The sequence below is a fragment of the Hemitrygon akajei genome, unplaced genomic scaffold, assembly GCF_048418815.1.
Source record: "Hemitrygon akajei unplaced genomic scaffold, sHemAka1.3 Scf000238, whole genome shotgun sequence".
Taxonomy (NCBI): Eukaryota; Metazoa; Chordata; class Chondrichthyes; order Myliobatiformes; family Dasyatidae; genus Hemitrygon; species Hemitrygon akajei.
Genome location: NW_027332118.1, coordinates 1 through 72,089, shown reverse-complemented (window position 1 = coordinate 72,089; position 72,089 = coordinate 1). Strand labels below are relative to the sequence as shown.

The following is a 72,089-nucleotide window of genomic DNA, read 5'->3' as shown; positions in this document are numbered from 1 at the left end:
GTTCATGTTCTGATTCATATATTTATTTTTGGAAGTGTGTCCCCCGGGTAGTCAACTCTGGATTTCAGACTCTTCACCTGTGCGTCTGTTCTGGTCATCTATGGTGTTCGCTGCTCCCGGTGTGACCTCTTGTGTATCGGTGAGACCCCATGTAGAATAAGAGACGGATTCGCCCAGCACCTGCAGCTACTGTACCTACAACTGGAGTCCGCCAGAAATAAAATCGGGTTCTCCGAGTGGCTAAACTTTTAAATTCCACTTCCCATTCCAACATGCCAATCCAGGGCCTGCGCTCCTGTCGAGATGAGGCCACACTCAGGTTGGAAGAGCAAAACCTTATATTCCGTCTGGGTAGCCTTCAACATCTGGTTCTCGAACTTCCGGTAATGCCCCCTCTTGTTCACCTTCCCCCAACCCCTTTTCCCTCTCTCAACATCTCCTCACATGTCGATTGTCTCGCTCTGTTGTTACTCCCCCTTTCTTTTCATCCATGGACTTCTGTCTTCTCCTGTTAGATTCCCCCTTCTGCAATCCACTTCCCAGAACTTTACTTCACCCTTCCCCCTCTAGCGGTTTCCCATATCACACTAGGGTTTTCCCTGTCCTCCGGCTACCTTCTATCCCTGACTACTCATCAACGTACTCCAGTCCCGCTGAAGAGTCTCGGACCGAAACGTTGACTGTTCACTCTTTTTCGCCCGTCCAGCTGAGTTCCTCCAGCATTCTGTGTGTGCTGATTGGTATTACCAGCATCTGCAGATTTTCTCTTGTGTGAGACTCTGAGTCGTGTAGGTTTAGTCATAATGAAACAGCTGAACACATACTTTTTTCAGGGTGAAGCATATAAGGTTGAAAGAAATCAAATGCAGGCTTCATTTCAGTCTTTGCTGGTTGATGTCATTTAAAGTAAAATTGGATAGGTATATGGACAGGAAAGCAATGGAGGGTTATGGGCTGAGTGCAGGTCGGTGGGACTAGGTGAGAGTAAGCGTTCGGCATGCAGTAGAAGGGCCGAGATGGCCTGTTTCCGAGCTGTAATTGTGATATGGTTATATGGTTATATTCTTCGTTTAAAAATTATTAAGTTATGCGAGTGACTTTAATTTAATTCAGAGCATCGTCTTTCATTATTTCCAGTCTATAGGGCTCTCCGGAGCAATTACACTTTCACTGGGGTTGAAAAAAAAAAGAGATAAAGTTTTATTTCCCAGTTCTCGACACCACACTCCAGTCCATTTCTGGCGGGAAAGCGCCTTCAAGATGAAGAGTGAACCGCCATGTATCCAAACCCCACCCGATTCCTCACGTTAGCCAATCACTCAAGGGGAGAGCTGAGACTAGCGTGATTGAAAGGGGATTAGCGAACCCGCATTAGCGGGATAGCGCACAGACAACCTCTGGGAACCAGAGCAGTGCTTTACCGCACCCATTTCCCTCCAACTCCCCCCTCCCTCCGACACACACATTATCCTAACATCCCGGTGCTGCTGGTGGATGGGACAATTCGCCCGGGAATAATTCCTGGGGAGATCAGCCGGTGAATGCGAGAAGCCGGAGCCCAGATTGGTGACGCTTCGGCCGACTCCGGCTTGTGTGCAGGATGTTTCACCGCGCTGATCACCCGCTCCCTGAATTTCCACTGAATCACCGTCTGAATAATTGTGTTCGTGCAGGAGCTGAAATCACTCAGCAAAATCCCGACGTAGTGAAATACCAAAACAGAATCTTTGAAATCGGATCCTTTACCGGAGACCCGATAACATTTGACACTTACAACTATCGCCATCCACAGGGGGATGAAATTGCCGGAGAGGATGAAGAGCACATCCTCCTGTTCTCCTTCTCCGGGTCACTGCGGTTTCTCCCCGTGTTCTGATCCTCCAGCCCCTTACGACCCGTCTGGCCACAAAAATCTGACTCTGTTAGCAGGATCCCAGCGAAGGGGAGGAACGGAGTTAAAGCTGTATCGAGCCAGTCATATTCGACCCACCGGTATTCAGTATAAATAATGTTCGTGAATTTACAGAACCACGGGACATTGTCGATGATCATCCAGGGTTCCTATGGTAATTGACTTTATCAATCCTTTTTATTGAGTTTCAAGTAAATAAACATAACAGTGATAATGATACAAATAGATCGGGATTACATTAATAACGGTTAACGTATACAGAGACAGACTCCGAGTAACATGTGTAATCTAAGCCTCCCAAACTCCTAGTAACTAAACATCAGAGGAATTCAAAGGATATTTTTTTAAAAGAGTAAAAAAAGTCCCCATAAACTAACAAAAAAAAAAAAAAAACCAAAGCCGGGCCTCCATGCTTCATCAGTTAAAATAATTATTTGTCATTAACTCCACTCCTCTATACACGAAGAAAAAGTAATTGAGAAGGATTCGGTAAAGGTCAGCTTACACCATATGAAATTGTTGAATAAATGGTCTCCAAGTTTCTTCAAATTTAACCGAAGCGTCGATAGTGCCACCCCTAAGTTTCATTAACTTTAAACATGTTATAGTTTAGGAAAACCATTGAAATGTAGCAGGGAGATTGGGATCTTTCCACTTAAATAAAATGGACTTTCTGGCTATTAATGTAATAAATGCAATCAATTGGCACGCTGAAGGGGATCATTGACTAGAGTCCATCACTGGTAATCCAAAAATTACAGTAATAAGATGAGGGTGTAAATCAATTCGCAAAACTACTGAAATTATATCAAAAACATATTTCCAATGTTTTTCCCAAAGAGGACAAGACCAGAAAATATAAGTCATGGAAGCTACCTCAGACTTACATCTGTCACAGATAGGATTTATATGGCAATAAAACGAGCTAACTTATCCTTGGACATATGGGCCCTATGAAGCACCTCAAACTGCATCAAAGCGTGTCTAACACACATTGAAGAAATGTTCACCAGTTGGAGAATTTTCTTCCATTTCTCTATAGGTAAAGATACCTGAAGTTCTATTTCCCATTCATTGTTAATTTTATCAGATGCACCTAAATGTACTTTCGAAATTAAATCGGAAATAATTACTATTAAACTCTTCTGATAAGGGTTTAAACCGAACTTTTTTCTGTTATTTCAGTTTCATGTGATATTGCAAGAGCAGGTAAAATAATATTCAAAAAGTTTATAATCTGTGAATATCTGAAAAAAACTGTGACAGTTATCCATGAATAAATCACGAAAAGATTGTCTTCCCTTCGTTCTCCATAAAAAGAAAAGCCTGATCAGCTCTGGATGGTTGGAAGAAAGAAATAGATATAATAGGACTTGATAGGATAAATATATACAATCCAAAAAAAAATTACGGAATTGAAACCATATTTGCATTGTATGTTTAATATTGGATAAGTCATATTTCTATTCAGTTTAGTAAGTGCGAAGGGAAGCGAGGCCCCTAAGATAGAAGCCAAAGAGAACCCCTGTGCAGACTCGCGCTCGAGGTTCACCCATCGTGGATATTGAATTTCATCCAGATCTTATGTCCAGAACGTTAAATATCGAATATTAATTGCCCAGTAAAAGAATCTGAAATTCGGTATTGCCGAACGGCTATCTTTTTTTTGATTTCTGTAAATATTTCTTACTTAACCTAGGATTTTTTTATGTGCCATATCTATGAAGAAATTTTAGAGTCAATAATATCAATAAAGGATTTAGAAATGAAGGTTGGTACCCCCTGAAATGGATAAACAAATTCAGGTGAAATAATCATCTTCGCAGTATTAATTCTACCAGTCCAAAGGACAATGGGGACCATTTCGTAAGCAGTTGTTGAACGTGATCGATGAAGCGAAAATGTTAACTTTTAATAGATCCTTATGCTTCTTAGTAATTTTAGCACCCAAGTAAGTAATCAGTAACCAGTCTGAATGGTGATTGTCTATAGAATGGAGCTTGCATATTTAAAGCGAAAAGCTCACTCTTATTAAGATTCAATTTATAACCAGCAAAACTACAGAACTGAGTAAATAGTGATATTAATGCAGGGATGGATTTCTCTAGGTTAGCGATATATAGTAACAGGTCATCTGCATGCAGTGATACCTTATGTAACCCATTCACACGAATAATGCCGAATATATTGGGTGAACCACGAAGAGCGATTGGCAAGGGTTCCAAGCCAATATCAAATAGTAAGGGACTTCAAGAACAGCCCTGTCTAGTACCTCGAAAAAGCCTGAAAAAGGGGGATCTCTGATTATTGGTAAGTACAGAAGCCAAAGGTGTATGATATATCAATTTAATCCAAGCTGGCTAACTTTGAGGAGATGCGAAAGGATTTAGAAGGAGTGGATTGGGACAATTCCTTTTCTGGGGAGGATGTAATAGAGAAATGGAGGTTATTTAAAGGTGAAATTTTAATGGTACAGAATATTTATGTTCCTGTTAGATAGAATGGAAAGGTTAAAAGTTTGAGCCAGCCATGGTTTTCAAGGGATATTGGAAACTTGGTCAGGAAAAAGAGAGAGATCTACAATGAATATAGGCAGCATGGAGTAAATGAGGTGCTCGAGGAATATAAAGAATGTAAGAAGAATGTTGAAAAATAAATTAGATTCGTGGCTGCTTTGGCAAAATCAGAAACCGTAACAGAAACTGTCACGAGCCGAAGCAAAGCGATAATTAGTTCTCCATTCCAGAGATCTGTGGAAAATGGCGGGTTTGCTGAAGTGATCTCATTATCTCGCCCCAGTGGCTTGTTGGCCGGGTTTACAAGTTTGGGCGAGGTCCAACAGAGCTAATTAATTCAGCAAAGGCGTGGAATGTTTTAACCTTCCACCACATCCAATCGGAGAGTGTTTCAGGCTGGTCAGGTGACTTCGTGCCAGCAATACTGAATTGCGTCATTTGAACTCATAAGGAGTGTTTTAAAATCAGGAAGTTCAAATGCAAAGCCCGGAGAACTCCGGAGATCACCCACCGCAAGAAGGAACTCCCATGCCAGAGGCTGGAAAAGGAAAGGACACGTCGTCTGGCCAACGGCAGGTTCCCTCCTTCGATGTTATAAATTGGAAGAGTGGACTGAGTGAGTACAGAGTGTTTGCAAACTCGTTCAGTTGATGAATGAAGGGAGACAGATCAGTAAGAAGGCAGTATCTTCCCCCCCCCCCTCCCCGGAGAGGTGACATGTCCCATCCCAGAGTTCACGCAATTAAGGTGAGAGAGTATAATTTCAAAGAGATGTGATCGACAGGTTATTGATACAGAGTGCCTGGACTGCGCTGCCTGGGGTGGTCGTAGAGACTGAGGCATTCGGGAATTACAAGAGCCGTTTGACAGGCACAGAAGTGTGAGCAAGTGGGAGGATGTAGACATGATGAAAGCAGAAGATGTTGATTGAGTTGGGAGTTTGATCACTAATGTCTTTCGGTCTTCTGAACATTCTGGGACGAAGGGCCTGTTCCCGTGGCGTGCTGCTCGGGTATTAGCTGTCACGGAGAGGCCCGTCAAAGCGGAACGGTTCCCCAACTTCATCTGGAGAGAACTCGAGTAAAATTAATAGGAAATGTTTGGGCCTAATTAGACATGGGCGGACAGTGTTCAAAGTCCCGGGGGGAGGGGGTGTAGGTGAATGGATCTGCGAACCGTGAGGCAGAAATCATTCTTCCACAACGGAGGATTGAAACAACAGGAGACAGTCAGAAAAGAACTAGACACTAGACACTAGAATACTACAGCTCATTACAGGCCCTTCGGCCCTCGTGGTTGTGCCGACCCATATATTCCTTAAAAAAAAGTACTGAACCCACACTACCCCGTAACCCTCTATTTTTCATTCATCCATATGCCTGACCAAAAGGCTCTTAAATACCCCTAATGTTTTAGATTCCACCACCATCCCTGGCAAGTCGTTCCAGGTACCCACAACCTTCTGTGTAAAACACTTATCCCTGGTGTCTCCCCTAAACTTCCCTCCCTTAACTTTGTACATATGCCCTCAGGTGTTTGCTGTTCGTGCCCTGGGAAACAGGCGCTGGCGATCCACTCCAGCTATGCCTCTCATAAGCTTGCTCGCTTACTCATTAACACAAAGGGATCAGATTAAACAGAGCTACAGACATTCCGTCTCCCTTCGCTCACAGCCTCAGGAATGAATGGACATCTGTTCTATGGCCAGTGTGTTTGAGTATGAGAGATCGCAGCTGTCGGGTGCGCCATCGTGCCCGGCGGCTCATGGGATCGGACGGGGAGACGTACAGAGTAAGACCTGCACGGCTAGCAGGTGTTCGGGGGCTTCGTGGTGTAACTGCCTGGGTGGGTTGAGAAGGGAATTCCGAAATGGTGGCGGGGGAGGAGGGGGTGAGCTGTGCTGTCAGGGCAAAGCAGAGTGGGAATGAGAGAGGTTTGCAGTAAAGGGGAACATTGATAGAAGACGGGTGCGCCGAGATAAGCAAGTGAAGGAGCAGAGATAAGCAGGGAAGGGAGGCAGAAGGAAAGTGATAAGAGTGAACGGTTAAACGAGAAAGGAAGACTAACAGAAGAAACATAAGGCAAGCTACAGAGAGGCAGATGAGCAAAGAAACTAAAGAACACCAAGTCTGCAGTCTTGTGGATTTCAATTCTCCTCGCGGTATTTCGGGAACTAGTGACCGAAGGTTTACCTTGGTCCTGTGAACATGACCAACAATATCTCGTTTCTTTAGGTAACTGATAGCACCAGATTTTCCCCATTTTCCCGAATAAGCCTGGAAGACAAAGGGGGATCGACCTGCCTTTCAACATTAATTTGTACTTAATATCCCCGTTCTCCGATGACTGTAATGACGTACGCACATGGTTTGAGATCGGAAAGGTGGGTAGGTTTTAAACACAGAAGCGGTGTCAGGAGTTCAGGCCGTGTGGCGGCCAATAATGCAAACGGGATTGCGAGGAAAAGTTGATAAGTTCAAAGTTCAAAGTAAATTTCAGTGAACCAAATCTCAGTGATGACACCACATACTAACCTGAGTTTCGTTTTTTTTTTGTTGCGGGTATTCACAGTAAATAGAGAGAGAAAAAAACAATCTATGAAAAACTGCTAAAAGACGGGCAAACAAAGAATCTGAAAGAGACAGCAAATGATATAAACATAAAAACTGAAAAATAATAAAGTTACAATAATTAAAATGCATACGTAATACATTTTGATAACATGAGTTATGGAGTCCTGGGAAGTGAGTCCTTAGGCGTAGTATCAATTCAGTATTGGAGTGTAAGACCACAAGACAAGACCAGAAGATTAGACCATAAGATATAGGAGTATAAGTAGGCCATTCGGCCTATCGAGTCTGCTCCACCATTCAATCATGAGCCGATCCAATCCTTCCAGTCATTACCACTCTCCTACATTCTCCCCATACCCTTTATTGCCCTGGTTAATCAAGAACCTATATCTATCTCTGCCTTTAAAACATTACCAATGACGTGGCCTCTACAGCCTTCAGTGGCAACAAATTCCATAGATTTAACACCCTCTGACGGGTAATCTCTCAACATCTCTGCTCTAAATTGATGTCCTTCAATCATGAAGTCGTGCCCTCTTGTTCTAGACTCCCCTACCATGGGAAAAAAACTATGCCATATCTAATCTGTTCAGGCCTTTTAACATTCGAAATGTTTCTATGAGATCTCCCCTCATTCTCCTGAATTCCAGGGAACACAGTCCAAGAGCTGCCAGACTTTCCTCAAACGGTAACCCTTCCATCCCTGGAATCATTTTCGTGAATCTTCTCTGAACCCATATACAAGGTCAGTATATCCTTTCTAAAATAAGGAGTCCAAAACTGCACACAATACTTCAAGTTTGGTCTCATGAGTGCCTTAAAGCGCCAAAAGTTCACATCCCTGCTCTTATATTCTATACCTCTAAAACGAATGCCAACATTGCATTCGCTTTCTTCACCATCGACTCAATCTGGAGGTTAACCAACAGGATATCTTGCACAAGGACTCCCAAGACCCTTGTATCTCTACATTTTGAATTCTCTGTGCATCTAAGTAATAGTCTGCCCGTTTATTTCTTTTACCAAAGTGCACGACCATACATTTTTCAACTTTGTATTTCACTTGCCACTTCTTTGCTTAAACCCCTAACCATCTAAGTCTCTCTGCAGACTCTCTGTTTCCTCAACACTACCCGCTCACCCACCTATATTTGTATCATCGGCAAATTTAGCCACAAATCCATTAATCCCAGAGTCCAAATAATTGGCATACATCGTAAAAAGCAGCGGTCCCCACACCGACCCCTGTGGAATTCCACTGGTAACTGGCAGCCAGCCAGAATAGGATTCCTTTATTCCCACAGTCTCATTTCATCAGATCAACCAATGCTCCAGCCATGCTAGTAACTCCCCTGTAATTCGATGGGCTAAGCAACCTCATGTGCGGTACCTTGTCAAAGGCGCTCTGTAAATCCAAGTACATCACATCTACTGCATCCCCTTTGTCTACCCTGCTTGTAATTTCTTCAAAAACCTCAGTAGGTTGGTCAGGCAGGACTTTCCTTTCAGGAAACCATGCTGGCTTTGGCCTACCTTGTCATATGCCCGCAGGCACTCCTTAATCCCACCCCCAACAATCGATTCCAACAACTTCCCGATCCCCATGTCAGGCTAATAAGTCTATAGATTCCTTTCTGCTGCCTCCCACCCTTCTTAAATAGCGGAGTAACATTTGCAAATTTTTCAGCCATTCGGTAAAGTGTTGAAGATGTCGATTCTTGAAAGATCTTTGTCAATGCCTTCGCAATCTCTCCTGCTGCTCTCTTCAGAATCTAAGTGTGCATTCCATCAAGTCCAGGAGATTTATCCAGCATTTAGCTTCCTGAACACCTTTTCAGTTATAATTGCCAGTCAACATACTTCACCTCCCTGACGCTCTTGAACGCCTGGTGTACTGCAGACGTCTTCCGCTGTGAGGAGTGATGCAAAGTATGTATTGAGTTACTCTTCCATCACTGCGTCTCTCGTTTTCTTTTGGTCGCATAGCTACCCTCGACTCTCTTTTACCCTTTACGTACTTAAAAAAAAAACTTCTATTACCTTCTTTGATATCAGTCGCCAGCTTCCTTTCATAATTCATCTTTTCCGGCCGAATGACCTTCTTAGTTTCCTTCTTCAAGTTGTTCAAAGGTTCCCAATCCTCTATCATCCCGCCACGTTTAGCTTTCCTGTATGGCCTCTCTTTTGCTCTTTGGCTCTGACTTCACCGCCAGCCACGGTAGCGTCCTTCATCCATTCGAAAATTTCTTCTGATTTGGAATATATCTTTCTTGCAATTCCATCATTTTTTTTGCAGGAACTCCTGCCTTTGCCATTCTGCTGTCCTACCTGCTAGTGACCCATTCCAGTCAACTTTGGCCAGTTCCCCTCTCATGCCATTGTAATTTCCTTTATTCCACTGAAATACCCACACACTGTTTTGTGTTTTCTCCTTCTCAAAGTTCAATGTGAACCCGATGATATTGTGGTCACTGTTCCCGAAGGGATCCTTAACCTTCGGCGCTACTATCACATCCCGGACATTGCCCAAAGTTTGCAAAGTGAGCCTGGTGCTTGAGCGATAATAATTTCCCGTAAACTTGCTGGTGTCGGATTTAAGGTTCATTATCTCCTTCCTCGTAGCAGGCGCGAAAAGAAATCATGGCCAGGATGTTGGGTGTCATTGTTGCTAATGCCACGTTTGTCAAGGTTTATGTTCAGATACAGTCGCACGAAAACATGGAGACTCGGAATGATAGAGTTAAACTTAGGGATTAATTAGACAGATGAACTAAATCAAACATTGAATAACACAAAGGCACGGAGAACTAAAATCGAAACCAGAAACACTCCAATCTAAGATTACCATCGACGTATTACTCAACGGATAGCATTGCCCTTTTAAAAACATCCGAGGGCTGGGAGGAATTCGCTCTCAACTCTCAAATATCAGACAAAAATAAACCACAAAACAAAAAACCAGGTTAATGAGGGCGTAATGCTAGCCCAGCCTGACCTCTGCTAAACGCCAACAAGACAAAGATACTATAATCTGAATGAAATCAGGATCTCCCAGTTGCCACCTATTTAAATTTTCATTCCCATTCCCATTCCCATTCCCCCACGTCAATCCGTGGCTTTCTTTACTGTCGCGATAAGCTCACACTCAGGCTGAAGGAGCAATACCTCACATTCCGTCTGCTTAATCTTCAACAGTCTGTTGGCATGGACATCGATTTCTGGAACTTTCAGTAAATGCCCCTTCACTCCCTCACCATTCCCCTTTCCTATTTCCCACTTCACCTTATCTCCTTACCCGCTTGTCTGGTATTCCTCTTCCTTCCCATTTGTCCATGCTCTTCTGTCCTTTCCTATCAGATTTCCAAAAGACAATCAGTCGATAAGACGTAGGAACAGAATTAGTCCAGCTGGCCCATCGAGTCTGCTTCGCCATTCAAACATTGCTGATACTTTACTCCTCCTCAACACCAGTTCCCGGCCTTCTCCTCCTAACCTTTCATCCCATGTCTAATCAAGAACTTATCAATCTCTGCCTTAAATACACCCAACGACCTGGCCTTCACAGCAACACCACCCTTTGGCTAAACAAATTTCTTCGCAACTCTGTTTTGAAAGGGTGCCCCTCTATCCTTTTCTCCAGCTCCTTGTCTAATCCACCAGTCGAATTCACATTTCTGTGTTTCACCCCTTTTCACCATTCACCCGCAACCTTGTGTTTCTTCCATCTCCCCCCACCATCTTCTTACCCTGACCCCAGCTTTGTGTTCCCAGTCCTGATGAAGCGTCTCTGTCTGAAACGTCGACTCTGTACTATTTCCCATTGATGCTGCCCGGCCTGTTGAGTTCAGCCAGGTGTGTGTGTGTGTGTGTGTGTGTGTGTGTGTGTGTGTGTGTGTGTGTGTGTGTGTGTGTGTGTGTGTGTGTGTGTGTGTGTGTGTGTGTGTGTGTGTGTGTGTGTGTGTGTGTGTGTGTGTGTGTTTCCAGCATATGTAGATTTCCCTTCTGCAGAAGTATCGTCTCGTGTTCGTGACAAATTGCCCGTCTCGGCAGTCCTTGTCGATGTGCTCAAAGTCGGGGAGTGCTGTACCGACGATGGATTGGGCTGTATGAACTGCAACTGCACTGTTGGTTTATCTTCCAATGTCAATGCCGATGCCGATCCCCCACGTCGTCCTGTTCCCGAAAAAGTCACCCACTTGTGACCACAGCAATGAGGATGCCGTCTTCTGTGGTGGAGTTATCAACCCCAGACCAGGGTTAAACACACCGATCGCTCCCCACCGGTCACCCCTTTGTTCACACTGTGAGCAAAAACCCCACCCTTGTCGTGGGCACATAAAGCTCACCGGTGTCCTCCTTGCCTCTGGAGTCTTGTGTCTCCTGTGTGTCTTGTGTGTCTCTGGTGTGTGACTAATTAAAAAGTCAGCTGACCTTGTATATATCTCAGTGCGGAACACGAACTGTCCATCATATAGCTCCGCCTTTTAGTTTCCAAGGCAACTCCCAGGCTTTCTGTTCCTCTCTCTCTCTGAAAGAGCACCCACGCTGCTCGCTCTCTCCCTCCCTCTCTTTTAAAGGAACAATCCACATTAGAATAAGCCTTCAGATCTCGTGACACCTCTTTCCCTTTAGGAAAAAATTTGATGAACCAGAAATTTTTTTGTCTTAACTATCGATTATACAGCTTAAAGCACTACATGTGTAATTATCAGGTAACATGGCAAAGCATTACAAACTTCAACTTAACATCCAGACAAACAGTCTGCTATAACATTGTCTGTACCCTTCACGTGGTTTATTTCCATCTAAGATCAGACTCCAGTTAAGCAACCTTCTATTCTTATCCTGCATGTTACTCAGAAACACTAATGGATTATGGTCAGTGTAAGCCACAAGTGGTTTCCGCGCAAGACATATGAAGACATCGAAATGTTGCAATGCTAAAATGAATGATAGCAACTCTTTCTCAACAGCGGCGTAATTTTCCTGATGCACAGTAAATTTCTTTCAGAAATAAGCTACTGGATGTTCAATTTCATCCTCATCCGTTTGCAACAAAGCTGACCCAGCAGCTTCATCCCTGGCGTCGACTGCGATTGGAAATAGTTCATTGAAATCAAGTGCTTTGAGCACAGGTTGATAACATAGAATGGTTTTCAGGCGCTCAAATGCCTCTTGGCAAAAGTCGTTCCACAAAAATCTTTCTCTTTTCCCTGGGAGTTTCGTTAGGGGGAGAGCGATGTCTGCGAAGTTCTAACAAAACTCTCGGTAATACCCCGCCATTCCTAAAAAATCCTTCGTAACGCTTTCTTACCCGTCGGAACGGGAACCTCAGCAACACATCTGAAAGTTGGCGTGTACAGGTGCCGGTTGGCCCTGGCCTACTGCACAGCCAAGATACGTGACAGTGGCGTGGCCAAATTCACTTTTAGCAAGGTTTACAGTTAAAACTGTCTTAGAAAGCCGTTCGAACAGTTTCTCTGCTGCTGAGATATGGTCCTCCCAGATGTCATTCCATACAACCAAGTCATCAATAAAAGCCCCTATATTTTCTAAACCTTGAATAACTAAATTCATCATCCTTTGGAACGCCCCTGGAGCATTTTTCATCCCAAAGGGTAAAACGTTGTACTCACACAATCCAGATGGTGTCACAAATGCAGATATTTCTTTAGCCCTTCCTGTTAAAGGAACACACCAGCAACATTTCAACAGGTCAATCTTTGTAAGGTATTTAGCCTTCCCCACTCTGTCAATACAGTCATTCACTCTTGGGATGGGATAAGCATCTGTCTGAGTTACTGCTTTAACTTACCTGTAATCAGTACAGAATCTCATACCCTCATCCGACGTAGGGACTATCATGCACAGTGACGCCCAGTCTGAAATGGTTGGCTAATTATGCCAGCTGTTAGCATGTATTCAATTTCTTGTTCAACCATTTTATTTTTGTCTTGGTTCATTCTGTAAGGGTGCTGCTTAATGGGATCGACTTTATCTACAATTACGTCATGCACCGCAGCCATGTCTGCTCTTAGAATGTCAGGGAATAAACCTTTAGACTTGTTAATTAAGCTCTTGTTGCTTTGTTGCTTTGACTGCAAATGTTGAGTCTTTCCATCAAGACTTTTCAAAACATCAGAATTTCTGAGTCTTTTGGAAACTGCAGGGAGGCCTGGTATCCCAGTAACAGACACCACAACCTCCTCCGTTGTCATAACAATGCTCACAGGTGCACGTTCGGAGTCATGACAACCCGTGATCAGATTTATGTGGACGAGCTGGGTAGCCTTTCTCCATCGACCAGGAGCTCTAATAACATGATTTCAGGAATCTATTTTCCTAATTATTTCATATGGCCCACTAAATCTCGCTTGAAGAGGGTTGGTAAGGAGAAGGAACACCTTCAAGACCCTTTCTCCAACATGTTTCATGTTTATCTGAGAGTGCTGTAAATTCCGCTTCGCAAGGTCACAAGCCTTGTTAAGTCTGTCTCTGAATTCAGAAACACAACTAAGCACGCTCATACCTACATTCTGACCCGACCATTGCTCTCTGAGTAGGGTCAAAGGTGACACAATGTGCTTATCTCTCAACTCTTTAACTATCCACTGGAATGTTTCTGAAGTAAAGTTACTACCCTGGTCAGAGTGGATTTCTTTAGGTCGACCTACCAGGGTGAAAAATTTTATAAATGGTTTTTACCACAGTTTTGCAAGAGTTCACAACATCCTTTCTTTAATTAAGCCAGTAGAATTCCTTCATAATCCTGTTTATTGTCTCCCTGACCCCAAAGTGTCCAACTAAAGGCACACTATGTGTCATGTTTAACATTTCAGCCCTGTAAACTTTCGGGACCACAACTTGAGGTTCAATGGCCTACTCCTCACTTGCAGGCACAGTAGGTGATCTCCACTTCCTCCGTAACACACCACCCTTAAAATAATATCCTACCGACTCTCTCTAATGCTCCTCTTCTGTGATAGCTGTCTCATTCAACACAGCAATTTCAGAATATCGACTTTGTTCTGCTATAAATTCATCCCTGGACAAGGACAAACCTTTCTCATCCTCCTAACTACCCAAATCCTGAGGTGACATTGAAGGTAGAAAAGCCTCTGACAAATTCTCACAAGTTAAACCCCTGTCTTTGCTAAATGCATCCGCAGCCTTTCTAGACATGCTTCGGGCTGCTGCGCACATCAGTATCTGTGCGTGTGTCAACAGCAACAAGCTTGCTTGTTAGCTGTACAGCTGAATAAACTTCACCCTGTATAGGTGCCAACTTAATGTTCACCAAACCCAGTACCATCACTAAGCTTACGAAGACCATGTTTACGTTTTGAAAATTTCCATCAACCCATCTATTCTGTTCTTACGACTTTTAACTTGATTCGTCTCTATAGTGACCCAGACAGGTGCTCTTTCAAAACCAAAACAATCCTTTCTTTCCACATCGCAATCGTGAAAAACAGCTCCAAAACCTTAAAGGTGTTTACTTCCTACTGTGAAAACAGAATTCAACAGAGTTTAACATACTTTTACAGGTCATTGTCCTGCAAGCAGGGTCAAAGGTCGCGAAACCAGTCCAAACTTCCCAAGTTCTTTGTTTAAAAATCCAGAAACAGCACCTCTCTCAATATTTCCAATAACATTCACATCACAAACTTTTAACTCATCACCAACTTTTAGAACACTGTCTAACACAAGTAGCTGAGAATCCTCAATTTTCACTGGCACCAAGGTTAGCCCTTTATTCACTGAACCATATCCATCTGGCTCAAAAAGACTGCATTCCTTTTCAAACGAGTCAGACACCTCAGACCTTAACTGAGTTACAACACAAGGTTCAACACCCTGGAAATTCACAGGTGCTTCAGCAACCTGGACACAGGCAATCGGGACAGCTGCCTCTTCTAGGCTTTCAATACCAGTCCCAGTTTCAAATTCCAGGATCCCCTGATCCTCCCAGCTACTCACTGGGAAACTCACATCCAGAGTAAACTCAACCTTGTGTATTAAAACAACCTCGACTGCTAACCTAGCGGACTCCCTCAAGGTAGCGGCATCCTTTTCATCTCTGTATGCCCTTACATCATCGTTAACACACTTCTTAAATTCTTCAATCACAACCTGCTCTTTTAAGCTGTCCAAACTCTCAGTAACCCCTTCCGCAGTATACCAGGGATTGAAGCACACCTGTTTGCCATGGGCAAACTCCACATGAGTTTGGCGCCCGGAATTCCTTAAATCTCTATACGCCTCCGGAACCAACTCATGGACTTTAAGCACAGCATCTTTCACTGTATCATAATTCCTTGACTGTTCAATGGTCAGGGCAGAAAAAGCCTGCTGAGCCTTCCCCTTCAACACATTTTGTAACATGACAGCCCACTCATCCCCCGGCTATTTCCGACTCTGGGCCACCTTTTCAAAGTGTAGGAAATACCAGTCGACTTCAGCTTTATCAAAGGGCGGTACTAACTTAATATTTTTGGCTGATAATAAACGGTACCACCAGGTCCTTACCCCTACCTACCGATTGATCCTATCGCTGCCACATCCCCCTCTCGAACTGTCACTGCTTTTCTGCCTCTTCGGCCTCGAGCTGTTTTAATTTCAACTCATACTTGTACTTCAGTTTTGCTAACTGAAGGTGAACTTCAGCCTCAGTAGCTACTTTACCATCAAACATTTCCAACACCTCCTCTTCGAATTTCCCCTCAGCTACATAATGCAGTGCTATTAACAGCTGTATCTGAGCCTTCTTCATACGTGTGGTCACGTTAACTTTTAATTTACGAGCAATGCCCAACAGTACATCCCTCTTAGCTTCATCCAACGCCTCTGGGATTGGTTCTGCCACAAACTAACTAAACCCCAAACTCCATTTCTGCTGATAATCCACTCACACAAATCAATAAAATCAACTAGTCAATCAAGCCCCCACCATGTTTTGTTCATCTCCGGGACGAACGCCCGATTTGTTCTAATCCCGGACAGAGGCCCCAATTTGTTCCGTATCCCGTAATGGGTTAAAAAGAACCAGCAGAAATGAGCACACCTGGAGTTTGAGCCTTCCGTTATAAACTCTATTTTATTAGTAACTACGTGAATAAAGCAATATAAAACGAGATAAAGTAAACAGGTAACAGGTTAGCATATATATATATATATATATATATATATATATATATATATATATATATATATATATATATATATATATATATGTGTGTGTGTGTGTGTGTGTGTGTGTGTGTGTGTGTGTGTGTGTGTGTGTGTGTGTGTGTGTGTGTGTGTGTGTGGGTAAATAACTTTCCCAAGCTTCCCCAGCTCAGGTAATTGGGTGATACCGTCTTACGGTGAGACGGTACGTAATCAGTTCAGTTCTTGAATTTGGTTTGAGTAGAGTTGGAGAGAGAGAGTTGAAGTGTTGGTTTATTTTCCAGTGTCGATGCCGATTCTCCACGTCGTCCTCCTGTTCCCGAAACGTATTTAAACGTCACCAACTTGTGACCACAGAAAAGGGGATGCCGTCTTCTGTGGTGTAGTTATCAACCCCAGACCAGGGTTAAACACACCGATCGCTCACCACCGGTCACCCCTTTGTCCACATTGTGAGCAAAAACCCCACCCTTGTCGTGGGTACACAAAGCTCACAAGAGTCCTCCTTGCCTCTGGAGTCGTGCGTCTCCTGTGTCTCTTGTGTGTCTCTGGTGTGTGTCTGATTAAAAAATCAGCCGACCTTGCATATATCTCAGTGCAGAACATGAACTGTCCATCATATAGCTCCGCCTTTTAGTTTCCAAGGCAACGCACAGGCGGAAGACGAACTGTCCGTCATATAGCTCCGCCTTTCAGTTTCCAAGGCAACTCACAGGCTCTCTGTTCCTCTATCTCTCTGAAATAGCACACACGCTCTTCGCTCTCTCTCTCTCTTTTAAAGGAATAATCCACATTAGAATAATCATTCAGATCTCATCACAGGAGAAAGAGGGCGAAAGCAATAGAGACACAGAAAAAGAGATAGAAGAGAGGGGGAGAGAAAGGGAAAGAGAGAGAGAGAAAAAGAGACAAATACAGGTAGAGAGACAGACAGAGAAACAGAGAGAGATAGAAAGAGAGAAAGTAATGGAGACTGAGGAGAGAGAGATAGAAAGAGAGAGAGGGGGGAGGAGGGAGGAAGGGATGGATGGGACCTCGATGGGATTGGGGACTTGAAAGAAATTGGACGACACATTCAAATATCTACTGCGGCACACTGATCTCCTTATTCTTTAGTTTCTGTGTTACCGTTATGCAGGTCTTATCTGAGAGCAGGAATCACTTGCCAGCGGGTGTATCAAGAAGGAATAGGACAATTCCATCGCTGCTTCCATCCGAAGCAGGGAACGAGTTAATCCTTCTTCGTAGAATGGAGACAACACGACTATTTTCATGGATTCTGATTCTCGTTTCTGCCACGTGCCATCTGAGTAAGTCTCTATTTTAAATTCAAGACCACGGGGAATTTTTTTCGGGGGGACTAGTATTTGCAGGTATTGCAAGGAAGACGTTCCCGATCCACTAAATCCCAGTTAAGCAGACCCCTTAATAATTCAATTTTTAAGAAGTGAAATCGCAACTTTTGCAATCCAGTTGGGAACGTACTTCCTAAATTTTGGTAAAATCCAGACCGGATCCATTGGATCACCACACACACATTCGAGTCACTCTCCTGCGATTAGTCCACCCATCCGGCATCATCCCGTCCTAAACCCGGACATGTCAAGTCCGCCCCCAGGAACGCGGAGAGGGTGTGCGTCGAATTCATAAGGGGGCGAACTAAGCCTCTTCCGCGCACATTCCTTAAGAGCTCGACACTCCGTTCTCATCTCCCCTGTGATTGATCAGTTGGAAATTTTCAGGGCGGTAGGAGAGGGGTGCGAAGCCGATTGGGGTAACCAAGCGGGCAACAGAGCCCAGCGCTTCTACCCCCTGCTAATGATCGGAGTGTGATGGAGAATTCTTCTGTAAACAGTTCCTGACACATTTCCAGTTCTCACTGTGATACAGCGTGCTGAGATAAAGTACCGGATGGAAATCCCACCCACTATGGCCTCACTATGCTGTGTTCCGATACTGACTATGTCTGGTACCTTTGAGATTCTGAGAGAAGCCTCGGCGGTATCGATTTCATCCGGCGGGTGTTGAGTACGTGGAATGCACTGTCGGAGAGCATGATGGGAACAGAGTCATGGTGGCCACTTCAGAAGAGTATAAACTTTATATGAATCTATTGTTGAATACCAGGACCGCACCTTCGGAAGGATGTGATAGCACCAAGTGCAGTGGGAGGAGGATTCATTGCCTGGGGAGACAAGGTTCGGTCATTTGATTGTTTACTCCGGAGTTGACAGGGACGTGGCTGAAACATATTCTGAAAGGAATATTATTTTTGAATCGACCGCAGAAAACCCTTCTCCATCTCAGAAGCAGATAAACTGGAGCTGGGAGATCTAAGGATAGAAGATCTAGTGCTGTCCTGCGGAATCCATTCTTCACCCAGACAGGTGTGAGCATCTGGGACACACTACTGGGGATCAGCAGTGGAAGCAGATTTCCGAACATCATTCAGGAAGTGTCCAGACGTAGAACTGAATCACCCAGGCGTTGGTATCTACCGCTGAACTGCTGAAAGATGGGGTTGGTATAGGTGGGGGGCCAAAATCCGACTCTTCGACAATTGGGGGTCAGAGAGTCATAGTGTGACACGGCACGGGAACAACCGGCCATTAAGGTGGAGAGGCCAATCGGAGTTTGGTTCGTGTCCCGCCATTGAAGTCCTGTCTTTGTTTACTCGCTGGTTACCATCGTAATGTTGGCGACGATGGTCACATGACTATGATTGTTCTTTACTTTTCTCCCCCCGAAGGAAGTGGGTTGCCACCGCATTCCTCTGGACAATTCCTTTACAGGCCGGGTGACCCCAGGAATTCCTGCCCACCAGCTGCTGCAGCTGCTTCAGGTGACCCTGATCGGGGAGCTAAGCAGGTTCGACATTTGTCCCCCGGGTGGTCTGCAGGCTGGCGAAGGCAGAGAGACTTTTACAAGTCCTTGAGTGAAGACCTATCTGCAGCCTGTCTATGTCTGTCCATGTACCTGTGCAATGACGCTTCAAATTTCCTCGGTGCGGCGGCTCCGTCCGGGTCATATGAAAGCATGTCCTCTGTGGTGGAAAATTCCCGCGCGGTTTCCCATTAAATCGCCTTCAACCCCAAACCTTGTTCTTCATGATGCATCAAACCTCGGGAAAGGACTGTGGGCTGTCTCGCTCTTTATGCCCCTCTTAAGCTTATACAACTAGATATCACCTGTGTCTCTCCCTCCCCCTCCGCCCCGCGGCCCCAACACACACACGGTCAAACGAATAACGTCCTGTCTTGTTGAACCCTTCCGCATAACGCAGCTCTCTGATTCCAAGTTTCTATCCGTTTCCAGGTCGGAGGAGTGCTTGGAACAGTGGGGATGACGTCATCACACTGAGCATGATGGAGAACTCTGCCGCTTACGTCTACACCCACAGCGACGAGTCCGACATGTTGGCCATCGAATATCTCGCAAAGGAGTGTGAAATTAATGAAACCCTTGACGACGCATGGACGAAGGCAGTTGAGAAACGAAAAACCGACCCCCGGCTGAGCAAGGTCCCAGTGCCCCGGGGGCTCAAAGAAGAACACGTGGTGGCCATAATTGCCTATACGCTTGAGACTGAATTGTATAGCCAGTTCAATGCGGCACTGAGGTTGTACGGCACCAACGACTCGGTGTACGCGGAGAAATTTCCCTTCAAAAGTTTCCAGTACCTTCTATCCATTGCCCTCGAGAGACTGAGAGAGGACTTGGGTAAACCACCCCAGCCGACCTACAGAAGAATGAAAATAAGGTCCAAGGGTAAGGTGGGATCCAGAATGAAATTTGGCTATTTTGCTTCGTCCTCTTGCAAACAAGGGGAGGGGGGATTCGGCAGAAAAACAGTGTTTACTATTTCCTCTCAGTACGGTGCACAGATACAAAAATACTCGGTATCCCCTCATGAGGAAGAGGTTCTGATTCCTCCATATGAAGCGTTCATAATCACGAGTTACCAACCGCGTCCTGACGGAGTTGCTATTTCTCTCCAAACGGACGGGGAGGCTGGGAACCCGGTACGGGTGGAGAGAGGTAGTGAAAGCGAGATGATTGTCCTGCGGTGTGAGGGGACCGCCATTTTCCCAATGGCGTGGCTGTGCATCCTGTCGCTGTTGGTTCACATTTCGCTGTAATGTGCGGGCGGAATGCTCGATCCCCGGTTCGTGCTTCAGCTGAGATCACTATAGCGTATGGGGGAGGAGGGTGGGTTAATTAACAGATTCGCTAAAGAGCAGCCTCCGCGTAGAGCAAAAGGTAGTCAAACATTTCCTGTCCCAGAACCATCGTCAGATTGTGTATGAATTCCCTAAACAGGTGCCTCAGGGAAACTGGGTTGAGAAGTGGCAGATGGAGTTCAACCCGGATAAGTGTGAGGTGGTTCATTTTGGGAGGTCAAATATGATGGCAGAATATAGTATTGATGGTAAAACTCTTGGCAGTGTGGAGGATCAGAGGGATCTTGGGGTCCGAGTCCATATGACGCTCAAAGCTGCTGCTCAAGTTGACTCTGTGGTTACGAAGGCCTACAGTGCATTAGCCTTCATCAGTCGTGGGATTTTTAAGAGCCGAGAGGTAATGTTACAGCTATATCGGAAGCTGCTCTGACCCTATTTGGAGTACTGTGCTCAGTTCTGGTCGCCTCACTACAGGAAGGACGTGGAAACCATAGAAAGGGTGCAGAGGAAATTTACAAGGATGTTGCCTGGATTGGGGAGCATGCCTTATGAGAATAGGTTGAGTGAACTCAGCCTTTTCTCCTTGGAGTGACGGAGGATGAAGAGTGACCTGATAGACGTGTATAAGATGATGAGAGGCATTGACCGTGTGGATAGTCAGAGGCTGAAATGGTTGCCACAAGAGGACACAGGTTTAAGGTGCTGGGGAGTAGGTACAGAGGAGATGTCAGGGGTAATTTTTTTTTACTCAGAGTGTGGTAAGTCCGTGGAATGGGCTGCCGGCAACGATGGTGGAGGCGGATATGATAGGGTCTTTTAAGAGAGTTTTGGATAGGGACATGGAGCTTAGAGAAGTAGAGAGCTACGGGAACGCCTGGTCATTTCTAAGGTAAGGACATGTTTGGCACAGCATTTTGGGTTCAAGGGCCTGTATTATGCTGTAGGTTTTCTATGTTTCTGTGTTTCTATAATCCGGTAAGGACATCCTTATAAGATGATGAGAAGAATTGGTTAAGTGGATAGTCAGAGGCAATTTCCCTGGGCTGAAATGACTAGTACGAGAGGACATAGTTTAAAGGTATAGAGGAGATCTCAGGGTTTTTTTTTTTACGCAGAGAGTGGTGAGTGCGTGAAGTGGGCTGCCGGCGGCAGTGCGGGAGGTGCAAACGACAGGGTTTTTCAAGATTACTCCTGGATGGCTGATGGTGCTCAGAAAAATAGAGGGCTATGGGTAAGACTAGGTAGTTCTAAGGTTCAGCACAGATTTGTGGGCGGAAGGGCCTGTATTGTTCTGTACGTTTCCTATGTTTCTATAAAACTCGGCTGTGTAAGTTATATCTGACACATCTCCTGCCTTCTAAGGTCCGACTGCTAAGGAGAACATCTCACTTGCTGTCTTAACCACGCTAGCCACCAAAGCGTTAGCTTTTAGCGTCCGTGAACATCTGCAATCTGATCTACTCCCAGGAATTTGTCTCTCGCTGCTTATTGTCCTGCTTGTTGTCCTCAGTCCTCACAACCACCTCCACACAGACACACACACACACACACACACACACACACACACACACACACACACACACACACACTCTCTCTCTCTCTCTCTCTCTCTCTCTCTCTCTCTCTCTCTCTCTCTCTCTCTCTCTCTCTCTCTCTCTCCTCCTCCTACTCTTCCCGATTACATTTCACCTGCTTCTTTGCGGCGTGTCTCATTTATCGCGCAATATCGTCCTGCGGCAAAATTGGAACTCACACTGGTTTAAGGAGAGTGAACTGGACAGGCTTCAAGCTTGTTGACTCGGCCACTGCAAATGCATCACAGAGATAGAATATCCAATTGCAGTTTTATTTTTGTTTTTTTTTAAGCGTGTAACTGATGGGAAGACGATGCGCTCAGTTGGCATTGTATTCCGTTCATCTTGTATCGAATAAAGAGGCCATCGAGTGCATGTTTGTGGCCTCCTGCTGTGTGGCATCCCATCCGCTGCAAAGCCCGAGGTCTTTCTGCGTTCAGATTTTATTATCTCACACCACTGTTGTTTTTACGTCGCTGATGAAATGTAATCGAGAGAAGTGCAGGCGAATGTATTTTGGGAGCTCTGAGGAGGCAGGCCAATACACAGCGAAAGGCGAGGCAGAATCCTGAGACTAGATCAAAGTCCCGATGTTATTTCAGTTTCTGTCGCATTTTAGCACAGACAGCCGTCGTAAATTTAAATTTTAGATGTTATATGTTGTGTGTGTGTGTGTGTGTGTGTGTGTGTGTGTGTGTGTGTGTGTGTGTGTGTGTGTGAGTGTGTGTGTGTGTGTGTGTGTGTGAGTGTGTGTGTGAGTGTGTGTGTGTGTGTGAGTGTGTGTGTGAGTGTGTGTGTGTGTGTGAGTGTGTGTGTGTGTGTGTGTGTGTGTGTGTGTGTGTGTGTGTGAGTGTGTGTGTGTGTGTGTGTGTGTGAGTGTGTGTGTGAGTGTGTGTGTGTGTGTGAGTGTGTGTGTGAGTGTGTGTGTGTGTGTGTGAGTGTGTGTGTGTGTGTGTGTGTGTGTGTGTGTGTGTGTGAGTGTGTGTGTGAGTGTGTGTGTGTGTGTGTGTGTGTGTGTGTGTGTGTGTGTGTGAGTGTGTGTGTGTGTGTGTGTGTGTGTGTGAGTGTGTGTGTGAGTGTGTGTGTGTGTGTGAGTGTGTGTGTGAGTGTGTGTGTGTGTGTGTGAGTGTGTGTGTGTGTGTGTGAGTGTGTGTGTGTGTGTGTGTGTGTGTGTGTGTGTGTGTGTGTGTGTGAGTGTGTGTGTGTTTGGGTGGGGCGGGGGGTGGGATGGGCTTTCATATGCGTCTGTGATTTTCACAATTCCCTGCAAACACTGGAGTCCTAAAATCTCAGGAGATCAACAGTTTCTGACTTACACAAACCATACCTTCAGGCACCAGCAATAATTTCGCAATGATGGTCACTTATCTCACGTTTCTTCCCCTTTCTGATGCTTGGTCTGAATAACAACTGAATCTCTCAACCATGTCTGCCAGTAGTTACGTTCTTAATTGCTCCCTCCCGATTGGCTGCTTAGGTATTTCTGCATGAACTAACAGGTGGAGAGGTGTATCCAAAATCTGGCAACTGAGAGTGCACGAATTGAAACTTTTTTCACAACAAAACCGTTTAATATACGGGGCGCAATGTTGCTTTATTTAGGGTGAACCTGGATTATTAGGTACATTTTTAAAGAGGATCCTGCTAGTCGGAAATTATGTGCTTGCTATTTTGCAGAATTTTAATTACATTATGTTATCTATTATCGATTTGTCAATCTAGTTCCTGCTGATAAATTCACATCGTAGATTCCAAGGTCTATAAACGCTTATTCTGGATATATTATTGAAATAAAAATATAAAAAAAGCCTCAACTAATTATCATCCATTTACTGCATGTGTTTTTTTTTTATTGATTAATCCTAAACTGCCCGTCTAAAACGTGTTTGTCCGTTAATATCAATTATCGTCTTGGTTAGGGTCCGAGATCATTCAAGCGAATGGAGGACCACGGGGTGACTGAACAAAAAGTGATGGTAGACGGACAGTCGCGAGCAATAGCATCCAGATTTATCGTGAGCCTATCACGACTGTTCACCCTGTGGACAGTGGACGGACCAAGAAATACAGAATGCCAAATATCTACCATGTACAAAGCCACGATTTATCACAGACCGGTTATTCAGGGGACTATTCAGGTAGCGAGAAACGGGTGACAGTAATCACTTTCAACCAGATTTTTCAAGAAAAGCGTTTCCCTTCACGGACGCCTACTAGGGACAAAGACCGTCCCTCCTTGGCGGAACACTGCCCAATAGTGCCTTAATGGAACAGACCAGTGCAGATAGGGAAGCAAATGTTCCCTGAATATTTGCCGGATTTCTGACTCTCTTTTTCCTGAGAACATCTCCTCCCAATTCATGTTTCCAAGTTTCTGCCGAACAGTATCGTATTTCCCCCTACCCCAATTGAATGTTTTACTGTATTTTCTGCCCCCTAATCCTTCTCCGGACCACGACCAACAAAACATTCTCCCACCGAGAGATCTGATACCTGACCAGGCTCATTTCTGAAGACCAGATTACTTCGACGCTAAACCAGAATACACTCGGGTCAGCAGTAGGACAGTCTGCTCCTGACTTCCAGCTCAATTCCTCTCTCCTGTTCCATGTCCAGCAAGACGCTTTTCCAAAGGACCTAAAGCAACTAAAATATTTGGTCTCAACTAATCTACATCCATTCACTGAATGCGAGTCTTCTGATCAAGTGCAAACCGTCCGTCGAATAAAGGTTCGTTCGGACGTATAAATCTCCAGTTTCCTTATTTAATGCCCTGGCTCGTATTTTTTTTTTAAACTTTGATGCTGTTATGTATTAGATCTTTGTGCCTTTCTCTGCAAGCTGTTTTTTTTTTGGGAAATTAAAGGAAAGCAGGGGAAAGCGCAGCGGCCATCGTCGCAAAGGTCGTTTTCTGAGTGGACAGAGGCAGGGGGATGATCTTTCGGGTCTTGGCGGCTTCAGAAAGGAGAGGGGTTCACTCAGAGAAAGCAGAGGAAAGAAAAGCGCAAGTTTCCTTTCTCCTCTTCTTCAAGTCAGCTCGGCTGTGTTGGGCCGACACGTGGGGTATGTGGGAAGGCAGAGAGGCCTGCAATATCTCCAACCGCTACAACTGCGAGAAGCGCACACAGCAGCAGCTTCCCACAAACCTCGTTGAGGAGGAGGAACTGGATTATTCGAAGGAGAAAGAGGTGGTCGATAGGACTGATACAGGAGGTTGCTACATCCAAGGTGAAGGTCACAGGATACTGTGTGTCGTTCAGGAAGAGGGAAGGGTTTAAGGAGCCAGTGCAGAGTACCTCGCTGTTCCACCTGAACAACAGGTATATCACTTTGGATACTATCGTGGTGCGGGCGGTTTGGGGAGTGACCTAACAGAGGAAGGACACAGTGGTTGTGTCTCTGGAGCTCAGTCTGCCTCTGGGACTCAGACGGGAAGAACAGGCAAGCCGCGATGATCGGGGATTCATTAGTTAAAGGAGGCTCTGTGGGCGATGACGAGATTCGCGGGAGGTATGTTGTCTTCTGGGTGTCACGGTCCGGGATTGCTCGGATCGAGTTCTCAGAATACTGAAGAGGGAGGGGGAACACGGGTAGGATGACTGACTATTATTTTCTAAAATAATATTCCTTTCTGAATATATTTCCGTCATGACCTTTTCAACAACTTTGGTTCACGGTAAGCAATCAAAGGATCGAATCTTGCCACACCAGGTGGACCAGTACCTTAACCACAGGGGCTAGTGCTATTCCATCCTTCCAAAGGTGTGGTCGTGTTATTAAATAGAGATTCATATGAAGTTTATACTCTTATTTAGTGACTTCTGTGACTCTGATCCCATCACGTTCTCCGGCAGTGCATTCTCCGTACTCAACACCCTCTGGGTGAAATCGATTTCACTTAACCCTCTCTCAAAATCTCTTTTCTCCTCCCCTAAACATCTAACCACTTGAAGAAAAGGAAACTGCCTCTGTGATTATTATTATTATTATTATTATTATTATTATTATTATTATTATTATTATTATTATTATTACTATTACTACTACTACTACTATTCCGGACAGGCGTTTCTACGCGAAGGTTCCAGACGTAGTTAAGTTTGAAACCAGCATACTGAGGCCAGAGGGGGTGGGATTTGGATCAGGAACTTTATTTCGGCACGTTGTATCACAGTAAGAATTGGAAATTGATCAGAAACCGTTTACAGAAACCTTCCCCATCACACTCCGATCCTTAACAGGGTGTAGAACCGCTGGACTCTGCCGTAAGCTTGGACATCCAACCCGCCTCTCTCCCTCTCCTGACGCTCAGAAAGGTCCCGACACCCTGCAAACTTGGAACTGATCAGTCACAGATGGGGACGGCGTGTCTAACACCATGCTAAGTGAGCGTGGGTGCCTTATCTGCCGTATGCGCTCGTTTCCGTGTGAAATTCACGCACGCTCTCGCCGCGTTTGCTGGGACCAGACTTGACGTGACCGGGTTTAGGACGGGTTGATGCCAGGTGGGTGGACAAATCCCAGGAGAGTGACTTGAAGGCGTGTGGTGATCGAATGAATCCTATCTGGATTTTGCAAAGAATTAGGAAGTATGTTCCCAACTGGAGTGGAGAAGTTGCGATTTCGCGTCTGGAATTTGGAGTTCCAGTGAAAGTGCAATGTCTGGTTTTACTGAATCTTCTGAACAGGGAAGGAATGGATCCGGGAGCGTGTTCCTTGTAATAACCGGAAATACCGGCCCCTCCTCTTTCAGGATCTACGTCATGAACAAGGATCAGTGATGAAATAAGGCCTCTGCGCAAAATCGTTTTGACATTTCTCATGTTCTTTCCCGTGGTCTTTAATTCAGAAAAGAGACTTACAGAGAAGGAACGTGATAGCAACCGGGGTCAGTATCTATAGAAATTTTCGCGTTGTGTCCATTCTCTGAAAAAGCAAGAGCTCGTTCCTTGTTCTGAGGGAGCAGCAATGCTTTCTTTTCCTTCTTCAAGTGCCCACTGACGAAAGTTTTTTTTTTCAGGTAAGACCTGCGTTACAGTAACACTGACACTAATGTATATCGAGATCAAGGTGCGGTAGCAAATGTTTTGATGAGTGTACGGTTGTCCGATATCACTGTGTTCCCCAACGCGTCCCTCCCTGCATCTCTCTCGTTCTCCCTCTCTGACTCCATCTGGGAACTTCAATCAGTTCCAGTTTCCGAGGATAAAAGGCAGCGGCATTTCTCGGCAGCGTAATGGAGCTTTGACCAGCGGCCACCGGCGTTTGGGATTAACTTGTAAGAGCAAATTCAAGGATTTTGCTCTTTGCTCAAAAGTTCAGCGGCTATTGTCGCAAAGGTCGCCTTCTGAGTGGACAGAGACAGGGGGATGATCTTTAGCGTCTTCGAGGGTTCCGAAAAGAGATGATTACCTCAGAGAACGCAGAGAAAAGAAAAGCGCAAGTTTCTTTCCTCCTCTTCTTAATGTCAGCTCAGCCATGTTGGGCCGACACGCAGCACAGTTCAATGCTCACCTTGGGGTCTGTGGGAAGGTTGGACAACCTGCAATATCTCCAACCGCAACAACTGCGACACATTCTGATTAACTACGTTAAGGAGCTGGAGCTGGAACTGGACGAACTCCCGATTATCCGGGGGGATGAAAGTGTGGCTGATAGGACACATAGAAGAGGTAGTTACATCCAAGGTGGAGGTCACAGGGTACTGCGTGTCGTTCAAGAAGAGGGAAAGGTTGAAGGAGCCAGTGCAGAGTACCTCGCTGTTCCACTCTAAACAACAGGTATATCACTTTGGATACTATCGTGGTGCGGGCGGTTTGGGGAGTGACCTGACAGAGGAAAGTCAGAGTGGTTGTATCTCTGGCGCTCTGACTGCCGCTGGGACTCAGACGGGAAGGACAGACAAGCTGCGACGACCGGGGATTCATTAGTTACAGGAGGCTCTGTGGGCGAGGACGAGATTCGCGGGTGGTGTGTTGTCTCCCGGTTGTCACGGTCCGGGATAACTCGGATCGAGTCCTCAGAATACTGAAGAGGGAGGGGGAACATGGGTAGGACGACTGACGAGATTCTGCCAAGTGTATTCAGGGTATTCAGTGCTAAGTTTAAGAGCGGGTCTCCAGTGTTGTGATCTCAGGATCTCTCGCCGTGCGGCGAGATTTTGAGCCCAGGAATAGGACGATTTTGCGGTTTAATACGTGGATAAGGATTTGGTGTAGCATGGAGGAGTTAATATTTTTGGTGTATTAGTCTTGTTTCCAGGGAGGGAGTGACCCGTGCAGAAGGGACGTTTTTCGCCTGAACTGGAGAGGAAATTGTATCCCAGAACTCACCGAACTTTCTCCTGACTGAATCAAAGGTAGCTCGGGGTCAGAAGGGTTCGCTCCAGTTGGTGCTCACAGACCTCGGGCTGGTTCACGTGTCGCTGTTCCCTCGTCTTCACTCGTGGTTTGCTTCTATTTGTGGGCTTTTCTTCCAATAAATCTCTCACTGCAGGTCTAACTTGAACCAGAGAGATAATGGAGCAAGTATTCAATACAAGGGATAACAAATCATTTCTGGCCAAAGTTCCTAAAAGGAAAACTCACTGAAAATGTAAATGTTGAAGAGAAATACAATGATCTCAGTGGACAAGTCAGTAATTGTCCCTGGCTCTTCACAAAACCTGATGTGGCAAGCGAAGGAGACTTCATTCAGTAATGGTAGGAAATGAGATATAGAGTAGGAGCAGAACTGGGTCCTTTCGCCATCGAGTGTGCTCCAACATTCACTCATGGCTGTTTCCTTTTATTTCCCCAACTCCATATTCCTGGCTTGTCCTGTAATCCTGAAGCTACGTAGGCATCTAAAATATATTAATCTCTGCCAGAAATCCACCCAACGGCAGCATCCACTACGCTTTGTGGCAACGAATTCCACAGATCAACCCACATTTGCCTGAAGAAATTGCTCTCATATGAAAGAAATGCAAGAGAGAAAATTGGCCCTCTGAAAAATCTGAATAGTAATCTATTCACCTACAGGAAAGAGATGGCGGAGATCTTACATGAGTTTTCTCATTCATTGGAATTTACTCAGATGATGGACACAGACTCTATAGAACTGCGGCAGGGCAGCAACGAGTTTAAGGACCCAATGCAGCATACAAGTGATACGGTGCTTACTGTCTTGAGACGAATTAGACAAAAGACCATAAGACCATAAGATACTGGAGCAGAATTAGGCCATTCGGTCCATCGACTATGCTCCGCCATTCAATCATGGGCTGATCCACTTCATCCGGTCATTCCAACTCTCCTGCTTTCAACCTTACCCTTTAATGCCTGGCTAATCATGAACCTACCCTGCCTTAAATGCACTCAATGACTTGGCATCCACAGCCGCCCCTGGCAACAAATTTCACAGAGTTACCACCCTCTGACTAAAGCGATTTCTCCGCATCTCAGTTTTAAAAGGACGACCTTCAATCCTGAAGTCGTGCCATCTTCTATTCGAATCCCCTACCCTGGGAAATAATTTTGCCATATCTAATCTATTCAGGCCTTTTCAGGTTTGGAAAGTTTCTATGATATCCCCCCTCATTCTCCTGAACTCCAGGGAATACAGCCCAAGAGCTGCCAGATGTTCCCCATACGGTAACCCTTTCATCACTGGAATCATTCTCGTGAATCTTCTCTGAACCCTCGCAAAAGTCAGTATATCCTTCCTAAAATAAGGAACCCAAAGCTATACACAATACTTCAAGTATGGTCTCACGAGTGCTTTATTTTACAGATACATCAACCGCTCCTCCTCAGAGAGTGATGGAAAAGACCCAGATATTAATTTTACCGGCTCTCCAATTGTTCAGAGTGCTGCTGGTATGTTTAATTAGCAACGGGACATTCGCCTTCTCAATCCTGTTTCGCCATTCTCTTTATTCTCAGTTAACTGTGATCTGAGCAGCGCCACCCTGCGACCGTCTGCAACACTTCACTCCCTTGCGTGGCAAGAATCTGTGTTCTGCGGAATTCAGCACTTTGACAAAAAAACCTTGCTTCTCTTTTCCTTGAGGGAAACAATTCCAAAATTACACTAGTCCCACGCTTTAAAAAGCATTTAATCGACTTTCACCTGTGTCACCTCCCCCGATAACAGTAAATATATTCTCCGCATTCTTGACAATACCCAGCGTGATGTTCCGTGTTATACCTCTTCTCTTTTATTTTTAAACTGTTCCTGACTTCCCTTGTTAGCCACGGTCCCCTTATAATCTTTCTTCCTCTTTGGAATGAACTGATCCTGCACCTTCTGTATTATTCCCAGAAATATCTGCCATTGTTGTTCCACTGCCGTCCCTGCTAGGGTATTGTTTCCTTCCAGTCAACTTTGGTTAGTTCCTCCTTCATGGCTCCATAGTCACCTTTGTTCGACTGTAATACTGATACTTCCGATGCTCCCTTCTCCCTCTCAAATCGCAGATTAAAACTTATCATATTATAGTCACTACCTCCTAATGGCTGCTTTACCTCGTATTCCCTTATCAAATCCGGTTCATTACACAACACTAGATCCCGAATTGCCTTCTCCCTGGTAGGCTCCAGTACAAGCTGCGCTAAGAATCCATCTCGGAGGCACTCCACAAACTCCCTTTCTTGGGATCCAGTACCAACCTGATTTTTCCAGTCTACCTGCATGTTGAAATCCCCCATTACAACCATAGCATTACCTTTGCGACTTGCTAATTTTCGCTCTTGATTCAACTTGCACCCTATATCCAGGCTACTATTAGGGGCCTGTAGATAACTCCCGTTAGGGTCTTCTTGCCCTTCCAATTTCTCAGTTCTATCCATACTGACTCTACATCTCCTGACTCCATGTCACCCCTCAATGGACAATGACTGAATTTCATTCCTCACTAGCAGAGCCACCCCACCCCTTCTGGCCACCTGTCTGTCCTTTCGATAGATATCCTTGAACATGCGTTTCCCAGCCCTGGTCCTCTTGCAAGCATTTCTCCGTTATTCTTATAGCTTCATACTTCCAACAGAGCCTCAAGCTCATCCACTTTATTTCGTGCATTCATATATAATACTTTTAATTCATTACTCCCCTCGCTTCTCACATCGATCTCTATTGCATTTGACCCTACTCTCCGATCCCTTCAACTCGTTTATCTAAACACCAGCAGTTAAACTCTCCTCTGCTTCATCTAAATCATGGCGAATACAATCCACTATACACCTTTATCAAAAACGGGAAAATTAGATCAAACCCTCCCGTTAGTTTTTAAGTAACAACGCATAATATTGAATTAACTAAAATATTTTTAAGTCAGCGAAAAGTAACTGAAACTCAAGAGATATTGCCACATAAGAAAATTCATAGAAACTAACTATCATTGACGTAATCTTGGCAATACCCAGCGTGATGTTCCATGTTTTTTCCAGGCGTTCAACTCATTTATCTAAGCACCAGCGGTTACATTCTCCTCTGCTTCATCTAAATCATGGCGAATACCATCAACTACCCGCCTTTATCAAATACGGTAGAATACAGTCAAACCCTCCCATATTTTTAAGTAAGAACGCATAAAATATGCTTAACTAAAATACTTTTAAGACAGCGAAAAGTGGCTGAAACTCAAGAGATATTTCATCATAGGAAATTTCATTGAAACTAACTATCATTGAAGTAATCGTTCTTTGAACTACGCCTGACTCAGAAATAAGGAGACGGTAACCCCCTCCAGTCTCAGCAACAGTCTATGTAAAGGAACGATCTCCTCCTTATTCCTCTCATTACGGTCAGCAATGTGGATTGAGTTCGTTATTATCCCCACTTGGGCCTTCCTACTGAAGGGTAGAAAGAAATGGCAGACAGTGACAGCCCGACCAGCAAAGGGTTAAGTAAAGCGACGCCTCGGTTTCCCTCGGACCGGGAGCAGTAACGACCAGAGTCTGGAAGGTCCGCTTCCTTCTGCAGGAAACACATTATCGGGTACTATGTAGAAACAGCGGCGCTTCCAATAACATTTCCAAACCAGATCGGGTTCCGGCGGGAGATGCAGAGTAATTTTACTCCATTATCTGAGGGAAATCCTTAGTCCCTACAATTGCGAATATGATACAGTCCCACTACAAGATAATCCAATAATTGCTCAATCTCATTAAAGAGGTTATAAAATCGGCTAACTGCGTCCCCAACGTGGGAAACTATGATGCGGCAAGTGACATCAAATACAACGTTAAAACAAATGAGTGGCAGATAATATAGCACAACATCCTGGGGAAGATCAGAGATTCGGGGGAAACGCAGTGATTGCTATCACGCACTGAAGTAGTCATTCTGCTTCAAACCACAGGATTGAAATATTCAATCTGCGGGCACACATCAAAGGTACCGCACATCTCTCAGACCATGTACAGTTCGGTTGGTACAGTCACTTAATCTTATTGCTCACCTGGGGAGTAGTTTATTGTCAGACTTTAACAATTCCAGCGGCAACTCAGGACAAACACGGCTGCGAGGTTTAATACACGGAGACAGCAGAAGGAAGATGACAGTGAATTGTGATCAAACCTTATGCCTTTGGTATAATCTTTTCTTATGAACACTGGTCACTCCCTTTCTGCAAACTCAGCTGGGTGCCCATTGACTGGAGTTGTACAGATTTCAAGCTCAGCCCGTTTATAAAGCCATCTCCTAAAGTTGTCCGCTGGTGGACCATTACAGAAATGGGTTTTACCTGGGCGGAAACATGCCGAGATCACCACATCTCCAACATAGCTACCGGTGAAAGTCCACAGCAAGACAAGAACTTTCTCCTTCACTTTTTTGCTCACTTACTGGAAACAATTTACCAGATCAGCGCAGCAATCATATGGATTTACCACCATTTGTCGCTCGTGAATTTGCCTGACATCGTATATATTTTTCAATTCCATCAAAAAAAGAGATGGGAAAACGCTAAGCCTTAAAGTCACTGGGTCTCTAATTTGTCAGAGGGTGCTGCTGGTATTTTGAATTCGTAGCAGGGCATTCGCACCGTCAATCGTGCTCCAATATTATCATTGTTCACAGCTGACCTGTCATCTCAGCGGCGTAATCCTGGAAACGCCTGCAGCATCTCTTTTGCTTCTCAGGAATATATGCTCCGCGCAGTTGAGCACATTGAAAAAAACAATTCTGCTTCCCCTTTCCTTTACGGAAGACAACTCCAAACGTTTACTAGCCCCAGGCTATGGAAACAATTTCAACTCATCGCACCTGTGTCAGTTCTCCCTGTAACAGCAAACGTATTCTCCACATCCTTGCCAAGACTCAGTGTGATGCTAAATGATCCCTGCAAGCGTTCAATACATTCATCCAAACACCAGAGTTTAAAGACGCCTTTCACCCATCTAAATCACAGTGAACACAATTAACTTCCTGTCTATATCTAATTCCAGAGAATACAAGCAAAGTCTTCAACTCAGTCAGTAACAGTGCACACAATCAAGTCTTCACCTTTACGTCATTTCCACCATAACTGCTGGTACAGAACATAGTAAAAATGAGACAACGCTTTTTCAAGACCATGGTGTTACATGATAAAGTACATTAACTAGATCGAACTACGTAAAAAAAAACACAGAAAAAAAAACTACACTCGACCACAGACCTACCCAGGACTGCATGCAGTGCACAAAACAGTGTAGGCATTACAATAAACAATAAACAGAACAATAGGGAAGCAAGGTGTCAGTCCAGGCTCTCGGTATTGAGGAGTCTGATAGCTTGGGGAAGAAACTGTTGCATAGTCTGTTCGTGAGAGCCCGAATGCTTCGGTACCTTTTCCCAGACAGCAGGAGGTAGAAGAGTTTGTGTGAGGGGTGCGTGGGGTCCTTCATAATGATGTTTGCTTTGCGGATGCAGCGTGTAGTGTAAATGTCCGTGATGGCGGGAAGAGAGCCCCAGTGATCTTCTCAGCTGACCTCACTATCCGCTGCAGGGTCTTGCGATCCGAGACGGTGCAATTTCCGAACCAGGCAGTGATGCAGCTGCTCAGGATGCTCTCAATACAACCCCTGTAGAATGGGATGAGGATGGGGGGTGGGAGATGGACTTTCCTCAGCCTTCGCAGAAGGTAGAGACGCTGCTGGGCTTTCTTTGCTATGGAGCTAGTGTTGAGAGACCAGGTGAGTTTCTCCGCCAGATGAACACCAAGAAATTTACTGTTCTTTACGATCTCTACCGAGGAGCCGTCGATGTTCAGCGGGGAATGGTCGCTCCGGGCCCTACTGAAGTCAACAAACATCTCTTTTGTTTTGTTCACATTAAGAAACAGGTTGTTGGCTCTGCACCAGTCCGTTAGCCGCTGCACCTCCACTCTGTAAGCTGACTCGTCGTTCTTGCTGAAGAGACCCACCACGGTCGTGTCATCGGCGAACTTGATGATGTGGTTCGAGCTGTGTGTGGCAGCACAGTCGTGGGTCAGCAGAGTGAACAGCAGTGGACTGAGCACACAGCTTTGATGGGGGAGCCGTGCTCAGTGTGATGGTGTTGGAGATGCTGCTCCCGATTCGGACTGACTGAGGTCTCCCAGTCAGGAAGTCTAGGATCCAGTTGCAGAGGGAGGTGTTCAAGCACAGTAGGCTCAACTTTCCAATCAGTTTCTGAGGGATGATTGTTTTGAATGCTGAACTGAAGTCTATGAAAAGCATCCGAACGTATGTGTCTTTTTTGTCCAGGTGGGTTAGGGCCAGGTGGAGTGTGATGACAATGGCGTCGTCTGTTGAGCGGTTGGGACGGTACGCAGACTGCAGGGGGTCCAGTGATGGGGGCAGCAGGGTCTTAATATGCTTCATGACGAGCCTCTCGAAACACTTCATGATGATAGATGTGTGTGCAACGGGACGGTAGTCATTTAGGAAGGACACTGAAGACTTCTTCGGCACGGGGACGATTGTGGCGGCCTTGAAGCACGTTGGAATGGTGGCGCTGCTCAGGGAGATGTTGAGGCTGTCAGAGAGAACATCTTATAGCTGGTCTACCCATTCTCTATGAACTCCACCAGGAATATTGTCTGGTCTAGCAGCCTCCCGTAGGTCGACCGTGCGCAGGGTTCTTCTCACATCGGCCACGGTGAGACACAGCACCTGGTCATTCGCATGAGGGGTGGACTTCCTCGCCGCCACATCATTTTCCGCCTCAAAACGGGCGTAGAAGTTATTCAGCGCATCTGGGAGGGAGGCATCACCAGCACAGTCAGGTGATGTTGTCCTGTAATTGGAGATGTCCTGAATGCCCTTCCACATGCGCCGCGTGTCGCCGCTGTCCTGGAAGCGGCTGTGGATTCGCAGGACGTGTGCACGCTTTGCCCCTCTGATGGCCTGGGACAATTTGGCCCTGGCTGTTGTTAGGGCTGTCTTGTCGTCTGCTCTGAAGGCGGAGTCAAGGGTCCTCAGCAACGCACGCACCTCCGCGGTCATTCATGGCTTGTGGTTAGCACGTATAGTGATGGTCTTGGTCAGGAAAACGTCATCCGTGGACTTGCTGATGTAGCTGGTGACTGTAACTGTCCAAGACTGGATCTCTCCACCAGATCTATCTCACATCGTGCCGCTATGCACAGTATTTCAGTTCAGCAGTACCACCATCTGGGCTATCCCAAAAATGCGTGACTCCATTATTTTTATCACACCATTAGTACCGCCACGTCGTGAGTCACTTCATCAGTATGGCGCCATCAGTACTACACCACACCGAGACTTGATCAACACTCAGTCCGCACTGTTACGAGCAAACGGATTGAATCGGTTAGTCCGAACCTTGAGCGTTTCAATCCGCCAGTACTATTACAAATCGCATCACTGCATGAGTATTCGAAGTTCAAAGGACATTTATAATCAAAGTGGCCATGTAGTATTCTGGGTTTAAAAGCACAAAATAGAAGTGCAACAGAACCTTTGAAAATCTACAAAAAAAAAGACTGTTGAACAGTGTCAATGTAAACAGATTCAATTAATAATTAATATAATTATTAATAAAATACAATGAAAAACAATTACACTTGAGACCTGAAAGGCACTTCAGGGAAGAGAGCATGATTATTAAAATCAAGCACGTTCACCATGATTGTCGAATGCTGAGAACACCGAGAACAGTGCTTGCTATTGACATGATAGAACACTTCAGCAACAGCTTATCCATTCACAACAAATAGCATATCGACGTATATTTTTGTATTGTAATACCCTGTCAGGTACTGGGGATTTATCTACTCTGATTTACCTCAAGACATCAAGCACCTCCTCTTCTTTAATCTGTATAAGTTCCATGACCTCCCTATTTGATTGCCCTGTTTCCATAGACTCCATTCCAGTCTCCTTTGTAAATACAGATGCAAAAAAAAACAACCCATTTAATATCCCTCCCACATCTTTTGGTTCCATACATAGCCGACCACTCTGATCTTCAGGAGGACCAATTTTTATTGTGATTATTAAAATTAAACACGTTCACAATACGTGTCTATGACCGAGAACAGAGCTTGAGTCTGACATGATAGCACACGATGGACACACTTCATCAACAGCTTATCCATTCAGGCAGGGAAATTCACAACAAGTAACATATCGACGTATATTTTTTATTGCAAAACTAAAATCTCTACGACTATGCTAATCCACATAAATTCCGAAGATGCATAAGAGCCAGAAGGAAGCCAACTTCAAGACAACAACAAGGATATGCAAGAAAATAATGGGGATACCAATCACCCCCCCCCCACCCCCGAGGCGCAGATAAAAATAGGATTACAGCATCAACTGCTCACAGACTGCTGGCTATTGCTATAACACAGAACTCGGGACTCCACAGAATGCTGAAAGAAGTAATTACAAATGTAAAGAACGAATTAATTGATTACGTAAGTACTGACCCCTTTCAATCCGGTACTTACTTGCTGCACCAACGGCAGCAATTACAGCCTTGAGTTTATTTGTTTCTGTCTCTGTCATCGTGAGAGATAGCCCAGACTGCGTGCTGTTATACGGGGAAGTGATGATGGAGAGATTGTAGTACAGAGGGCGCGACACATTGAGGGGTAGTAATGACGGTGAACCACTCTGCGTCGTTTTAATCTAGCGAGGGCGCATTGCCGAGCAGTGGCAAAGGGGAAACACGGTGAGCGATGGTAGAATGGAGCTACACACTTCCGGTAGTACTGATAGAACTATACTCATCGGGTAATAACTGGTAGGGGGTTATACCCTGGCTTCTTCCTGACTGAATTCCACCTGGAAATTCAGTGAGAGTGGAGCCACAAACTGGGGTGAACGATTAATGCGGTGATATAAAGAAGAGAAGTGACACAGAGGGGTGGTGATGTACTGACACAACACGAAGTTGTACTGAACGCGTGATATAGGGGTTTGATTGTGGGGCCCTATTACGCCAGAATTACTACTCATGGAGATAGATTCGGATTCAAAAAAGTGATTCACAGCGGGTTTGAACAGATCGCGTGATGCTGCGAGGTGGCGTACTAATATAGAGGCACCACGTGGCAATGAACAGATCGCGTGACGCAGTGACGGCAGCGCTGCATAGGCGTGGTGACGTGGGTTCGTACATTAAACGCCCTGGCTAAGGTTGCATTGCTAACGTGGCGGTCTTTCCGTGGAAGCAATGTTTGGGTTATGGCTAGAGATAGCGGGTTCTTTGGAATGCGAGCCAGTCGGGAGAAAGTTTTTTTTTTGTGTGCCTGACATTGGTGTGAGTGGAGTTGACGGAAGATGAAGAGAAAAACTGCTGGAGAGTACAGGCCGTAGGATTTGACCTGGCGGGTGACCGAGATTCAATGCGGCAGGGTGGCGACGTCTACTGAGGTCCGCTGAATATATGTGGCTTTTGGAAGAGCTGCGCGCTTTTGACTGTTTAATCATGATAGGCCGTTTTTTTTTGTATTTTTCCCCTTTCTTTACTAAACCTTTAGTTAAGTTAACGAGTGTAACTATAATTCCTTTGATCGTATGCAGGACGCAGTCTGTGATTTCTCAGCACCGTGTTTTAGCAGGGTAACAAATCTGAGCATTCACACAAACCCGGGTTTGGGGTGGTAGAGCCGTCCTAATCTCATGAATTTGGCGGGACCAGAGTGTGTAAACTCCCTAGACTTACGCAGCCGCAAGGAAACCGGAGTTTCACAAAATGGTGTGACGTAATTGGAGTGAGAGTTTGAGCGGAAGTCGTGATCCTGTGGCACGCTGAGTGGTACTACTGACGGAGTGACACAGTGAAGGGTATCGGAGAGGAAATACAGATTAGTGTGACAACACCAGGGGTGGCATAGACAGGGGTACACACTGGGGGGATTTGCTGACGGAATTTTACACTTGGAATAACATTATGGGAGTAATACAATGAGACACTAATGATGGAACATCATGTGAAAAGTGATTGGTTAAGCCATGCACTCTGGGTAAACGAATAGAGTACATTTAGTGAGCTGGATCGACGATGGGATGTGACAGTAAGGCGTCAGGCTGACGCTGTGATATATGGAGAATTAGTACTGGTAGCCTGACACACCATATAACCATATAACAATTACAGCACGGAAACAGGCCATCTCGACCCTTCTAGTCCGTGCCGACGCTTACACGCACCTAGTCCCAGTGGCCCGCACTCTGCCCATAACCCTCCACTCCTTTCCTGTCCATATACCTATCCAATTTTACTTTAAATGACAATATCGAACCTGCCTCTACCAATTCTACTGGAAGCTCATTCCGCACAGCTAGCACTCTCTGAGTAAAGAAGTTCCCTCTCGTGTTACCCCTAAACTTTTGCCCCCTACCTCTCAACTCGTGCCCTCTTGTTTGAATCTCCCCTACTCTGAATGGAAAAAGCCTATCCACGTCAACTCTATCGAGCCCCCTCATAATTTTAAACACCTCTATCAAGTCCCCCCTCAACCTTCTACGTTCCAAAGAATTAAGACCTAACTTGTTCAGCTTTTCCCTGTAACTAAGGTGCTGAAACACAGGTAACATTCTAGTAAATCTTCTCTGTACTCTCTCTATTTTGTTGATATCTTTCCTATAATTCGGTGACCAGAACTGTACACAATACCCCAAATTAGGCATTACCAATGCCTTGTACAATTTTAACATTACATCCCAACTCCTGTACTCAATGCTCTGATTTATAAAGGTCAGCATACCAAAAGCTTTCTTCACCACCCTATCCACATGAGATTCCACCTTCAAGGAACTATGCACCGTTATTCCTATATCACTCTGTTCTACTGCATTCTTCAATGCCCTACCATTTACGATTTATGTCCTATTTGGATTATTCCTACCAAAATTCAGCACCTCATATTCATCAGCATTAAATTCCATCTGCCATCGTTCAGCCCACTCTTCTAACTGGCCTAAATCTCTGTGCAAGTTTTGAAAACCTAGTTCATTATCCACAACGCAACCTACCTTAGTATTATCTGCATACTTATTAATCCAATGTACCACCCCATCATCCAGATCATTATACTGAGGGTAAGGAATCGAAAAAAAGGATCTGGTGCTTTCCCGGCGTTAAAGAGGATTGAACTCTTCTCCAGCTTCCAGCCGGGTACAGGTATCGATTTTCGTCGCCGTTTCGCCAGCAAACTTTGCCATCTTCGTCAGCGATGATGCCTGAGCATGTCCAGCCAGGTGGTATTTACTTCTCCGTAATTCCCCTGGTGGCTAGACCTTATCCAATCAGGTTTCCTCTGCCCCGCGTTGTTTACAATCGAATTCCGGTTCCTACGTAGAGCGGACCTTCGTCTTTGTTACATTTTTTTCCGTCTAGTTTTATTTTACTGGCTTCCTTCTTCAACAAAAGCCACTGGCGCCGCACTGTAGTCTTGTGCGTGGAGGGGACATTGAGGGTATTACTGTATATAGTGAGACACTACTCTCGAGTGATTAGCTGAACTCTCGGGTTTAGCGACACCGTGCAGGATCGAACCAATGAAGTGGCATGCCAAGGTTTAGTTTAGTTTTCACGGTGTGCTACAGAACGGAACTGATGGACTGATCCTCCCTAAAGCGTGAAACACTGATGAGTAGTATTAATGAAGGCACACAACTGGAACCATATGTAGCCAGCAGGTGCGATACACTGAGCTGCAAAACCGAGGAAGCGGAATATAGTGTAGTTGCGCCGAAGGCGTGGCAAAATTGGAGTGATACCCAGCGAAGAGATGGTGATGGTGCCCTACAATGAGCTGTAGAAATGAGGGATTGGAATATAGCAAAGTAGTACTGAATGCCAGACACACTGTGGGTCAGCTCTGATTGAGGTACAGTGAGCTGTAGAAATGAGGGATTGGAATATAGCAAAGTAGTACTGAATGCCAGACACACTGTGGGTCAGCTCTGATTGAGGACGTTGAGTACGTAAGGACTGGTAGGCAGTGAGTTACCATTAATTAACAGATTGGAAGTTGTGACTGGTGTACTAACCGACGGTCAGTATAAGTAGACAGCAAATTTAGTGAATGTTCTCAGAGAATGACACACAGAAGAGTAGTACGGTTGCCGTGACGCAGTGCCGGACGGAAGTGAAGCAATGATAGACTAAGGTGTCTGCTGACGGAGCGACACCCGTGTGCACGGCTGATGGAAGTTTACACGGGCAGAGAAGTGCTGGCGGACACACTAAAGTGGAGTGACGCCGGAATCAAAGACTGTCGGTGAGTGCTGATGAAAGTAGACACCGTGCTGTTGTACCTATTGAGAGATCCTCTGTGGGTAGACAGTGGCGTGTCTGAAGGAGGGGCGCATTTTCGTGTAGTCGTGCAGGTGTGATACTTTGATAGTGCGATAGGACTGAAGAGAGACGGACACTGGCATGAGTAATGAATTGCGGCACCGCGGCGTAGCACTGACGGCGTGATCGACTGGGTGATATAATATAATAGGTGGGGTGACATACACAGGGGTGTAACACTGGCTGGGAGCATTAGAATTAGCATTAGCGAAGAGAATTAGGGAATTATTGACGGAGCGTCACACCGTAGGATATTACTGATGGAGTGACACTGTGGAAGTACAAGTGAGTACAAGACTCATTCTGGTTCAGTACTGCTGGACTGATGCCCTGTGAGTTACTCGACGTGGAGTCATACACTGAGGGGAATAACTGATGGACAGGAATAATGAGAGCTAATCCGCTAAAAGGGCTAATAGTTTGATTCACATTGGGCAAAGCAGATAAACTAAATGTGGCGAAGCACCGATTAAGTAACACACAGGCGGGTACCACAGGTCGAGTGACGTTGTGGGCTATTTCGGATGAAGTGACTCGCCGTCAGTTAATACAGATGGAGGAAGGGGCTGAGGGGCATAAACCATGGAGTTACAGGCAGAGGTGTGGTAACGATGGCGAGACACAGCGAGAGGTAGCACCGACGGAGTGATCCGTTGTGAGATGGCGTGCAACATAGACTGGTAAAACCTCTGGGGTGGTGGGGTGTGGTCTAGAACCGATGGAATCAGACACAGATTGATCGACAGGCGCTCTGAGGGCGTGTAGCTAACGATCCTCAAATAGTTATTTCACCAGATGCATCGGACATTAGATCATATCTTATATACATTGGCGATTTATCAACAGAGTGGGCAAATTTGGCGTCAATTTTGAAAGTAGTTAATTAAAATCGACTATATTTTGACAGTGCGATTGTCACTAGACCCTTACAATATTAACTTCTATTATTTTATTATTTTGTTACATTTAAGAGGCATTTTGACCGATGCAGAAATAGGCAGGGTGCACAATGCGACGGTCTCAATGTGCCTGAATGGATTAGCGTTGAAGACCGTCATTGATGCATTGTTTCCAGGAGCAGAATCTGTACAACTTGACAATTCCGCAACGGTGTAAAATCTTGTACAAAGCACAATGAGGCTATTCGGCGATTTATTTTAAAATGTTCCTTTAATTCAGTTGTTAATGTCCCTCCCCGCTTCCTTTCTTGATTCCCAAGTCCTTTCATAGAGCGCTCGACAGTTCTCTTACATGCAAGCAAGCACTTATACCACCCCTGATGCATTGAAACCCCCTGCAGTTCAGCGTAGGTAAGCAGCAGTAAGTAGGCGACCAACATTTAGGCACAAATATGAACCAGCAGCGCCAGCAGGCACAAACCGGCGGAAAAGGTGGCCCCCGAGCTACGAACCACTCGCATCTCGCCGCCCGCCCCCCGCTCAACCTTCACCCGGATCCCTTTACTCTCCACCCCCTTGAGGGAAACACTGACTTTTCCGTTGCTGTTGGAGGAATGGGTGACTTCAAACTCTTCAAAGGGCGGGATGAGCACCTCCTGTTCCTTGGGTTGACTTGAGTACATGTAGATTGCGGCTCCGAACTGAGATTTAATTTCGAAGAGGGTCTGATTGCTGTACTTCTTGGCGATATTTTTGTCGAGCGACGAAGATGCGAAGTGGCCGAATCTCATTTTCAGTTCTTTCGGAACTATTACCGGTCTTGACATTCCCCTATAAGTCGTGTCCGGTGCCCTGCCCGCCATCTCCCTCAGTCTCGCGAGAGCAACGGAAAGAAGATAATGGACACTCTTGAATGGGAATTTAGCTGCGTAGACTGAATCGTCAGCTCCATCCATCCGCACGGCAGCGTTGAAGACACTGTAGAAGTTATTGCATTTGCTGTCAGTATAGGCGTACACGGCCAACAGGTGTTCTCTCCGGAGCCCGTCAGGCGGGCGTATATCTCCCATGCCTTTGAGTGCACATTCCCACACTTCGTTAAGTTTTGGATTCCTTTTTCGCTCCACCTCGAGGTAGTCAATGGCCAACTGGTCGGATGCATTGCTCTGGGTGAAATTGTAGGAGGCGCTGTTTCCCTGCATTCCCAGTGGAATGGCGGCCGTGCTGCTGCCCACATCGCGGGACTCGACACCTAGGAGTGGGGAGAAGCCAGAATCGCTGTTTAGTCCGGATGTAATAAGAAGGGTGGGACATTTAGTAATACACGGAGCCCCGGGAAATGGGTGAAGTCCTTTGTAAATTATTTTCCTCTGCTGTTTTCCACACACACACACACACACACACACACACACACACACACACACACACACACACACACACACACACACACACACAGAGATATATATATATATATGTATAATATGTATATTATATATAAATGTATATATATATATAATGGAGATGGAGGTAAAGTCTTTTGAACGACACCATTTTCTTGAGGGGGGGCGTTGGGAGGAATGGGAGATAGTACAACACAAAAGATACTAAACGTCTTGACACACAAGCACGTTGGTAAATCTCCAGGTGCATCCATAGCATTGTGGAAGTAAGAAAAGACATGCTTCAGAGAGTTAGAAACCGGGTTGGACTCCAACCTCAGCCACTGCTACTACGTAATATGCACCTTGGAATAGCTGCCGGGGCCTAGTATTCCACGGTCGGACACCCCCCAATAAAAGAGCGGTGTAGAACAGTTAATTGGGCGCTATGTATCTGGCCTCGTGTGCGGAGCACTGACAGAATCATGTTGGATTTGACAGGAAATGTGAACAGGGCCGCTTAAAGGAGCAGGGTCGATGTATTGTTGCGGGTGGCTTGAGGGTTATATTTCTGGAGTTCTTTCGCTGTATAGTGGGAGGCATGAGGAGGCGAGGTTCCCATCGGTAGCAGTCAAGGTCCCTCAACACATTATCTTCCAAAGACTGACAGCGGATGTCAAACCTCTGGACTCCGGCCACTGGCTGGATTGTCCAACCAGTGTCCCAGAGCATCGCATCTCCGCGTTTCCTCTTCCGGCGGTGCGTTGCGCGGGACAGCAGCGCCCCCTCCCTCCCCCGCTCCTGTGAGATGAGTGTGGTTGGGTGGATAAATAGTTGCGATGGTTGGTTGCGTGTAGGGTTTGTACATGGTCACATTGCTTCGGTGGGGAAAGGTAGCTCACACCGCAGTTCATTTGATAGTCTATGTCGATATTAGTAACGTACTTAATATGGCTCTACATCTCTTCCTTTAGCAAGAGAGTGGCGTGAAACTCATTGTCACAGACATCTGTGCAGGTTAAATGTATGGAGGGAAAATGGTTTTGAGAGGGACACTAAATCAGCCATGATGGACTGGCGGAGCAGGTTCGATAGACTGAATGGCCTAATTCTGTTCCGATGTCTTATGGGTAGGGCGAAATGAAGAGGGATGAGATTAACTAGAATGTGTGCTGGGGCGCCAGGGATTGTTCGGAATCCGGTGTGGGTTGGTGTTCAAGTCTTGAAGGTGGCAGAAAATTGAGATAAGGTTGTGTGGAAGGGTGACGTTTGCAGACGGGTAAAGTAATGTAAAAAAACAGGGAATTTATTGTGTCATTGCACCGCAAAGCTGGAGTGGTGTGCCCGCTTTCGCCGCTACGTCGTGAGACTGTACTGCAGTGAGTGCAGAGGAGTCCCGCTGTGATTTTATTGGGGATAGATCTGATCCGCTCCGATGAGAGGTTCGTCGCGCTTTGCTTTGAATTCCCTGCAGCGCAGGGGAGTGTTGTGGGTGAACTGTTTGCAAAATGACGAGAGTAGATGTAGAAAAGATTTGCCCGTGTGCATAAACGGACCACTTCTCTGTGGAAGGCAAGAAAAGTCCCCCTCAGGTTCCCCGAGTAACTCTCAACGTAAACCTGTGCCGCTTGTTTCCCGATTCCCTATCCCTGGTTGAAATGTGCGGATTCACCCTGTGGTGCTTCTCGGACTTTATACCCATTTATGCGATCAGCACATTCTCCTGCGCTCGTGTGAAGTAAGTCGGAAACTGCTCAAAATTCTTCAATAACTCAGTCCATCGAGCGTTGGTAACAAGTGCCTTTATCGCGACATCTGCAGACCAGTTTTCTTCCTAAATCTCCCCAGTACGTTGACTATTTTTTGTCCTGTAGTAGAGGAGCCGGGGTTGAATACAAGATTGCAATTGGGAAATCACAAGTGTCTTCTAAAATTGCTACGTAACAGCCAAACTTCGATGCTCAGCCTCTTGTCTCATCGCCAGCGCGGCTAATGCCGTCTTCATTAGTCTCTATACCCGTCCCTTGTCTCGTTGTAATCCAGGTCTATCTGCTCCTGCCATTCACACTGAAAGTCCTGGTATCGTTTGTTTCCCCCATATGTAAGACCTGGCGCTTATCTGCACTAAACCCCGACATCGAGAGGCCGTAGCCCATGTACACAACTGATGAAGATGACATTAAATCCTAGCAGAACAGCAACTGCCCACAACAGCACCCACCCCCTCTGCCCACCACGTTGCGCCGATATAATTAAGTGAGTAATTGAACGCCTAAATAAAACGAATCCTTTTGCCTGCGCGCCATTCAAAACCTCGATTCCCTGAACATCCATCTGCTTATCAAGGAGACCCTGCAACGCTTCTATCGTTTTTGACTCGTCCGCTACCAACGGCAGCGCGTTCAAGTCACTCTCTGCGTGCACCGGATGACCAGATCTAAAGGCGATTACACAGATGAGGCCCAACACCTGTTTTGTCAAACTCCATGAAAAGAGTTGAACAATCTTCTCAGTTTCTGTCTTAATGGGTCGAATGCAGAACGCAGGTACTTACAGGATGGACCGAGTGTAATCCCAAGGATCAGAACCCAGGAACACAGGAGTTTAGTTTCCATTCCCGCTGGAATAACGAAATCGTCCCAACGACTGATGAGTTTGTATGGAGACTTCAGTTCGCTTCTCTCAGAAACTTTCTGTAGAAGGGAAGAAAACGTCACCTTAGCCGTCACTGTACTCCCTTCACTTCCAATTTTATCGCGAGTTTGTGGACGATACCCGCAACATGATGTATTTTGTTTCACTTCCTAACAAGAATATCAAGCTAAAGTTATTTTGTACAATAAAGGACTCACAGATGAATGGACATCCCGAACGGAGACCTCTTTGGAAGAGCGAAATAGTCGATGCCACTCAACTCTCAACTCTCTGCTACCTGCCTTATACACTAATAGAACCATAAAACTATAGAACATTACAGCACAGAAACAGGCCTTTGGGCCCTTCTTGGCTGTGGCGAACCATTTTTCTGCCTAGTCCCACTGACCAGCACACTGCCCATATCCCTCCATACCCCTCTCATCCAAGTACCTGTCCAAGTTTTTCTTAAATGTTAAAAGTGATCCAGCATTTACCGCTTCAACTGGCAGCTCATTCCACACTCCCACCACTCTCTGTGTGAAGAAGCCCCCCGTAATGTTCCCTGTAAACCTTTCCCCCTTCACCCTTAACCCATATCCTCTGTTTTTCTTTTCTCTCTCCGAGCCTCAGTGGAAAAAGTCTGCTTGCATTCACTCTATGTATACCCATCATAATTTTATATACCTCTATCAAATCTCCCCTCATTCTTCTGCGCTCCAGGGAATAAAGTCCTAACCTATTCAACCTTTCCCTGTAACTCAGTTTCTCAAGTCCTGGCAACATCCTTGTAAACCTTCTCTGCACTTTTCCAACCTTATTAATATCCTTCCTGTAATTCGGTGACCAAAACGGCACACAATACTCCAAATTCGGCCTCATCAATTCCTTATACAACCTCGCCATAACATTCCAGCTCTTACACTCAATACACTGATTTATAGAGGCCAATCTACCAAAAGCTCTCTTTACGACGCTATCTGCCTGTGACTCCACCTTTAGGGAATTTTGTGTCTGTATTCCTAATGTTGAATGCTTCTGCAGTTTTTCTTGAACTTCCAATGCCGAACCTGGCAAATTACATCTACCAAAATGAATCCACACTGGACTTGTTTTCCCGATATCCTCATTCAGTGTCCTGTCCTAGATGGGACGCGTTTTGTTCTGTCCACTACACCGCAGGCCATTACGTCAGCGCCACCCCGCAGTCTCGGACACGATCTGTACTCTACCGCTGTGTGTCACACAGTGAGTGGGAAAGGACTGTGTGCCCGCCAACATTTCTCCACGGTTCATCACTGCATCAGTACCACCCCGCCGGTTGCCACTCAGTCACCCTTACCAGTCGCTCCATCAGGACAAGCCGTCAATGCAACAGCAGATCAGGTTATACTATGAGAATAGGTTGAGTGAACTCGGCCTTTTCTCGTTGGAGCGGCGGAGGGTGAAATGTGACCTGATAGAGGTGCATAAGATGATGAAAGTCATTAATCAGGTGGATAGTCAGAGGCTTTTTCCGAGGGCTGGAATGGGCCAGCACGACAGGGCACAGTTTTAAGGTGATTGGAAGCAGGTGCAGAGGAGATGTCAGGGGTAAGTTTTTTTTCCGCAGAGAGTGGTGAGTGCGTGGAATGGGCTGCCGGCGGTGGTGGTGGTAGCAGATACGATAGGGTCTTTTAAGAGACTCCTGGATAGGTACATAGGGCTTGGAAAAATAGAGGGCTATGGGTAGCCCAAGGCAATTTCTAAGATAAGGCCATATTCGGCACAGCTCTGTGGGCCAAAGGGCTGCATTGTTCTTCAGGTTTTCTATGTTAATTTGTTTCCATATTTATTCACGGGATGGCACTCCATAGCTACTACCTCCGTACCATTATCACACCAAAATGCGACACTGCATCGGCCCTTTGCTCCTTTGCATCGTGAGGGCAAGAAGGGAAAACAGCATATTATGGACCCGGGTAAATATGTGAGAGATGTTTTCTGTTTACAATTTACTCGTGCCAGGAAACCAAAACAAAGTCCTACTCGGGTCAGTCAACATCATTTTGCACGGGTCACATGATGTCTCACGAATTTGATCTTATGAGGAGGTAAGGACCAAGTTTGATGAGGGCAGTAAGTATTCTAAAACATCCCATAATTTTTTTTTAATGATGCAATTTACATTGACCTTACGACCTGGTTTCATATTGGGCTTGAACATAGGAGACAAAGAGTATTGCTGTAGATTTGTTATTCTGACTATTCTCAACATAAGCACACGTGGTGTTTATGACAGTAATTATAAAATATACAGGTTGGTTGTTTCATATATGCCAATAATAGCTGATTGCACCTGATACATGCAAAATCAACGTGCCCCCTAGTGGTTATCTAAATTATGCTTCTGGAAGCTTCAGCTGGTACTCCATGATTCTGAATAAGATCCATCTCATTGGTTCACTTTTATCTACAGAGTTGCCGAGTCACGCAATTGACGCACGAGTCACGCGCTCGTTTGAGGAAACCATCCATTCCTGGCTCGTGCACCAGGGCATTTTTGTTTGCTTTCTACAGACTCCGTGTCCTGTTCTTCTGTGTAGCATCCGTTCTGCCTAAGCATGCCCAGGCGTACCCTCAAGAGATAGAAAACATTTCGGCTAACTGTTGTGGAGAAACACTTTAGTTGACTTGACATATGAACTTAAATAAAAAATAGCGAAGATTTCAAGGATGTGGTGGGTGACAGGGAGATTTCAAGATCAGCAGCCCAAAATCCGTTCGAGGCAGACGGAGGTATTCCGGAGGTAAAATCACTATTGTGCAGTGATATCAAGAGGATCAAATGATGAATATTTGGAAGTGAGTCCATAAAAAGTCGCCAGATTTCTTCAAATTTAAAGGACATACCCAATGTCCGACTTCTTATTTTCTCTAGACTTCAGCAGGACATGATAGAGGAAAACCAATAAAAGGCAATCAGATATTTGTACTGATTCACTTCCAGCTATTTTTTTCAGAACCTTGGATTTGATCAGCGAGACTCTCTTATCATGGTTTTTCCCTCAGGATGGACTGCACAGTCTTTTTTTCCTGTTTGGAAAGTTGTTTTTTTAATATAAAAAAGTTCTAATAGTTCTTCCATATAACCATATAACAATTACAGAACGGAAACAGGCCATCTCGGCCCTTCTAGTCCGTGCCGAACGCTTACTCTCACATTGTCCCACCAACCTGCACTCAGCCCATAATCCTCCATTCTTTTCCTGTCTATATAACTGTCCAATTTTACTTTAAATAACAATACCGAACCTGCCTCTACCACTTCTACTGGAAGCTGGTTCCACACAGCGACCACTTTCTGAATAAAGAAATTCCCCCTCATGTTACCCTTAAACTTATGCCCCCTAACTATCAATATGTTCTCTTGTTTGAATCTCCCCTATTATCAATGGAAAAAGCCAATCCACGTCAACTCTATCTATCCCCCTCATAATTTTAAACACCTCTATCAAGTCCCCTCTCAAACCTCTACGCTCCAAAGAATGAAGACCTAATTTGTTCAACCTTTCTATGTAACTTAGGTGTTGAAACCCAGGTAACATTATGGTAAATTTCTTCTGTACTCTCTCTAGTTTATTGACATGTTTCTATAATAATTATTTTGTTGACATAATTCGGTGACCAGAACTGAACAGAATACTCCAAATTTGGCCTCACTAATGCTTTGAACAATTTTAACATTACATCCCAATTCCTGTACTCTTTGCTCTGATTTATAAAGGCCACCATACCAAAAGCATTCTTCTCCACCAACCTGACAAACAGTTATCCGCCACTACTCCCTGGCATCTCCCATCCAGCCACTGTTGAATCCATTTTACTACTTCAATATTACACTCCAAACTAACAGTCAAGCCAAGGTTTTGAAGGCTCAGCTCAGATGGACCGGCCATGTGATCCGCATGGATGAGTCCAGAATGCCGCGCTAGTTGCTCTACGGAGAACTGGAGCAAGGCAACCGTGCCGAAGGTCGCCCAAGGAAGAGGTACAAGGACAACCTCAAGTCAAACCTTAAGTGGGCCAAACTCCAGACCCGCGATCTCGAACACACTGCTGCTGATCGGTCCAAGTGGCGCAATTTATGCTCCAAGGCAGCAAACAACTTCCAAGCCAACTGGGGGAAGGAAGGGCTTCAAGGCGAGTCAAGAGAGACGCAGGAAGGCGTCCGCTCCTGCCCCAACAGGCGGTGTTCCTTGCCCCATCTGCAGCCGTATCTGTGCTTCGGACATCGGCCTCAGAAGTCATGTGCAGAAGTCACAGATGTTAACTGCGGAACGCATTCGGTTTCCTCGGATTTCGAGAGACTACTATATTAATATTAATACTTCAACATGACAAACAGTTATCCACCACTACTCTCTGGCATCTCCCGTCCAGCCACTGTTGAACTCATTTCACTACTTCAATATGAATACCTAACGATTGAACCTTCCTAACTAACCTTCCGTGCGGAACCTTATCAAAGACCTTACTGAAGTCCGTATAGACAACATCCACTGCTTTACCCTCGTCAACATTCCTCGTAACCTCTTCAAAAAATTCAATAAGGTTTGTCAATCATGCCCTTCCACGTACAAATCCATGCTCACTGTTCTTCCAGTTCTCTATTAGTTCCTTCCCATAAAACAAATTGTCCCAATCCACTCCTTCTAAATCCTTTCGCATCTCCTCAAAGTTAGCCTTTCTCCAATCAAAAATCTGAACCCTGGGTCCAGTCCTACCCTTCTCCATAATTATATTGAAACCAATGGCATTGTGATCACTGGACCCGAAGTGCTCCCCAACACATACTTCCGTCACCTGATCTATTTCGTTCCCTAACAGAAGATCCAACACTGCCCCTTCTCTAGTTGGTACCTCTATGTATTGCTGCAAAAAACTATCCTGCACATATTTTACATACTCCAAACCATCCATCCCTTTTACAGTATGGGCTTCCCAGTCTATGTGTGGAAAATTAAAATCTCCCACAATCACAACCCTGTGCTTACTACAAATATCTGTTATTTCCTTGAAACTTTGCTCCTCCAATTCTCACTCCCTATTAGGTGATCTATAATACAACCCTAAAAGTGTTACTACACCTTTCCCATTGCTCAATTCCACCCAAGTAGCCTCCCTAGATGCAACCTCTAATCTATACTGCCAGAGCACCGCTGTAATATTTTCTCTGACAAGCAACACAACACCTCCCCTTCTTGTCCCTCCGATTCTATTACACCTGAAGCAACGAAAACAAGGAATATTTTGTTGCCAATCACTCCTCTCCTGTAACGACGTTTCACTAATAGCTACAACATCATATTTTCAGGTATCTATCCATGCTCTAAACTCATCCACCTTTCTTACAATGCTCCGAGCTTTGAAATAAATGCATTTAAGAAATTCTCCATCTCTTCCTCTCTGTTTATCTCTAACGGTGCAAACAACTTCACTGTCTTTTCCTTCCTTCTTTCATACGTCTGTTCCTACACCCTGTTTCCCCTCCCCCCTCGTATCTAGTTTAAATCCACTGGAGCCTGTCTAGGAAACCTACCTGCAAAAATATTTGTCCCCCTCCAGTTCAGATGTAAACCATCCAGAACCATCTGGAGGTTCAGATGCGAACCTCCAGTTCAGATGTAAACCGATGCAATTCGGGAACAAGTCCCACCTTCCCTGGAAAATTGGCCAATTATCTATAAATCTGAAGTCCTCCCTCCTGCACCAGCCACGTGTTGATCTGTATTATCTTACTATTTCTAAACCCACCTGCACGTGGCACTGGCAGCAATCCCGAGATTGCTATCCTGGTGGTCCTGTCTTTGAAGTTGGCACCTAGCTCCCGAAACTCACCTTTCAGGACTTCCTCACTCTTCCTACCCACGTCATTGGCCCCTACATGGACCACGGCATCCGGCTGCTCACCCTCCCTCTTGAGAATAATGAAAACTCGATGCGAGATATCGCGGACTCTGGCACCAGGGAGGCAACAGACCATCCGGGATTATCGATCTCTTCCACAGAACCTCTTATCTGTTCCCCTAACTATCGAATCCCCTGTCACTACTGCTCTCCTCTTTTCCCTCCTTCCCTTCTGAGCTGAGGGTCCAGTCTCGGTGCCGGAGACGCAACCACTGCAACTTGTCTATGGTAGGTCGTCCCCACCAGCAGTATCCAAAACGGTATACTTATTGTTGATGGGAACGGCCACAGGGGTTCTCTGCTCTTCCTGTCTAATGCCCTTTCCTCTCCTGACTCTTAGGGGTGACTATCTCCCTACAACTCCTGTCTATTTCTGCCGAAAGATCCGAAGTTCATCCAATTCCAGCTCCAGTTCCCTAACTCGGTTTGTCAGGAGCTGCAGCTGGATGCACCTTTTGCAGGTGTAGTCATCAGGGACAATTGTGCTCACCCTGTCTTACCGCAATGTGCACTCAACTGCCCGAACTGTTGCCTAAATAACCTACTCCTAAGCTAATTGTATTAATTAAAGGAGCTCACCCGGCCTTACCTCACCTGGAGTGAAGCTCGTCCTCAGCTTCTGCTCGCTTTTCAAATTCCCCCGCTAATCTCAGAGGCCGACTTTCAGGCGCCTGCGCAGTCTTGCCTTTTTGCCCCGATCAATTAAAAAAAAATCGGCTTCTCTCCGAGCTTCTTTTACCTCTTCCCTCTCCGTCTCCTGCTTCGATTCCATATTCAAGTTTGCTGATGACACCACGGTTGAGAGCCGAATAAAAATGGTAAAGAATCGGACATACAGGAGGGAGATTGAAATCTGGAGTCATAACAACAACCTATCACTCGGTACCAGTAAGACAAAGGAACCGATTGCAGACTACTGGAAAGGGTACCCAGATTTTCACGAGCCCGTCCTCATCGGAGGATCAGAGGAGGTGAGAGTTATCAACCCTAGTTGTTCCGCTTTCTGAGGGCTTGACCTGGACTTAGCAGGCATAGATTCAGAATAACATCTAAAACCTTGACAAAATTCTATGGACGTGTCGTGGAACTTATGTTGATTGGCTCTATCGCGGCCTGGCTTTGAAACACCAATGACTCCGAACGGAAAATCCTACAGAAGGCAGAGGATTCGGCGCAGTATAACCCTACAAATGATTGAGCAAATCGAAAGGAAACACTATCGTAGGAAAGAAGCCCCCATCATCAGAGATCCTCACCACCGAGGCCATGCTCTTTTCTCGCTGTTACCATCAAGTAGAATGTATACGATCCTCAGGACTCGTATCAGCAAGTTGAAGAATAGTTACGACCCCGCAAACTTGAACAAAGCGGTTAACTGCACTCAATCGCCCAACCACTGACATGTTCTCACAGACAATAATCTCACTTCAAGGATCCATAAACTTTTTATTTCACGTTCACGTCATTTATTATTCTGAATTTAAATTTGAATTTGCATAGTTTGTTGCCTTCTGCATAGCTAATAAGGACAATGCAAATACTGTAACAGGGGACTTCAATATGCAAGAGGATTGGGAAAATCAAATTGGCGTCTGATCGCAAGAGAGGAAATCTGTTGAATTCCTACGAGATGGTTGTTTAAAAGCAGTTTGTAACTGCCCTTTCGGAGGGAAAGGTTTTTAGATTTGTTCTTGTGTAATAACCCAGATCTTATTAGTGAGCTTAACGTCAAGGAGCCCTTTGAAAGCAGTGATTATAACATGACTGAATTCATATTGCATTTTAAGAGGGAGAAGCATACCTCGCAATACAGTAAGTGATAGAGAAGGACGCACTCAGACTGATGGTTTGAGATGTGTCTATTTTAATGCGAGGAGTATTATGAACAAAGTGGATGAGCTATGATGTTGTGGCCATTACAGAGCCTTGGATGGTACAGGGGCAGGAATGGCTACTTTAAGAGCGAGGCTTTCGATGTTTCAGGAAGGACAGGGAGGGAGACAAAAGAGGTGGGGACGTGGCGCTGCTGATCGGAGATAGCGTCACGGATACAAAAATGGTGGAAGTCACGGAGGGGTCGTCTATGGAGTCTCTGTGGGTGGTAGTTAGGAATAAGAAGGGGTCAATAACTCCAATGTGTGTTTTTTATAGACGCCGCGAAGGTAACAGGGACATTGAGGAGCGGATAGGGAGACCGATTCTGGAAAGGAGTAATAATAACAGGGTTGTTGTGGTGGGAGATTTTAATCTTCCAAATATTTATTTGCATTTCCCGAGAGTGAGGGTTTAGATGGAGTGGAGTTTGTTAGGTGTGTTCAGGAAGGTTTCTTGGCACAATATGTAGATAAGCCTACAAGAAGAGAGGCTGTACTTGATTCGGTATTGGAAAATGAACCTGGTCATGTGTCAGGTCTCACAGTGGGAGAGCATTTTGGAGATAGTGATCACAATTCTATTTCCTTTACCATATCATTGAAGAGTGATAGGAACAGACCAGTTATGGAAAAGTTTAATTCGAGTAAGAGGAAATGTGAGGTTATCAGGCAGGAAGCATAAATTGGGAACAGATGTTCTCAGCGAATCGTGCGGAAGAAATGTAGCAAATGTTCAGGGGGTATTTTCGTGGGGTTTTGCAGGAGATACGTTCCAATGAGACAGTTAAATGATGGTAGCGTACAGGAACAGTGGTACGCTACCATCATAAAGGCTGTTGTAACTCTAGTCGAGCAGAAAAACAGAGCTTACGAAACGTCAAAAAACCAGGTAATGATAGAGATCTAGAAATCTATAAGGCTAGCAAGAAGGAGCTTAAGAATGAAATTGGGAGAAGGGCTTGGTGAACAGGATTAAGGAAAAGCCCAAGGCGTTCTACAAGTATGTGAAGAGCAACAGGATAAGACATGAGAGATAAGGCCGAATCAAGTGGACGGTGTAAAGTGATGGAACCAGTGGAGATGGAGATGTACTTAATGAATACTTTGCTTCAGTGTTCACTATGGAAAATGATCTTGGCCATTGTAGGGATGTCTTGCAGCAGACTGAAAGCTTGACCATGCATATATTAAGGTACAGGATGTGCTGGAGCTTTTGGAAAGCATCAGGTTGGATAAGTCACGAAGCTACTGTGGGAAGCGAAGGAGGAGATTGCTGAGCCTCTGGTGATGATCTTTGCATCATCAGTGAGGACGGGAGAGTTTCCGGAGGATTGGAGGGCTGCGGATGTTGTTCCCTCATTCAAGCAAGGGAGTAGGGAATAGTCCAGGAAATTACAGGCCAGTCAGACTCACTTCAATGGTTGGTAAGTTGATGGAGAACATCGAGATCCAGGATTTAGAAACATTTGGAGAGGCACAATATGATTAGGAATAGTCAGCATGGCTTTGTCAAAGGCAGGTCGTGCCTTACGAGCCTGAGTGAAATTTTTGAGGATGTGACTAAACACATTGATGGAGGTGGAGCCGTAGATGTAGCATATATGGATTTCAGCAAGGCATTTGATAAGGTACCCCATGCAAGGCTTATTGAGAAAGTAAGGAGGTATGGGATCCAAGGGGGCATCGCTTTGTGGATCCAGAACTGGCTTGCCCACAGAAGGCAATGAGTATTGGTAGACAGGTCATATTTTGCATGGAGTTCGGTGACCAGTGGTGTGCCCCAGGGATCTGTCCTGGGACCCTTACTCTTTGTGATTTTTATAAATGACCTGGATGAAGAAGGTATGGGTTTAGAAGTTTGCTCATGACACAAAGGTTGGAGATGTTGTGAATAGTGTGGAGGGCAGTTAGAGGTAACAGTGGGACATTGATCGGATGCAAAACTGCGCTGAGAAGTGGCAGATGGAGTTCAACCCAGATAAGTGTGAAGTGGATCATTTTGGTAGGTCAAATGTGATTGAAGAATAAAGTATTTACGGTAAGACTCGGCTGTGTGCAGGATCGGAGAGCAGGAGATGAGATGCAGGAAGACGGGGGGGAGAGGAACGTCGAGCCTTTATTTCGGAATGTCTGCCCGGTGGACCCAGGTTGGTGAGGACCCGTCAGCCCAACATCATGGCAGGTGAGTCGCTGGAAAGCATTCCGAGGGAGTAGATCGGGTTCGATGTTGGAAAGACAGGGGTTGGTCAGGGGAGACAGCGGGGCATTGTGTGTGGAAGATCTGGTCGAAGGAAATTGATTGAGACTTCTGAAGAAACGAAGGAGAAGGCTGATGAGGGGAGGGTGGTAGACACAGTATGTATAGATTTCATGAAGCCGTTTGGTACGTTTTCCCATGGTAGGCTGCCCTGGAACGATGGATCACGTGGTGTCCAGGGAGGGAAGTGGAGACAGAATTGGTTGGATGGTGGTTGTGGGCTGTGGGTGCTGGTGGGTGTTGTCGGTGGGTGCTGGTGTGAGGATGTTTCTCAGAGTGGAAGTCTCTGAATAATGGGATTGTGCGATTGTGATCAACTGGGTCGGGTGCCTGGGAAACAGCAAATAGAATTTAATTCGGATGACTGCGAGGTATTATATTTTGGAAGGACCGATTGTGGGAGGAGCTTTTCATTGAACAGAGGTGCCCTGGGTACAGGTGTAGATAGATAGATAGATAGATAGATAGATAGATAGATAGATACTTTATTCATCCCCATGGGGAAATTCAACATTTTTTCCAATGTCCCATACACTTGTTGTAGCAAAAACTCATTACATACAATACTTAACTCAGTAATAATATGATATGCATCTAAATCACTAACTCAAAAAGCATTAATAATAGCTTTAAAAAAAAGTTCTTAAGTCCTGGCAGTTGAATTGTAAAGCCTAATGGCATTGGGGAGTATTGACCTCTTCATCCTGTCTGAGGAGCATTGCATCGACAGTAACCTGTCGCTGAAACTGCTTCTCTGTCTCTGGATGGTGCTATGTAGAGGATGTTCAGGGTTTTCCATAATTGACCGTAGCCTACTCAGCGCCCTTCGCTCAGCTACCGATGTTAAACTCTCCAGTACTTTGCCCACGACAGAGCCCGCCTTCCTTATCAGCTTATTAAGACGTGAGGGCGCTCTCAACAACTGACCTATAGAACATAGGTACGACAGAGAGGTATTGGAGTACAAGGACATGGTTCCCTTGCAATGGACTCACACAGACACACGGAGTCACACAGAAACAAAGGTGCTGAAGAAAGATTTTGGCTCTCTGTTATCGGTCGGGGCACTGATTTCAGGAGTTGCGGAGGATACGTTTCACATGTCCAAGATAAGTTTCCACACGGTAGGCTTATTCAGAAACTCAGAAGGCATGGGATCCAGGGAAGTTCGGCCAGGTGGATTCAGAATTGGCTTGTCTGCAGAAAGCAGAGTGCCATTGTGGAGTGTGTACTCTCGGATTGGAGGGAGTACTTTCGGATTGGAGGGTTGTGACTAGTGGTGTCCAACAAGGATCGGTTCTGGGACCCCTACTCTTCGTGATTTTTTATTACAACTTGGATGTGGGGTTAGAGGGGTGGATTGGCAAGCTTGCAGATGACACAAAGGTTGGTGGTGTTGTGTATAGTGTAGAGGATTGCCGAAGATTGCAGAGAGACATTGATAGGATGCAGAAGTGGGCTGAGAAGTGGCAGATGGAGTTCAACCCGGAGAAGTGTGAGGTGGTACACTTTGGAAAGACAAACTCCAAGGCGGAATACAAAGTAAATGGCAGGATTCTTGGCAGTGTAGAGGAGCAGAGGTATCTGGGGGTACATGTCCACAGATCCCTGAAAGTTGCCTCACAGGTAGATAGGGTAGTTAAGAAAGCTTATGGGGTGTTAGCCTTCAGAAGTCAAGGGATAGAGTTTAAGAGTCATGAGGTAATGATGCAGCTCTATAAAACTCTGGTTCGGCCACATTTGGAGTACTGTGCCCAATTCTGGTTGCCTCACTATAGGAAGGACGTGGAAGCATTGGAAAGGGTACAGAGGAGATTTTCCAGGATGTTGCCTGGGTTAGAGAGTATGCATTATGATCAGAGATTAAGGGAGATAGGGCCTTACTCTCTGGAGAGAAGGAGGATGAGAGGAGACATGATAGAGGTGTACGCGTTATTAAGAGGAATAGATAGAATGGACAGCCAGCTCCTCTTCCCCAGGGCACCAATGCTCAATACAAGAGGACAAGGTTTTAAGGTAAGAGGTGGGAAGTTCAAGGGGGATATTAGAGGAATAGTTTTTACTCAGAGAGTGGTTGGTGCATGGAATGCACTGCCTGCATCAATGGTGGAGGCAGATACACTAGTGAAATTTAAGAGACTACTCGACAGGTATACGGAAGAATTTAAGTTGGGAGGACATATGGGAGGCAGGGTTTAAGGGTAAGCACAACATTGTGGGACGAAGGGCCTGTAATGTGCTGTACTATTCTATGTTCTATGCCAGTGAGGCCGCACTTGGATTATTGTGTTCAGTTCCGGTCACCCTGTCACTGGGAGGATGGGATTCAACTGGAAAGAGAGCAGAACAGATTCACAAGGATGTTGCCAGGACTTGGGTGACTGGTTCGCAAGGAGAGGGTGGACAGGGTGGGTCTTTGATCCTGGGTTGGTGGGAGACCAAGGGGTGAGCCCACTGACGTGTATTAAACCATGGGGTGTGGGGATAGGTGGTGGTCTTTTCCCTAGGGTAGGAGATCGAAGACAGGAGGACATTGATTTCAGGTAAGAGGTGGAAGGTTTAACCAGAACCTGACGGGCAACGTTATTTCACACAGCGGACAGTAGATTGATGGAACCGGATGCCGGGGGGACGTGGCCGGGACAGGTACATCAGACACGGTTAGAGATATGTGGACAGCAGTTTAGAGCAAGTTTCCCAACCGGGGGCCACGGACCTCTCAGTTAACGGGACGTGTCCCCGGTGTAAAACCGGTTGGGAGCCCCTGGTTGAGAGGGATGTGAGCCAATTCCTGAGAAACGGAATCGTCCGGACTACACACTTTGTTCAGCCCGGATTCCACGGGGCTGAGGGATCATTTACCATGCGGGACAACTCTGTGACTCTCTCTCCCTGTCTTTGTCTCACTCGCTGTCCTCATCTGTTGGTGATTCTCTATTTCACGGAGTCACAGAGCGATCCAGCACAGATAGAGGCCATTCGGCCCCACTTCGTGTCCACCCAGCTATTTCCAACGTCCTGGAATCGGCTCGTATCCCTCCCAACCCCGTCCGTCCGTGTACCTGTCCAGGTCATTCTGAAACGTTTCCCTTGTCCCTGGCTCAACCACTTCCTCTGGCAGGTCATCCCATAGACTCACCACGCTTTTGCCTGAAAGCGGTGCCCCTCATAACCCTTTTACACCCTTCCCCTCTCGTGTTAATTCTGTCCTGCTATCCTCCAGGGAAACGATTGTTATTGCCCACCCTATCGATGCCCACAGACAAGTTAGATAATGGTTCAATTGGAGTAAGGGGAATTATGAGGCTATAAGGCAGGAAATTGGAAGATTAAGTTGGTAACAGATGTTCTCAGGGAAAAGTACAGAAGAAATGTGGCAAATGATTAGGGGATATTTGTGTGGAGTTCTGCATAGGTACGTTCCAATGAGACGGGGAAGTTATGGTAGGGTACAGGAACCGTGGTGTACAAAAGCTGTAATAAATCTAGTCATGAAGAAAAGAAAAGCTTACGACAGGTTCAGAGAGCTAGGCAATGTTAAAGATTTAGAAGAGTATAAGGCTACTAGGAAGGAAATTAGTAGAGTCAGAAGGGGCCATGAGAAGGCCTTGGCAGGCAGGATTAAGGAAAACCCCAAGGCATTCTACTAGAATGTGAAAAATAGGAATTATCAAGTGTGACAGTGGGAAAGTGTGTACGGAACCATAGGAAATAGCAGAGGCACTTAATGAATACCTTACTTCAGTATTCACTATGGAAAAGGATCTTAGTGATTGTAGTGATGACTTGCAGCAGACTGAAAAGCTTGAGCATGTAGATATTAAGAAAGATGATGTGCCGGAGCTTTTGGAAAGCATCCAATTAGGTAAATCGCCGGGACTGGATTAGATGTAACCCAGGGTACTGTGGGAGGCGAGGGAGGAGATTGCTGAGCCTCTGGCAATGATCTTTGCATCATCAATTAGGATGGGAGAGGTTCCAGAGGATTGGAGGGTTGTGGATGTTGTTCCCTTATTCAAGAAAGGGAGTAGAGATAGCCCAAGGAATTATAGACCGGTGAGCCTTAATTCAGTGGTTGGTAAGTTGATGGAAAAGATCCTCAGAGGCAGGATTTGTCAAGGGCAGGTTGTGCCTTATGAGCCTGATTGAGTCTTTTGAGGATGTGACTAAACACATTGATGAAGGAACAGTAGATGTAGTGTATATGGATTTCAGCAAGGCATTTGATAAGGTACTCTATGCAAGGCTTATTGAGAAAGTAAGGAGGCATGGGATCAAATGAAACATTTTTTGTTATGGATCCAGAACTGGCTTGCCCACAGAAGGCAAAGAGTGGTTGTGGAAAGATCATATTCTGCATGGAAGCCGGTGACCAAAGGTATACCGCAAGGATCTGTTCTGGGACCCCTAATCTTAGTGATTTTTATAAATGGCCAGGATGAGGAAGTGGAGGGATGTGTTAGTAAATTTGCGATGAAACAAAGGTTGGGGGTGTTGTGAATAGTGTGGAGGGATATCAGAAGTTACAGTGGGACATTGATAGGATGCAAAACTGGGCCGAGAAGTGGCAGATGGAGTTCAACCTAGACAGGTGAGAGATGGTTCATTATGGTAGCTCAAATATGATGGCAGAATATAGCACTAATGTTAAGACTCTCGGCAGTGTGGAGTCGAGAGGGATCTTGGGGTCAGAGTCCATAGAACACTCAAAGCTTCTACACAGTTTGACTCTTTGGGTAAGAAGCCATACAGTGCATTGGCCTGCATCAATCGTGGGATTCAGTTTAGGAGCCGAGAGGTAATGTTGCATCTATATAGGACACTGGTCAGACCCCACTTGGAGTACTGTGCTTAGTTCTGGTCGCCTCGCTGCAGGAAGGACGTTGAAACCATAGAAAGGGTGCAGAGGAGATTTACAAGGATGTTGCCTGGATTAGGGAGCATGCCTTATGAGAACAGGTTGAGTGAACTCGGCCTTTTTCTCCTTGGAGCGATGGAGGATGAGAGGTGACGTGATAGAGGTGTCCCAGACAATGAGGGGGTATCGATCATGTGTATAGTCAGATGCTTTTTCCCAGGGCTGAAATGGCTAACCCGAGAGGGCACAGTTTTAAGGTGCTGGGGAGTAGGTACAGAGGCGATGTCAGGGATAAGCTTTTACTCAGAAAGTGGTGAGTGCATGGAATGGGCTGCCGTCGACGGTGGTGGAGGCGGAAAAGATAGGGTCTTTTAAGAGACTCCTGGATGAATACATGGACTCAGAAAAATAGAGGGCTGTGGGTCCACCTAGCTAGTTCTAAGGAAAGGACATGTTCGGCACTGCAAGTGTCACTCCACTCTTTAATAAGGGAGGAAAGCAAAAGAAAGGAAATTATAGGCTAGTTGAACCAACCTCAGTCGTTAGGCAAGTGTTGGAGTCTATTATTAAGGAGGAGGTCTTGAGGAACCTGATTAAATAAGTCAAAATCAGCATTGATTCTACAAAGGGAAATCTTGCCTGACAAATCTGTTAGAATTCATGGAGGAAGTAACAAGCAGGATGGACAAAGGAGAGTCAGTGGATGTCATTAAGATGGATTTTCAGAAGGCATTTGAGAAAGTGCCACACATGAGGCTGCTGAACAACATACAATTATGTGACGTCACAGGATAGATACTGCCATGTATAACAGAATGGCTAATTGGCAGGAGGCAGCGGGTGACAATAAATGGGGCCTTTTCACGTTGGCTGCCGGTGACTAGTGGTGTGCCTCAAAGATCAGTATTGCAACCGGGGCTTTTCACATTGCTGGTCAATGATTTAAGTAATGGAATTGATAGCCTTGGTGCAAGTTTTGTGGACGATGTGAAGGTAGTGTTGGAGATAAGTGGCAGATGGAATACAGCACTGGGGAATATTTGGTCATGCATTTTTTTTTAAAGGAACAACAGTACGGACTATTATCTAAATGGGGATAAGATTCAAACAACAGATTTAAGAGTCCTCGTGTAAGACCCCCAGAATTCACATGTTGAGTCTGTGGTAAACAAGGCAAATGTAATAGTGGGCATTATTTCAAAGGGTGCAGCATATTTTATACCCTAAGACATTGAGATATAGGAGCTGAATTAGGCCACTTGGCCCACCGAGTCTGCTCTGCTATTCAATCATGTCTGATCCTTGTTTTCCCCTACTCGGCCTTACTCCCCGGTCTTCTCCTCGTAACCTTTGATGCATGTCCAATCAACAACCTATCAAGTTCTGCATAAATATACTCCGAGACCCGTCCACCACAGCTGCCTGTGGTAACACATTCCACTAGTTCACCACCCTCTGGCTAAAGAAATTTCTCCACCTGTCATTGGCAGCCAACCAGAAAAAGGATCATTTTACTCCAAATCGCTGCGTCCTACCAATCAGCCGATGATCTAACAATGCCAGTTACTTTCCTGTAATACGACGGCCTCTTATCTTGGTAAGCACCCTGAAGTGTGACACCCTGGTAGTCCGAATATACAACATCCGCAGCCTCCCTTTAACATATCCTACTTGCGATCTCCTCAAATATGGGTCGGCACAACGTCGAGGGCCGAAGGGCCTTACTGTGCTGTGGTGTTCTAGTGAATTCCAACAGGTTCGTCGGGAAAGATTTTCCTTCAGGGAAACCAGGCTGACTGTCCTGTCTTGTCCCGTGTCACCAAGTACTCCTAAACCTCATCCTTAACAGTTGTCTCCAACATCCTCCCAACCACAGAGGTCAGGCCGGCAGGTCTGTAATTTCCTTTTTGCTGCCTTCCACCTCTCCGAAAGGGAGGAGGCTCTTTGCAATTCTCCGGCTCTCTGGCGTCATGCCATAGTCCAATGGTTTTTGAAAGATAATTATCAATGCTCCCGCAATCACTACCGTCACCTCTTTCCATTGGGTGAAGTTCTCAGTGTTTCCTGATGCAGCGCCCTCCCTCTTGCCGAGGCAAGCCCGTCAATGCCGTTTTGCGCCTTTTGCGACATGTCAGGGGTATTTAAAGCCCCTCCCCCTCTCCGAAATAGAGGATGGGGCATAGGAAGGAGCAACTTAACCGGGTGCAGGACCTTCGGCCTCACAACGTCTGCGCTGAAGTCAATGTATTGTTAACCAAAGGTCCACCTTAGCTAATTATTTCCACCCGAACTGTGTCCAGATTAAACCTTTCCATACACATTTATGTGCCAATATTTCTGTGTCTCTATCCATTCACCCTCTGGACTTAGACTTGCCCAGAATAGGAAACATCCTCTCCACATCCAATCTGTCAAGGCTTTGAACTATTCGACAGGTTTCAATGGGGTCCCCCTCATTCTTATGAATGCTAGTGTACAAAGACTCAAGGGTATCAAGCAATCTTCATACGGCAAACCGTTCAATCATAGAATGATTTTTGTGAACCTTCTTCGAAGCCTCTGCAGTTTCAGCACATTCTTTCTAACCAGTGATGTCTCAGCAGTGCTTTATAAATTCTCAAAATTATATCCTTTTCCTCTTGAAATGAATGCTGACACCGTAGTGTCAACCTGCAAATTGACCTTTGGGGAATCCTGCACCAAGACTCTCCAGGCCCGCAGCAAATCACTTTGTTTTCTCTATTTGGAAAATTGTCAACTCTTTCATTTCTTCGACCGAAGTGCACAGCAGTACGCTTCCCAGCACTATACTCCATCAGCCATTTATTTGCACATTCTCCCAATCCGTCTTTCTGCAGCCTCCGTACTTTCGCAAAACTGCCTTCCCCATCGACCTATCTTCCAGTCATCTGGAAACTTTGAAACAAAGCCACCAATTCCATCATGCAAACCTTTGACATATAACGTAAGAAGAATCAGTTCCAACACAGACCCCTGCGGAACACCGGAAAACAGTCAGAAATGGTTCCCTTCCATCCCACTCTTAGCCTCCGGCCAGTCAGCCACTGCCTTATAATGCTAGGACATTTCCGGAAATACCATGGGCTCATCGCCTGTTAAGCAGTTTCATGTGTGGCACCTTGTCAAAGGCCTTCTGAAACTCCAGGTACACGAGCTCAACCGATTCTCCTTTGTCTTCCTACTTCTTCAAAAGATTTCCAACTGTTTGGAAAATTCATCCCTTGTGGAAACGGTTATGACTACGGCCTACGTTATCATGTGCCTCTGATCAACTCCAGAATCTTCCCAACCACAGAGGTCGGACTAATTGGCCTACATTTCCTTTCTTCCGTTCTCTCTCTTCTTGAAGAGTGGAGCGATATTTGCAATTTTCCGGTCTTCCAGAACCATTACCATTCCAGACTCTACTGATTCTTGAAAGATCATTACCAGCGACCCCACGATCTCTTCAGCCACCTGTTTCAAAACTCCGACGTGTAGACCATCTGGTCCAGGTGACCTACCTCCCTTCAGACCTCGCAGTTTCCCAGTAACCTTCTCTCAATTTATGATAACCTCACAAACATCATACCCCCTGACACCTGGATCTTTAACCATACTGCTAGTGCCTTTCACAGGGAAAACTGAAGCAAAACACTTTTTCAGTGCTTTCGCTATTTCGTGGTCCCGCATTGCTACCACTCCAGCATCGTTTTCCAGCGGTACGATCTGCATCTGGCCTCTCTTTTATCTGAAAAAACTTTTGGTGTTCCCTTCAAAATGATTGGCTGTCTTACTTTCGTACTCCAGTTTTCCGTTCTTAATGACTTTCTCAGGTTGTCTTCGGTTGATTTTTAAAAGCTTTCCAAACTTTTAACATCCCAGGAAATTTTGCTCTATTAGTCTTTACAATTCCTCCTGAGACGGTGATGTGCCTGTCCTGTGAGATGTGGCAGTCTTGTGAGAACTCCCCTCTCCCGCAGAGTCACATCTGCCAGAAGTGCATGCGGCTGGGCGATCTGGAAGACCGTGTGAGGAATCCGGAGCAGCAGCTGGATGACCTTCGACTCGGAAGGGAAAATGAGGCAGTCATAGATGAGAGCTACAGGGAGGTAGTCACACCTAGGCTGCAGGAAGTAGGTCGTTGGGTGACAGTCAAAAGGGGGATAGCGAAGGTGAGTAGGCAGGTAGTGCAGAGCACCCCTGTGGCCATTCCGCTGAATAATAAGTTTACCGTCTTGGATACTGTTGGCGAGGACGACCGACCAGGTGTGAGCCACGGTGGCAGGGCCTCCGGCACTGAGTTGGACCCTGTGGTGCAGAAGGGTGGGATGGAGAAGAGGAGAGCTGTCGTCATTGGAGACTCTATAGTCAGGGGAGCAGACAGGAGATTTTGTGGACGTGAGAAGGAAACCCGCATGGTTTGTTGCCTCCCGGTGCCAGGGTCTGATGGGGTGCATGAGATCCTGGTACGAAAGCGAAAGCAACCAGAAGTCGTGGTACATGTTGGGACCAACGACATAGGCAGGAAGAGATATGAGGTCCTGAAGTGTGAGTTTCGGAAACTAGGCAGAAGGCTGAAGAACAGGACCTCAAGGGTGGAGTTCTCAGGATTGCTGCCAGTGCTACGTGATAGTGATGGTAAGAATTGGAGGAGATGGCAGTTGAATGTGTGGCTGTGGAGTTGGTACAGGGGGCAGGGTTTTAGATTTTTAGACGATTGGGATCTCTTCTGGGGAAGTTGGGACCTGTACAGATTGGATTCGTTGCACCTGAACTCGAAGGGGAGCAATATCCTGGCAGGTAGGTTTGCCAGCATGGTTCGGGAGGGTTTAAACTAATTTGCAAGGGGGAAGAGACGCGGAGCGATAGAACAGTGAAAGATGTGCAGGGAGTAAAGCCAGTTCCAACATATTGAGAGGCTTTGAGGAAAGAGAAGCAAAATAAAGGGTGTAAAGGTAATAAGGTAGAAGGACTAAAGTGCGTGTACTTCAATGCAAGAAGCATCAGGAACAAAGGTGATAAACTGAGAGCTTGGATACATACATGGAGTTATGATGTAGTGGCCATTAGGGAGACTTGGCTGGCACCAGGGCAGGAATGGATTCTCCGTATTCCTGGATTTCAGTGCTTCAAAAGCGATAGAGAGAGCAGAAAACGGGGAGGAGGGGTGGCGTTACTGGCCAGGGTTACTATTAAAGCTACCGAAAGGGTGGGTAATGTAGCAGGTTCCTCCTTTGAGTCAGTATGGATGGAAGTCAGGAACAGGAAGCGAGCAGTTACTCTACTGGGGGTATTCTATAGGTCGCCTGTTAACAGCAGAGATACCGAGGAGCAGATTGGGAGGCAGAGTTTGGAAAGGTACAAAAATAACAGGGTTGTTATCATGGGTGTCTTTAACTTCCCTAATATTGATTGGCACTTGATTAGTTCCAAGGGTTTAGATGGAGCAGAGTTTGTTAAGTGTGTCCAGGATGGATTCCCGTCACAGTATGTTGACAGGCCGATCAGAGGGAATGGCATACTAGATCTAGTATTAGGTAGTGAACCTGGTCAGGTCACAGATCTGTCAGTGGGTGAGCATCTGGGGGACAGTGATCACCGCTCCCCGGCCTTCAGCGTTATCATAGAAAAGGGTAGAATCAGAGAGGGCATGAACATTTTTAATTGGGGACGGGCAAATTATGAGGCTATAAAGTGGAATTTGCGGGTGTGAATTGGGATGATGTTTGTGCAGGGAAATGTACTATGGACACGTGGTCGATGTTTAAGGATCTCTTGCAGAATGTTAGGGAAAATTTGTCCCAGTGAGGAAGATAAAGAATGGTAGGGTGAGGTGGGTGACAAGTGAGGTGGAAAATCAAGTCAGGTGGAAGAAGGCAGCATACAGGAGGTTTAGGAAGAAATGATCAGATGGGTCTATTGAGGAATATAAGGTAGCAAGAAAGTAGCTTAAGAAGGGGCTGAGAAGAGCAGGAAAGGGGCTTGAGAAGGCCTTGGCGAGTAGGGTAAAGGAAAACCCCAAGGTAGTCTTCAGTTAAGTGAAGAACAGAAGGATGACAGGAGTGAAGGTAGGACCGATTAGAGATAAAAGTGGGAAGATGTGCTTGGAGGCTGCGGAAGTGATCGAGATCCTCAATGAATATTTCTCTCCCGGTTTTCACCAATGAGAGGGAACTTGATAACGGTGAGGACAATATGAGTGAGGTTGATGTTCTGGAGCATGTTGATATTAAGGGAGAGGAGGGGTTGGAGTTGTTAAAATACATTAGGACGGATAAGTCCCCGGGGCCTGACGGAATATTCCCCAGGCTGCATCACAAGGCGAGGGAGGAGATTCCTGAGCCTCTGGCTAGGATCTTTATGTCCACGTTGCCCACGGGAATGGTACCGGAGGATTGGTGGAAGGCGAATGTTGTCCCCTTGTTCAAAAAAGGTAGTAGATATAGTCCGGTTAATTATAGACCAGTGAGCCTTACGTCTGTAGTGGGAAAGCTGTTGGAAAAGATTCATAGAGATAGGATCTATGGGCATTTAGAGAATCATGGTCTGATCAGGGACAGTCAGCATGGCTTTGTGAAGGGCAGATCATGCCTAACAAGCCTGATAGAATTCTTTGAGGAAGTGAACAGGCATACAGTGGAGGGTAGTGCAGTGGATGTGATCTACATGGATTTTAGTAAGACATTTAACAAGATTCCACACGGTAGGATTATTCAGAAAGTCAGAATTCATAATTGAATGGGATCCAGGGAAGCTTGGCCAGGTGGATTCAGAATTGGCTTGCCTGCAGAAGGCAGAGGTTCGTGATGGAGGGAGTACATTTGGATTGGAGTGTTGTGACTAGTGGTGTCACAAGGATCTGTTCTGGGTCCTCTACTTTTCGTGATTTTTATTAACCACCTGGATGTGGGTGTAGAAGGATGGATTAGCAAGTTTGCAGACGACACAAAGGTTGGCGGTGTTGTAGATAGTGTAGAGGATTATCGAAGATTGCAGAGAGACATTGATAGGATGCAGAAGTGTGCTGAGAAGTGGCAGATGGAGTTCAACCCGGAGAAGTGTGAGGTGGTACAGTTTGGAAGGACAATCTCCAAGGCAGAGTACAAAGTAAATGTCAGGATACTTGGTAGTGTGGAGGAGCAGATGGATCTGGGGGTACAGGTCCACAGAAACATGAACGTTGCCTCACAAGTAGATAGGGTAGTTAAGAAAGCTTATGAGGTTTTAACTTTCATAAGTCGAGGGATAGTGTTAAGAGACGCGATGTAATGATGTAGCTCTATAAAACTCTAGTTAGGCCACACTTGGAGTACTGTGTCCAGTTCTGGTCGTCTCACTATAGGAAGGATGTGGAAGCATTGGAAAGGGTACAGAGGAGATTTACCAGGATGCTGCCTGGTTTAGAGAGTATAGATTATGATCAGAGTTTAAGGGAGTTAGGGCTTTACTCTTTGGCGAGAAGGAGGATAAAGAGGAGACATGATAGAGGTGTACAAGATATTAAGAGGAATTGACAGAGTGGACGGCAAGCGCCTCTTCCCTAGGGCACCACTGCTCAGTACAAGAGGGCATGGCTATAAGTTAAGGGGAGGGAAGTTCAAGGCGGATATCAGAGGAAGGTCATTCACTCAGAGAGTGATTGGTGCGTGGAATGCACTGCCTGAGTCAGTGGTGAAGGCAGATACACTAGTGACGTTTAAGAGACTACTAAACAGGTATATGGAGGAATATAAAGTGCGGGGGGTGGGGTCATATGGGAAGCAGGGTTTGAGGGTTGGCACAACATTGTGGGCCGAAGGGCCTGTATTGTTCTGTACTATTTTATGCTGCATGTTCTATGTTCTATATGCCCTCTCTTTCGATTTTATGTTGGTTGTGACCTTTCTTGTTAGCCGCAGTTGTGTCAACTTTCTAACTTTCCGTTAGAATACTCCTTTCTCCTTGGGATGTATATACCCTGTGCCTTTCGAATTGCTTCCAGAAATTCCAGCCATTACTGGCCTGTCGTCGTCACTAACAGTATTCATTTCCAATCCATTCTGGCCAACTCTCCTCTGATGCCTCAACTCTGGAAATGATACATTTGACCTTATCTTCTCCTTCACAAGTTCAGGAGTGAATTCGATGATATTTTGATCACTCTTCCCTAGGGGCTCTTTTACCTTAAGCTCTCTGATCAAATTTCGTTCATTGTACAACACCTAATCCTGAACAGCTGATTCTGTCACTAGGTGCTCTAAAATCCACCTCGCATGCGTTCCGGAAATACCCCATCTGGAAATGCAGCACAAGCCTGATTTTGACAACCTAGTCCCCCATAACTTTCGTAGTATTGTCAGTTTGGCATGAATTTTCTCTCTCCTGTTGGAACATCTTTTGTCATGTTTTGGGCTCTACACACATCTCATCAGTATCTGTTGACACTCGTAGTTTCCTAGCTCAGTCCACAATGATTCGGTACCTTCCAACGCTATGTCACTTCTTTCTAGTGATTTTATTTATTCATTTTACGAACACAGGATTGCTACCACCTCTGCCTTCCAGCGTATCCTTCCGATGCAATGTTTACCCTTGGACCTTCAGCTCCCACCTGTAATATTTCAACTACCATTCAGTGACGCCGACAACATCATACCTGCCAATCCGCAACTGTGCTGCAAGTTCATTTGTCTTATCCCGATAACTGTGCGTATTCAGATGCAACACATTCAGTCCTACAGTCGCCCTTAATTTCCCGATTTTGTCCGCCTTTTACGTTGCTGACTGAAATTTTGTCCAATCAAAGACATTTATCATTACACATTGCCTCTGTTTGCAACCCAGCTGCCTCAAGTTCAGCGTTATTATTTGCCTTTCCTACCAATACATTTGTTTTTTTGCATTTAAATGTGTGCAACTCAGGAAACCCTTCGCATCATGCTCAAATTTTTGATTCCGAAATTCGCCTGAAGTCTTAGCTGCAGTCTTATCTGTCTCCACAACCTCTCATCTACCTGTTCTGACACTCTGATTCCCATCCCTCTGCAACTCCAGTTGAGGAACCACCGGCCAGCATTCATAGACCTTCCCGCTGGGGTATCAGTCCCCCCTCCAGTTCAGGCGCAAAACGACCTTTCTATACAGGCGCCACCTGCCATGGAAGAGAGCCAATAATCCAAAAATCCTATGCCCTCTCTCTCCTATACCAACTCCTTAGCCACGTTTTAAACGGTGTCATTTTCCTAGTTCAGGACTCACTAGCAAGTTGCACGGGTAGAAGCCTAAGATCACAACTCTAGGAATCCTGCCCTTAACTTACCACCTATCTTCCTGAATCCACCTAGGCAAAACCTTGTCCTGCCCATGTCATTGGTACTTACATGGACCACGACATCTGGCTGTTCACCCTACCACTTACGAATGCTGGGGACTCGATCCGAGGTATCAGACCCTGGCACACGGGAGGCAGCGTACCATCCCGGCATCTGCTTGAGGCCCACAGAAACTCCTGTCTGTTCCTCTACCTATCGAATCCCCTATCACACGGCGATTCTCTACTCCCCCCTTCCCTTCTGAGTGACAGAAGTGGAGTCTGCGTATTTCTTCTGTTAGATGATCTCCCCTCGGGAGTGTCCAGGGTGATATACCTGTTGTGGAGGGGGTTGGCCAGAGGGTTACTCTGCACTGGCTCCTTCAAACTTTCCCCTTCTTGACTGTTAACCCCAGTTTGCTGTGCTTTGCACCTGCAATAATTACCTTTCTATACGTCCTTTCTATCACCACTTCAGCCTCCCGAGCGATCCGATATCCATCCAGTTCCTGCTTCATCTACTGAGCGCGGTTTGTTAGAAGCTGATGCTGGGTGCACTTCCCGCAGCTGTCGTCGTCATGGACAGTGGAACCCTCCCTACCAGCCCACGTCCAGCAAGAGAAACATTTCACTACACTGCCTGTCATCCCCACTGTCCTGGCCGCGGAGGTTTCAAGAAGAGCGGGGAAAAATTTTGAGATTTACTTACTCTTACTTTCTCTGAGTGAAGCTTTTCTTCGCAGAAGACTCGAAGAGCTAAAGCCCTAAGGTCACCACTCGGACTACATCTGCTCAGAGGATGGCCGCTGCGCTTAGCACTACCTTCCCTTTAATTTGCTCTTGCGAATCAATGGCAAACGCTGATTGGTCGCTGGTCAAAGCTCATCTGCGCATCTGCCTTTGTCTACTTTTCGTTCCATTGCAATTGACAACTGCATATTCCTTTTGTTTACTGTCTATAACCGTGGAAAAGATTTTTTTTGTACCAAGATGTTTACTTACCTGAGTTTTTTTCTGCAGTGTGGCCCTTCGGCTCTTTGACCGTCCTTACCACCGCTGTCTCTAATACTGTGCCCGGGTGTTTCCTGATACTGTGAGGAACGTTATAACCGCGCGTCCGCTTCGCTCCATATCCAATAGTTCGGGTATTTTGACAACCCCACCCCCACCCCCCGACCTCTGTCCGTACTACAGAATGAATCATAGAATAGTGTGCAGTATAAAACAGAGTAACGGCCCTTCCGTCTAACATTCCTGCGGAGAACTCACTATATTAGTAATCGAAGGACGAACGTATCTAATTCCTTATTACTGTTCAGTGTCCAGATCCTGCATTTCTCTGCTCAATTATGTACCAACGCTTCTATGCCTCTATCTATTAACCCTCTGTCTCTCTCTCTCTCTCTCCCCCCCCCCCCCCCCCACACACACACACACACACACACGCGCGCACTCTTCCCCTCACCACTCCTCCGGTTCTGTAATTCTGTTTCTAATTCTGCCTCTCCTTTCTCTCTACCCAGTGAACACACACTTTGGCCTCCACCGTTCATCCGTTCCGTTTTCAAGAGAGTTTTAGCGGATAGCGGAGGCGTGGGGTGGGGGCAGGGTACGTTGAGATACTAACCTCAAAGCTGTTTGCAGAGTAGGCGACTGACTGTCGTTGCTCAGCTCACGGTGCAGCGCGCTGACAAGCGGGGACGGCGGCGCAGGTCAAACAGTTCTCTCGGCATCGGCCTGCACGCACCAGCCCGGGACGGTTCACTTCTGCACTTAGTCTGAACCCTTCCACGTGATAATCGCGGATGCTTTTCGTTCATCCATTACGTCACTCCACCGCTCACCACATCCTGTTGCAACTCTGAAACAGTGGACGTGCTGTTTACAAGGTTTTGCATGCTCTCTTCCTGATTCTTGGTCAAAGCTCATGTTTAGCAGCAGCATCTAAAGCTGCATTTTGGACTGTTACATATTTCACTTCACGGTTACTGCATATCTTCTCTGACCGCTCTCTGTAGCTCCTGCACCCTGCATCCTTCACTTTATGCCCCGTCCTTTGGTCTCTGTCTTCCGCTCTTCCTGCCACTCCTGCGGCCCTCCTCCTCGTTCTCTTCATTCTTAAGCGCCCTCCCTCCAATCAGCGTCCTTTACTTCCCCTCTCTCATACTTTCGCTATGCGTACAGGGGAGTGTTTCCGATGTTGCAACCCCCCGTTCTCTCTCTCTCACTCTCTCTCTCAC

General features: G+C 45.8%; 2 protein-coding genes across 2 annotated transcripts; one reads left to right on the top strand and one right to left on the bottom strand.

Moving 5' to 3' along the window:
• Window positions 1–4,924: 4,924 nt before the first annotated feature.
• LOC140724478 (erythroblast NAD(P)(+)--arginine ADP-ribosyltransferase-like) lies at window positions 4,925–21,826 on the top strand. The gene is made up of 3 exons (XM_073038924.1): window positions 4,925–5,044; window positions 17,308–17,479; window positions 19,485–21,826. Exons 2-3 carry the CDS (start codon window positions 17,419–17,421, stop codon window positions 20,306–20,308), a joined length of 885 nt encoding a protein of 294 aa, XP_072895025.1. The 5' UTR covers window positions 4,925–5,044; window positions 17,308–17,418; the 3' UTR covers window positions 20,309–21,826.
• Window positions 21,827–41,789: 19,963 nt separating this feature from the next.
• On the bottom strand, window positions 41,790–71,624 carry LOC140724476 (ecto-ADP-ribosyltransferase 5-like). The gene is made up of 3 exons (XM_073038922.1): window positions 71,477–71,624; window positions 45,540–45,678; window positions 41,790–42,858 (listed from the first exon to the last, which is right to left on the bottom strand). Exons 2-3 carry the CDS (start codon window positions 45,598–45,600, stop codon window positions 42,047–42,049), a joined length of 873 nt encoding a protein of 290 aa, XP_072895023.1. The 5' UTR covers window positions 45,601–45,678; window positions 71,477–71,624; the 3' UTR covers window positions 41,790–42,046.
• Window positions 71,625–72,089: the final 465 nt, after the last annotated feature.

What these genes read in the sequence shown, in the direction of transcription:
- LOC140724478 (XM_073038924.1), top strand. Translation starts at nt 17,419, where the DNA reads ATGGAGACAACACGACTATTTTCATGGATTCTGATTCTCGTTTCTGCC. An exon ending in TTCTGCCACGTGCCATCTGA is followed by an intron (nt 17,480 to 19,484) that starts GTAAGTCTCTAT and finishes ATCCGTTTCCAG; the next exon opens with GTCGGAGGAGTGCTTGGAAC.
- LOC140724476 (XM_073038922.1), bottom strand. Translation starts at nt 45,600, where the DNA reads ATGGAAACTAAACTCCTGTGTTCCTGGGTTCTGATCCTTGGGATTACA. An exon ending in GATTACACTCGGTCCATCCT is followed by an intron (nt 42,859 to 45,539) that starts GTAAGTACCTGC and finishes CCCCACTCCTAG; the next exon opens with GTGTCGAGTCCCGCGATGTG.